Raw genomic sequence first — 71,212 nt, 5'->3', positions numbered from 1 at the left:
CATCCACAAACACTTTAAAAAAATAGGAGTTAAGAGGAAACACTTCCCAACTACAGTAATTAAGGTAGTGTAATATTAGTGTAAAGACAGACAAATAATATTAGTGTAAAGACAGACAAATATATTAGTGGAACTGAATAGACAGTGCAGAAATAAACTCATACATATATGGCTTGATTTTGACATAGGCACCAATGCACTTAAATGGGGGATAATGTCTTTTCAAAAATGTTGCTGGAGGAACTGATTATCAATATGAAAAAAAAAAAAAAGAACCTTAACCTGTACTTCAGATTACATACAAAATATTAATTTGAGGCCAAAACTAAAAAGCTTCTGGTGGGTGAAAATTTCTTCAACAGGATGCAAAAAACTGAAAACACAAAAAGAAAAAAAATGATATATTGGACTTTGTCCAATTAAAATATGCATGATATTAAAAAAACAACACACCATGACCAAGTGGGATTCATATCAGGCAGTCAAGGAAGGTTTAACATTAGAAAATCAATCAAGGTAATCCAATACATAAATAGAACAAAAGAAAAAAATCATGTGATCATCTTAATCGATGCAGAAGAGGCATTTGATAAAGTCCCACATCCATTCCTGATAAAAACCTTCAATAAAATAGGAGTAGAAGGGAAATTCCTCAACATACTAAAGGGCATCTATACAGAACCAACAGCGAACATCATTCCCAAAGGAGAGAGACTGCAGTTATTCCCCCTGAGAACTGGAAGAAGACAGGGATGCCCTGTATCTCCACTTCTATTTAACATTGTGCTGGAAGACCTAGCTAGATCAATAAGGCAAGAGAAAGAAATAAACAGCATCCAAATTGGTAAGGAAGAAGTCAAACCATTCCTATTTGCAGATGATATGATCCTATACATACAGAACCCCAAGACTCTACAAGAAAACTACTGGAACTAATAGATTCAGCAAAGTAGCAGGACACAAGACCAACATACAAAAATCTGTTGGATTCCTATACAGCAACAAAGAGAACTTCAAAAAGGAAATCAAGAAAACAAAATTATTTATAACAGTTCCTAAAAAGATAACGTGCTTAGGAATAAATCTAACCAGGGAAGTTGTTATGAATTGAATTGTGTCCCCCCAAAATGTGTATCAACTTGGCTAGGCCATGATTCCCCATATTGTGTGCTTGTCCACCATTTTGTGACCTGATGTGATTATCCTATCTGTTGTAAATCCTAACCTCTATTATGTTAATGAGGCAGGATTAGAGGCAGTTATGTTAATGAGGCAGGACTCAATCTACAAGATTAGGTTGTATCTTGAGTCAAACTGTTTTGAGATATAAAAAAGAGAAGCAGAGAGCAGAGGGACCTCCTACCACCAAGAAAGAAGAGCCAGGAGTGAAGAGCCTGGGGTCCCTGCACTGAGAAGCTCCTAGAACAGGGGAAGATTGGTGACAAGTACCTTCCCCCTGAGTGACAAAGAGAGAAAGCCTTTCCCTGGAGCTGGCACCCTGAATTCAGACTTCTAGCCTTCTACACTGTAGGAGAATAAATTTCTGTTTGTTAAAGTCATTCACCTGTGATATTTCTGTTATAGCAGCACTAGATAACTAAGACAGATGTAAAACACCTATACAAAGAAACCTACAAAACGCTACTGCAGAAGACCTACATAAATGGAAAAGCATGCCATACTCATGGATAGGAAGACTCAACATTATGAAAATGTAAATTCTACCCAAAGCAATCTACAGATATAATGCGATAAGATAGAAAAACTAATCATCAACTTTATGTAGAAAAGGTAGAGGCCCTGAAGAAGCAAAGCATCATTGAAGAAAAGGAATAAAGTAGAAGGCCTCACACTCCTGATCTCAGGACAAAACAGCCTGGTACTGGTATAATGACAGACACATAGACCAATGGAAGAGAATTGAGAACCCAGATGTAAATGCATACATCTATAGCTAGCTGATCTTTGACAAAGCAGCTAAGTCCATTAAATGGGTAAAAGAGTCTTTTTAACAAATGGTGCTGGCAAAATTGGATGTTCATCTGTAAAACAATGAAACAGGACCCATACCTCACACCATACACAAAAACTAACTCAAAATGGATTAAAGACCTAAATATAAAACTTAAAATGATAAAGACCATGGAAGACAAAATAAGGACAATGCTAGGAGCCGTAACACATGGCAAATAGTATACAAACTATAATCAACAATGCACAAACACCAGAAGAGAAACTAGATACTGGAAGGTCCTGAAGATTAAACTCCTATGTGCATCAAAAGACTTCCCTAAAAGAGTACAAAGAGAACCTACAGATAGGGTAAAAACTTGTGCTCCTGACATATCTAACAAGAGCCTCACTCAAAAGTCTACAAATTGCTTCAACATCTCAATAACAAAAACACAAATAATCCAGTTAAAAACTGGGCAAAGGATATGAGCAGACACTTCACCAAAGAAGACATTCAAGTGGCTAACAGGTATGGTAGGAAATGCTCACAATCATTAGCCATTGTTGTTGTTAGGTGCCGTCGAGTCAGTTCCGACTTATAGCGACCCTATGCACAACAGAACGAAATACTGCCCGGTCCTGTGCCATCCTTACAATCGTTGTTATGCTTGAGCACATTGTTGCAGCCACTGTGTCAATCCACCTCATTGAGGGTCTTCCTCTTTTCCTGTACTCTGCCAAGCATGATATCCTTCTCCAGGGACTGATCCCTCCTGACAACATGTCCAAAGTATGTAAGACGCCGTCTCACCATCCTTGCCTCTAAGGAGCATTCTGGCTGCACTTCTTCCAAGACAGATTTGTTCGTTCTTTTGCCAGTCCATGGTATATTCAATATTCTTCGCCAACACCACAATTCAAATCAAATCTGAGATACCATCTCACCTGACAATACTGGCACTGATCCAAAAAACACAAAATAACACGTTGGAGAGGTTCAGAGAGATTGGAACTGTTAGACACTGCTGTTGGGAATGTAAAATGGTACAAGCACTTTGGAAAACAACATGGCACTTCCTTGAAAATCTAGAAATAGAAATACCATACAATCAGCACATACCCTAGAGAAATGAAAGACACCACACGAATAGATATATACATACTCAAGTTCATTGCGGCACTATTCACAATAGCAAAAAGATGGGAAAAACCTAAATGTCCATCAACAGAGGAATGAATAAACAAATTATGGTATGTACACACAATGTAACAATGTAATACAATGCAACAATAAAGAACAATGATGAATTCTTGAAACAACTCACAACATGAATGAATCTGGAGGATATTATGGTTAGGGAAATAAGTCAATCACAAAAGGTCAAATACTGTATGAGACTACTATTATAAAAACTCAAGAAAAGGTTTACACAAAGAAAAAAAATCTTTGATGGTTATGAGGGAGGGGAGGGATGGGGAGGGGAAATCACTAGATAGTAAACAAGTGTTAACTTTGGCGAAGTGAAAGACAACACACAATATAGGGGAAGTCAACACAACATGCTCAAGTCAAGATCATAGAAGCTCCCTAGACATGTCCAAACACCTTGAGGGACCGAATTACTGGACTCTTGGCTGGGGACCATGGTCTTGTGGACATCTAGGTCAATTGTCATAACATAGTTTGTAAAGAAAATATTCTACATCTTACTTTGCTGAGTAGCATCTGGGCCTTAAAAGCTTGCGAGGGGCCCTCTAAGATATATCTATTGGTCCCAGCCCGTCCACAGCAAAGGAGAATGAAGAAAAAGACACAAAGAAAATATTAGTCCAAAGGACTAATGGACCACACGAACTGGAGCTTCCACCAGCCTGAGTCCTGGCTACCACCACTGACCATTTTGACAAGGATTACAATAGAGGGTCCTGGACAGGGCAGGAGGAAAATGTAGAACAAAATTCAAATTCACAAAAAAAGACCAGATTTACTCATCTGACAGAGACTGGAGGAACTCCCAAGGTTATGGCCACCCAACAGCCTGCTAACTCAGAACTGAAGCCACTTCCAAAGTCCACCTTTCAGCCAAGATTAGACAGACCTATAAAATAAACAATGTGCTTCTTAGTTAAATCAAGTATACAAGACTAAATGGGCAACACCTGCCCAAAAGCCATGACAAGAAGGCAGGAAGTAATCAGAAAACTGGACAAGTGGACTTGGGGAACCTGGGGTGGAAATGGGGAGAGGGCTAACACATTGTGTGGATTGCAACGGATGTCACAAAACAATTTGTGTATAAATTTTTGAATGAGAAACTAATTTGCACTGTAAATTTTCACATAAAGCATAATAAAACTGAAAGAATTTCTTTATGTACATGTGTAAGAATACACATGTGTATTTTTTATCTGAGTAAGCAGGAAAGGAAAAGCAAAAATAATTTGCTCAGTAGAAATATGCAATCTGAAGGGCAAAGTTAGAAGAAAATCACTTAATAATTCTGCTACAAAGAAAAAAAAATCATAGCCAAATAACCAATATTTGAGTAACGTAAGATTTTTTTAAAAGGGAAAATTAGCTGTGAGGAACATTTCTCAATTAAGTGCGAAGTAAAAGACAGGTTAAAGAAATTTAGTTTTCTTATTTTGGGGTAGATATGATTTACTTGCACGTTCAATCAATTGATCAATTGATCGAACACGCAATCAAGATGAATTGATAATGACTCGTGATTTTAATGCGAAAGTTGGAAACAAAGAAGAAGGATCAGTAGTTGGAAACTATGGCCTTGGTGATAGAAACAATGCTGGAGATCGAATGATAGAATTTTGCAAGACCAATGACTTCTTCATTGCAAATACCTTCTTTTACCAACATAAACAGCGACTATACACATGGACCTCGCCAGATGCAACACACAGAAATCAAATTGACTACATCTGTGGAAAGAGACAATGGAAAAGCTCAATATCACCAGTCAGAACACGGCCAGGGGCCGACTGTGGAACAGACCATCAATTGCTCCTATGCAAGTTCAAGCTGAAACTGAAGAAAATCAGAGCAAGTCCACGAGAGCCAAAATATGACCTTGAGTATATCCCACCTGAATTTAGAGACCATCTGAAGAATAGATTTGACGCATTGAACACTGGTGACCGAAGACCAGACGAGTTGTGGAATGACATCAGGGACATCATACATGAAGAAAGCAAGAGGTCATTGAAAAGAGAAGAAAGAAAGAAAAGACCAAGATGGATGCCACAGGAGACTCTGAAACCTGCTCTCGAACGTTGAGCAGGTAAAGCAAAAGGAAGAATTGATGAAGTAAAAGAACTGAAGATTTCAAAGACAGCTCGAGAAGACAAAGTAAAGCATTATAATGACATGTGCAAACAGCTAGAAATGGAAAACCAAAAGGTAAGAACACACTCAGCTTTTCTCAAGCTTAAATAACTGAAGAAAAAATTCAAGCCTCGAGTTGCAATAGTGAAGGATTCTATGGGGAAAATATTAAATGACACAGGAAGCATCAAAAGAAGATGGAAGGAATACACAGAGTCATTATAACAAAAAGAATTAGTTGATGTTCAACCATTTCAAGAGGTAGCATATGATCAGGAACTGATGGTACTGAAGGAAGAAGTCCAAGCTTCCCTGAAGGCATTGGCAAAAAACAAGGCTCCAGGAATTGATGGAACATCAATTGAGATGTTTCAACAAACAGATGCAGCGCTGGTGGTGCTCACTTGTCTATGCCAAGAAATATGGAAGAGAGCTTCCTGGCCAACTGACTGGAGGAGATCCATATTTATGCCTATTCCCAAGAAAGGTGATCCAACCAAATGTAGAAATTATAGAACAATTCCATTAACATCACACACAAGCAAAATTTTGCGGAAGATCATTCAAAAACGGCTGCAGCAGTATATCGACAGGGAACTGCCAGAAATTCAGGCTGGTGTCAGAAAAGGACGTGGAACCAGGGATATCGTTGCTGATGTCAGATGGATCCTGGCTGAAAGCAGAGAATACCAGGATGTTTACTTGTGTTTTATTGACTGTGCAAAGGCATTCAACTGTGTGGATCATAACAACTTACGGATAACATTGCGAAGAACGGGAATTCCAGAGCACTTAATTGTGCTCATGAGGAACCTTTACATAGATCAAGAGGCAGTTGTTCAGACAGACAGAACAAGGGGATACTGATTGGTTTAAAGTCAAGAAAGGTGTGTGCCAGAGTTGTATTCTTTCACCATACTTATTCAATCTGTATGCTGAGAAATAATACGAGAGGCTGGACTATATGAAGAAGAACAGGGCATCAGGATTGGAGGAAGACTCATTAACAACCTGCGTTATGCAGATGACACAACCTTGCTTGCTGAAAGTCAAGAGGACTTGAAGCACTTACTAATGAAGATCAAAGATCACAGCCTTCAGTATGGCTTGCACCTCAACATAAAGAAACAAAAATCCTCACAACTGGACCAATGAGCAACATGATGATAAACGGAGAAAAGATTGAAGTTGTTAAGGATTTCATTTTACTTGGATCCACAATCAACAGCCATGGAAGCAGCAATCAAGAAATCAAAAGATACATTGCATTAGTCAAATCTGCTGCAAAGGACCTCTTTAAAGTGTTGAAGAACAAAGATGTCACCTTGAAGACTAAGGTGCTCCTGACCCAAGCCATGGTATTTTCAATTGCATCATATGCATGTGAAAGCTGGGCAATGAATAAGGAAGATGGAAGAAGAATTGATGCCTTTGAATTGTGGTGTTGGCGAAGAATATTGAATATACCGCGGACTGCCAAAAGAATGAACAAATCTGTCTTGGAAGAAGTACAACCGGAATGCTCCATTGAAGCAAGGATAGCGAGACTGCATCTTACATACTTTGGGCATGTTGTCAGGAGGGATGAGTCCCTGGAGAAGGACATCATGCTTGGCAGAGTACAGGGTCAGTGGAAAAGAGGAAGACCCTCAACGAGGTGGATTGACACAGTGGCTGCAACAATAAGCTCAAGCATAACAACGATTGTAAGGATGGCGCAGGACCGGGCAGTGTTTCGTTCTGTTGTGCACAGGGTCACTGTGTGTTGGAACTGACTCGAAGGCACCTAACAACAACAACAACATGATTTCCTTACCAGGAGTCCTTATGAGACTTGATTCAATAAATATGAAAAGGTGATAGTATTTCTTGGTAATAATGGATACAATCATACAAGAAACACATGTACCCATAAACAGTTTGTTTCAAAGTAGTCACATCAGTAAGTTATGTGTTTATTTCATTGCTCAAAATATTGTTGGTTCACTAATTTGAAAATTTGTATATTTCTTCCAGAGCTAATTTATAAGTTTAAAAAGAGTATCAGTCTCATTTCCCTCCCTGCTCCCCCTTCTCCTCTTCCCTTCTGTCTCTCTATCTTCCATTCTCTAGTTTTTGTTGGGAATAGCATTACTCCTCCTCCCTGAAAAACACACACATTAAAGAGAGAAAGGAGCCCTGTCATCACAGCCCCAGGCATATGGTGGCAGGAACTGAGAACTTCCAGTGGCAGTCCCCTAAACAGCCTACCCATGATCCTCAGACGCCTGGGGGGTGCCCTGGTTCCCATCCTCCTGATGGCCTGGTGGCTCAATTCTTTATTCAACCTTTTTAAAAATACATATATATTTTTTACTTCTCTTTATTTTGCTTTGGTTGGACAAAGTTGGTTTCAGCAGCTACAGCCAGAGAACCATAAGTGAAACAACTGGTTTAATTGCCAAATTTGGCTTCACTTGATAGACGAGCAGATTTAAGACGAGAAAGGAAAAAACCATTTGCCTGAGGTCACATAGAAATGCCAAAGGAGAAATGGAGCTAGAACTCAGGACTAATTGCCCTGACGCAGAGATCTTTCTGTTGTATCACACTGCCTCGTACATTCTACACTCCCCCCAAGACGCACCCAACCACTGACACAGAGATCTTCACATGTCCAGGCTCTGTGTTATAACTCAGTCTTTTGGAAGTGGAGAAGAAGAAAACCACCAGAAGAGAATTGTTGCTGGTGGTGTTAGGTGCCGTAGAATCAGTTCTGACTCATAGCGACCCCACGTACAACAGAACAAAACACTGCCAGGTCCTGGACATCCTCACAATCGTTGTTATGCTGGAGCCCATGGTGGCAGCCACTGTGTCAGTCCATCTCGTTGACCCTCTACTTTACCAAGCAAGGAAAAGGATTAGAAAAGTATGAGCCAGGGGAGGTGGCAAGCTTGAAAAATGCGGCACATGCTACTTAGGACTCCTCATCCACCAGGCACAGTAGCTGAAGCATCTGGGCTTTGCTCTGAGACCCCTCTCCTGTTTCCCTAGGCTGTCCCCAATCTTGCTACAGGAATGTAATTTCTTTAAATTTATATTTTAATTGTAAATGTAATGCATGCACATGATGAAACGTTTGAACACCTTATAACTATGAAAAGTAAATTGCTCCAACTCTGAAGCTCTGGCCACACTCTAAAATGGCATACCCTACCCCAATCGTTCCAGCCTTGTGTTCTATCCCTGTTCTCAGTGGCCTGCGTGAGGCCCTGGGCCGCCACTCTGTACAACTTCTCATGGAGGCAGCATCCTTGGAAAGAATGCTTCTGAGCAGGAGTGTGGATGAAAGCCTCATGGGAATGGGCCTGAAACAAGGGGAGAGCGTGAAGTAAGGGAAAGGGGATGGCAACGATGGACAAATCTTTCCCGGAGGTAGCTGTAGAGGAGCAGAGAAAAGAGGGGAGCAGAGAAAGCAGGTATCACTTGTTTATTGAACAGTTTAAGTGATTTTTTTTTTGTTTTCTACCGTGGATATTTTTTACCGTGGATAAGAAATGGATTTGCTGGCCGCCTGTGCCTTGGAAGGGTATTTGGTATCTAAGCTACAGTGGAAGTGGGAATGGCATTCTGGTGATTTGACTGAAAAGTGCTCACCTTTTAAATTATGCTTGCATCTTCAAGGACATTCTACTGAATCCAGTAAACTATAAAGAATGGTCTCAAGCTTTCCACCTTTTGAGTGAGGTATTTCCAAAGGAAGATGCAAGTTGAACGTAGGTAGACTGAAGGCTTCGCTTTCCTCGCGTTCTCCTTTGCTGCCCTCTAGTGACAAAGGGTGGGCAGTTTGGATCCGCCAGGCGCTCCTTGGAAACTCTATGGAGCAGTTCTACTCTGTCCTATAGGGTCGCTATGAGTCGGAATCGACTCGACGGCACTGGGTTTTTTGGGTGTTTGAGTGACAGTTACGTGATGTGAACAAGAATTTCCTTTGCCTAAGCAGTGCTTTCATTGGGCTGGGGTATTTCAGCTCGAGCCTAGGGATTTAATGTGTTCATTTGCATCAGCAGTGACGATCTCTTGAAGAGCACGGACTACGCATGTCTCTGTTTTCTGTGCAAAGTAAGGTAAGCAGACCCCTGAACTTTGTAAATGTGGTCCAGCTACAGCTCAGGGAAACAGTCATGGAGACATCATGAAAAGTAAACTCATCACTGAACAAATACATGACACACTTCCATTGCAACCGGGTATCTTACAGTAACCAAAAGACCTTTTGTTATGAAAATCTGCTGAAATGAATAGGCTTATGTGTAAATTATTTCATATTTTTGGTAGTATATCTTTCGAACAAGTTTCTAGAAGCATTATTTCTGGACTAGAAAGTGAATACATACATAAATCAGCTATATATAGCCAAATTCCCCTCTTAAGGGTTATAACATTTTCCATCCACACCAACAGCACACAAGTTTGTCCGGGTCGTCACAGCCTAACCAAGAGAGTAGCTTTTAAACTGTTGAATTATATCAATCTTGTAGGTTAAAAACAATATGTCATTGTAGTTTTGGTTTTTTCCTCTTATTATGAGTGTTTCAGAAAGATCCAGTCAGGAAAAGAGAAACCAGACAAATTACTTTAATGTTGTTGTTGTTAGGTGTCATTGAGTCGGTTCCGACTCATAGCGACCCAATGCGTAACAGAACAAAACACTGCCCGGTCCTGCGCCATCCTTACAATCGTTGTTACGCTTGAGCCCATTGTTGCAGCCACTGTGTCAATCCACCTCATTGAGGGTTTTCCTCTTTTCCGCTGACCCTGTACTCTGCCAAGCTTGATACCCTTCTCCAGAGACTGATCCCTCCTGACAACATGTCCAAGGTGTGTAAGACGCAGTCTCGCCATCCTTTCTTCTGAGGAGCATTCTGGCCTCACTTTCTCCAAGACAGATTTGTTCATTCTTTTGGCAGTCCATAGTATCTTCAATTTTCTTCGCCAACACCACAATTCAAAGGCATCAATTCTTCTTCCGTCTTCCTTATTCATTGTCCAGCTTTCACGTGCATATCATGCGATCGAAAATACCGTGGCTTGGGTCAGGCCCACCTTAGTCTTCAAGGTGACATCTTTGCAGATTTACCCAATGCAATGTGTCTTTTGATTTCTTGACTGCTGCTTCCATGGCTGTTGATTGTGGATCCAAGTAAAATGAAATCCTTAACAACTTCAATCTTTTCTCCGTTTATCATGATGTTGCTCATTGGTCTAATTGTGAGGATTTTTGCTTTCTTTATGTTGAGGTGCAAGCCATACTGAAGGCTGTGATCTTTGATCTTCATTAGTAAGTGCTTCAAGCCATCTTCAGTTTCAGGAAGCAAGGTTGTGTCATCTGGTTAACGCAGGTTGTTAATAAGTCTTCCTCCAATCCTGATGCCCATTCTTCTTCATATAGTCCAGCCTCTCATAAAATTTGCTCAACATACAGATTGAATAGGTATGGTGAAAGAATACAACCCTGACTTACAGCTTTCCTGACTTTAAACCAATCAGCACCCCCTTGTCCTGTCCGAACAACTGCCTCTTGATCTATGTAAAGGTTCCTCATGAGCACAATTAAGTGTTCTGGAATTCCCATTCTTCGCAATGTTATCCATGATTTGTTATGATCCACACAGTTGAATGCCTTTGCACAGTCAATAAAACACAAGTAAACATCCTTCTGGTATTCTCTGCTTTCAGCCAGGATCCATCTGACATCAGCAATGATATCCCTGGTTCCATGTCCTCTTCTGAAACCAGCCTGAATTTCTGGCAGTTCCCTGTCGATATACTGCTGCAGCCGTTTTTGAATGATCTTCAGCAAAATTTTGCTTGCATGTGATGTTGGTGATATTGTTCTATAATTTCCACATTCAGTTAGATCACCTTCCTTGGGAATAGGCATAAATATGGATCTCCTCCAGTCAGTTGGCCAGGAAGCTTTCTTCCATATTTCTTGGCATAGACAAGTGAGCACCACCAGTGCTGCATCTGTTTGTTGAAACATCTCAGTTGATATTCCATCAATTCCTGGAGCCTTGTTTTTCGCCAATGCCTTCAGAGCAGCTTGGACTTCTTCCCTCAGTACCATCAGTTCCTGATCATATGCCGCCTCTTGAAATGGTTGATCATTGACTAATTCTTTTTGTTATAATGGCTCTGTGTATTCCTTCCATCTTCTTTTGATGCTTCCTGTGTCATTTAATATTTTCCCCATAGAATCCTTCACTATTGCAACTTGAGGCTTGAATTTTTTCTTCAGTTCTTTTAGCTTGAGAAACGCTGAGTGTATCCTTACCTCTTTGTTTTCCACTTCCAGCTGTTTGCACATGTCATTATTATACTTTACTTTGTCTTCTCGAGCTGTCTTTGAAATCTTCAGTTCTTTTACTTCATCAATTCTTCCTTTTGCTTTACCTGCTCAACGTTCGAGAGCAGGTTTCAGAGTCTCCTGTGGCATCCATCTTGGTCTTTTCTTTCTTTCTTCTCTTTTCAATGACCTCTTGCTTTCTTCATGTATGATGTCCCTGATGTCATTCCACAACTCGTCTGGTCTTCGGTCACCAGTGTTCAATGCGTCAAATCTATTCTTCAGATGGTCTCTAAATTCAGGTGGGATATACTCAAGGTCATATTTTGGCTCTCGTGGACTTGCTCTGATTTTCTTCAGTTTCAGCTTGAACTTGCATAGGAGCAATTGATGGTCTGTTCCACAGTTGGTCCCTGGCCGTGTTCTGACTGGTGATATTGAGCTTTTCCATTGTCTCTTTCCACAGATGTAGTCAATTTGATTTCTGTGTGTTCCATCTGGTGAGGTCCATGTGTATAGTCGCTGTTTATGTTGGCGAAAGAAGGTATTTGCAATGAAGAAGTCGCTGGTCTTGCAAAATTCTATCATTTGATCTCCAGCATTGTTTCTATCACCAAGGCCATAGTTTCCAACTACTGATCCTTCTTCCTTGTTTCCAACTTTCGCACTAAAATCACCAGTAAGTATTAATGCATCTTGATTGCATGTTTGATCAGTTTCAGACTGCAGCAGCTGATAAAAAATTCTATGTCTTCATCTTTGGCCCTAGTGGTTGGTGCGTGTATTTGAAAAATAGTCATATTAACTGGTCTTCCTTGTAGGCGTATGGCTATTATCCTATCACTGACAGCTTTGTACTTCAGGATAGATCTTGAAATGTTCTTTCTGACCGTGAATGCAACACCATTCCTCTTCAAGTTGTCATTCCCAGCACAGTAGACTATATGATTGTCCTATTCAAAATGGCCAATACCAGTCCATTTCAGCTCACTAATGCCTAAGATATCAATGTTTATGTGTTCCATTTCATTTTTGATGATTCCTAATTTTCCTAGATTCATACTCTGTACGTTCCAGTTTCTGATTATTAATGGATGTTTGCAGCTGTTTCTTCTCATTTTGAGTCGTGCCACATCAGCAAATGAAGGTCCCGAAAGCTTTACTCCATCCACATCATTAAGGTCGACTCTACTTTGAGGAGGCAGCTCTTCCCCAGTCATCTTTTGGGTGCCTTCCAACCTGGGGGGCTCATCTTCCAGCACTATATTGGACAATGTTCTGCTGCTATTCATAAGGTTTTCACTGGCTAATGGTTTTCAGAAGTAGACTGCCGGGTCCTTCTTCCTAGTCTGTCTTAGTCTGGAAGCTCAGCTGTAACCTGTCCTTCATGGGTGACCCTGCTGGTATCTGAAAACCGGTGGTATAGCTTCCATCATCACAGCAGCGTGCAAGCCCCCACAGTGTGACAAACTGACAGACACGTGGGGGAATTACTTCAATAGAGAACTTTAAATACAGGTAGATGCTGAACAGGTTTCAGTGGAGCTTCCAGATTAAGATGTACAAGGAAGAAAGGCTGGGCAATCTCTTTCTGAAAGTCAGTCAGTGAAAACCCTTTGAATTACAGTGGTCCAATCCCCACCTAATCATGGGGTTGGTACAGGACCAAGCAGTGTTTCAATCCATTGTGCATGGGGTTGACATGAGTCAGGGTCCAGTGGCATCACTAATGTTGCTGTCACCCAGTGGGGTAACTCATGGTGTCACCACCACATGGACCTCCTCCTGTACCAGACCATACAGAATCCTTAGTAATGTCTATTATCAATTTTAATCACAGAATAATGTGTTATAAATATAGTTATAAATTGCTTAAATGCAGTATTTTTTAGATTATAGGAACACTAATAATAAAAGTATGGAAGATCTTTCTACACTGAGTTACAAATTATTAGTAACTGAGTGGATGTCTTTTTTGTTTTCCTCCTTTTTCTTTAATTACTACTTTAATCTCAAAAAAGTTATTGATATAGGTTCACGAATACTAATTACCACAATATTGTAGCTGAAACACCAGAAAATTTGATGAAATCAGCAACTATAAGAACACTGGCAGCAATGAAGACAGTGCATGCTTGTAGCTCGTGCAGACAAAACCATGTGAGTCTGTGTCATTGTCATTGGGAAATAATGACAGCTCTGACCGGTGCTCATTAGAAGGTTAGAATGTAAATTTCCACAGAGTTGTAGCCTTGTAGGTACGGTAATACATGTAAGCTGGGCCTACAAAAAAATTATTTTTTGTTATAACTAACTACAGGGATATTTTTTAAAAAAAAAATAAATTTCTGCTGAAACACTGCACGAAAATTTTATAGATAGTCATTTTGGTGTCACCACCTCTGAAAGTGTCACCCAGTACAGTCCGTACCCCCTGTATCCCCTAGTGATGCCACTGTCAGGGCTGACTCGATGGCAGCTACTAACAACAGCAAATAGATTAAACAGATATTGATGGACTAAACAGGCTAAAAGGAAACATGTCTAATTAGCTTTACGGAAACTTTATATTTGGAATATACAGAATGGCTTTGGTTTTCTGACAGAACCCTGACTTCTCTCCATGACTGGTGGCTCCCAAATCATCATATTGCCCCTCTCTGACTAACCTGCTCAATTTCTGACCTTTAGCCTTTTAATCCAGCTGGACAGAAAAGTTTCTTACATCCCAGGGGGCCTATCTAGATTTTCCTGACATAAGGATATGATTGAGGAGCTCTCTGGGGTCCATTAAGGATCTCAGAAATTGTAAGTCAGTGTGCATGTATTGGTTATCTAGTGCTGCTGTAACAGAAATATCACAAGTGGGTGGCTTTAACAAAGAGAAATTTATTCTCTCACACTCTAGTAGGCTGCAAGTCCAAATTCAGGGCCTCAGCTCCAGGGGAAGGCTTTCTCTCTCTGTTGGCTCTGGAGGAAGGTCCTTGTCCTCAGTCTTCCCCTGGTCGAGGAGCTTCTGTGTGCAGGAACCCCAGGTCCAAAGGACGTTGCTCTGCTCCTGGTGCTGCTTTCTTTCTTTTTTTTTTAAATAATTTTTATTGTGCTTTAAGTGAAAGTTTACAAATCAAGTCAGTCTCTCACATATAAATTTATATACACCTTACTGCATACTCCCATTTCCTCTCCCCCTAATGAGTCAGCCCGCTCCCTCCTTCCAGCTTCTCCTTTCGTGACCATTTTGCCAGTTTCTAACCCCCTCTACCCTCCCATTTCCCCTCCAGACAGGAGATGCCAATATAGTCTCAAGTGTCCACATGGTGCAAGCAGCTCTCTCCTCATCAGCATCTCTCTCCAACCCATTGTTCCAGTCCAATCCATGTCTGATGAGTTGGCTTTGGGAATGGTTCCTGTCCTGGGCCAACAGAAGGTTTAGGGACCCTGACTGCCGGGGTCCTTCTAGTCTCAGTGAGACCGTTAAGTCTGGTCTTTTTATGAGAATTTGGGGTCTGCATCCCACTGTTCTCCGGCTCCCTCAGGGGTTCTCTGTTGTGTTCCCTGTCTGGGCAGTCATCGGTTGAGGCCGGGCACCATCTAGTTCTTCTGGTCTCAGGATGATGTAGTCTCTAGTTCATGTGGCCCTTTCTGTCTCTTGGGCTCATAATTACCTTGTGAGCTTGGTGTTCTTCATTCTCCTTTGATCCACGTGGATTGAGACTCATTGATGCATCTTAGATGGCCGCTTGCTAGTGTTTAAGACCCCAGACGCCACACTTCAAAGTGGGATGCAGAATGTTTTCTTAATAGATTTTATTATGCCAATTGACTTAGATGTCCCCTGAGGCCATAGTCCCCAAACCCCTGCCCCTGCTTTGCTGACCTTTGAAGCATTTCGTTTATTCAAAACTTCTTTGCTTTTGGTTTAGTCCAGTTGTATTGACCTCCCCTGTATTGAGTGTTGTCCTTCCCTTCACCTAAAGAAGGCCTTATCTACTATCTAATCAGTAAATTACCCTCTCCCACCCTCTCTCCCTTCCCCCTTCTCGTGACCACAAAAGAATGTGTTCTTCTCAGTTTAAACTATTTCTCAAGATCTTATAATAGTGGTCTTATACAATTATTTGTCCTTATGCAATTGACTAATTTCACTCAGCATAATGCCTTCCAGGTTCCTCCATGTTATGAAATGTTTCACAGATTCATCACTGTTCTTTATCAGTGCGTAGTATTCCATTGTGTGAATATACCATAATTTATTTATCCATTCATCCATTGATGGACTCCTTGGTTGCTTCCATCTTTTTGCTATTGTAAACAGTGCTGCAATAAACATGGGTGTGCATATAACTGTTCGTGTAAAGGCTCTTATTTCTCTAGGATATATTCTGAGGAGTGGGATTGCTGGGGCGTATGGTAGTTCTATTTCTAGTTTTTTAAGGAAGTGCCAAATCAATTTCCGAAGTGGTTGTACCATTTGACATTCCCACCAGCAGTGTATAAGTGTTCCAATCTCTCCACATCCTCTCCAACATTTATTATTTTGTGTTTTTTGGATTAATGCCAGCCTTGTTGGAGTGAGATGGAATCTCATTGTAATTTTAATTTGCATTTCTCTAATGGCTAATGATCGTGAGCATTTCCTCATGTATCTGTTGGCCGCCTGAATGTCTTCTTTAGTGAAGTCTGGCGCTGCTTTGTTGGTGTTATGAGGTCCTCCCTCTCTGCCTGTTTCCCTCTGCTTTTACCTCTTGTAAAATTAAAGGTGGTACAGGCCACACCCCAGGGAAACTCCCTTTACATTGGATCAGAGATGTGACCTGAGCAAGGATGTTACATCCCACCCTAATCCTCTTTAACCACAGGCAGAGATTATGATTTATAACACATAGGAAAATGACAAAAAGAAAGACAACCACACAATACTGGAAATCATGGCCTAACCAAGTTGACACACAGTTTGGGGGGACACAATTCAGTCCATGACAATGCCTGTCCCAAATTCCTAAATGTTTTAAAATCTCTGCCTGAGAGGTCTCTTGGTAAAGTTGGAGGCACAATGATACATTACCCCAGACACTTGGTACTATAACCTTGGCCTGGTTCCTGAAATGCTCCATGACACTACCCAGGCCACTTGGTACTGTAGCCTTGGCCTCGTGTCTGAAATGTTCCATGATGTATAGTAACCAATAGCAACATTTCTTATGACAAAGATAACATGTCAAAGAAAGTTTCAACCAAGTTAATTCATGTATAAAAGCTATAAAGAAAATATTGTCAGAAATTATAACATTAAAATAATGAGATGCCATGACTAGTAGGGGTACATCCCAGAATTTATCCTAGCACGTTACTAAGCACGTGGGTCAAGGGAGAAAAAGTAAATTACAATCTCCTAACATAACTATGAAAGCTTCTTTAATCTGGTTTATATTTAAATAACTGCAGTGATTCTCGGGACTGGCACTTCTTGTACCTGGTTGTATAAGGAATGCAACTTAGAATTGTGTTTCTGTAGTTTCTGTCTTTTCCTTCAGCAGCAAAATTTATCAGTTTCAAAAAGGAGTGGATTATTTTGTATTTATTATGGAAAAAGTTAATTGTTTTACTAATAAAGTCACTGTGCTTTATCTGAAAATGACAGAAAAGATCCTCTGGGTTATAAATTTTACAACAGAACCCTGGATTTAATAAACAGTCCATTTTTTTCCTAAATAAAATTGAAATAGATAGCCCTTAAATTACCAGGGTGGTGAAGAATCCAACCCCGGTTTGATCTTGGAGTTTCCTAGATATCTCTAGTGATACCTAACAATCGAGGGCCTTGTGCGGCACCTGGAGATTAGAGGAAGGTTCTCTAGACTTCAGCTCCTCACGATTGTCATAGGGATGTTCATGTCCAAGCTGCTGTGACTATTTTAAATCAATGTGGCAACAGGAGCCATTCCTTTGGCACTGAGGGTTCTTGCTCTTAGTGTTGAGTCTTCCTGGCACCCACTCACTGTCCTCTTACTGCTCCTATTACACTCTAGACTCTGCATAGTAGCGGAGATACTGCCCCTTCCTCCTGTGTCTGAAGAAAGCATGTTAGTCTAAGGACTAATTTTCCAATTACAACCCATTCTGGTCCCCCTTGATGAGTGGACGTTTACACAGAGCCAGAGATTCATAGGATCTGAGTAAAACACGAACCAACAAGCTTTAATGCTGCTTTTAAGACCCAGTAAGGAAGAAAGGGGAGTCCCTGGATGGTGCAAATGGTTCAAGCCTCAGCTGCTAGTTGAAAGGTTGGAGGTTTGAGTCCACACAGACCTCATGTGTGACAGGGTAGAACTGTACTCCATAGAGGTTTCAATGGCTGATTTTTTGAAGTAGATTAAATATTTTGCACATCAAAGAACTTTATCAACAAAGTGTAAAGATAACCTACAGATAGGCAGAAAAAAAAAATTAGAATCATATATTGAATAAGGGTCTGATATCCAAAAAATATGTAAAACTTCTACAACTTAACAATAAAAACACAAGCAACCCAATCAAAAAATGGGCAAAAGACTTGGACAGTTTACCAAATAGGATATTTAAACGGTCAACAAGAACATGAAAAAATGCTCAACATCATTACCCATTAGGGAGATGCAAATCAAAACCACAGTGAGAGATCACCTCACCCTCATTAGAATGACGATGATTAAAAAACAAAACAACAGGTGTTGGCAAGGTTGTGGAGAAACTGGAACACTCATCCATTGCTGATAGTAATGTACAATGATGTGGCCACTGTAGACAACAGTTTGCAATTCCTCAAAAAGTTGAACATAGAACTGCCATGTGACCCAGCAACCCCAACCCTAGATATATATAGTTTTTCAGAAGAAGTGAAGGTGGGACTGCAAACAGAATCCTGTACATCAATTGCTGTTCTTTGTGAAAACAGCCAAAGTGTCCATCAACAGATGAATGGAAAAACAAAATGTGGTGTATACATATATATCATGGGGCACTGGTGGTGCAGTGGTTAGGAACTCAGCTGCTAACCAAAAGTCATCAGTTCAAATCCACCAGCCACTCCTTGGAAACCCTATGGGGCAGTTCTACTCTTATAAGGTTGCTATGAGTTGGAATCGACTCTACGGCAATGGGTATACATATAGTAGAATATTACACAGCCTTAAAGAAAAAGGAAGCTCTGATGCATGCCACCACATGGATGAACCTTGAAAACATTGTTCTGAGTGAAATAAGTCAGTTGCAAAAGGACAAATACTGTTTGATCTCACTTATATGAAATAAACAAATATATAGAAACAAGTATAAACAAAAATCCTCAGAACTGGACCAATAATCAACATCATGATAAACACAGAAAAGATTGAAGTTGTCAAGAATTTCATTTTACTGGAATCCAAAATCAATGCCCATGGAACCAGCAGTCAAGAAATCAAATGACACATTGCATTGGACAAATCTGCTCCAAAAGACCTCTTTAAAGCATTGAAAAGCAAAGATATCACTTTAAAGACTAAAGTGAGCGTGACACAAGCGATGTGTGTTTTCAGTTGCCTCATGTGCATGTGAAAGCTGGACAATGAACAAGGAAGACCGAAGGATTGATGCCTTTGAATTATGGTACGGATGAGGAATATTGACTGCCGGAAGAATGAACAAATCTGTCTTGGAAGTACAGCCAGAATGCTCCTTAGAGGCGATGATGGGGAGACTTTGTCTCACGTACTTTGGACATGTACTCTGACATGTTATCAGAAGGGACCAGTCCCTGGAGAAGGACGTCATGCTTCGTAAAGTAGGTCAGCAAGAAAGAGGAAGACCCTCAATGAGTTGGAATGACACAGGTGGCTGCAACAATGGACTCAAGCATAATGATTGTGAGGATGGTGCAGGACTGGGCAGTGTTTCGTTCTGTTGTACATGGGGTCGCTATGATTTGACACTGACTCGATGGTCCCTAACAGAACAATAGAAACCAAAGATTAGTGATTACTAGGGTGGGAGAGAGGGAGAAAGGGGGAGCTTTTGTTTGGGGGCATTGAATTGATGTTAATGGTGGTGGAATATTTTGGAAAAAGGTAGAGATAATGGTGGCCCAACATGAAAAATGTAATCTATGTAATTGAACTGTACCTGTGGAAGTTGTATTGCCAGGTATATTTTCATCACAATAATAATAAAATGAATGTGGGTGCCAAGAGATTTTTAATACATCTTACTCGTTTAGGGTGGAAGAAATTTCAGCGACTCTTCTTAAAATATAACCTTGGGGCTTTTTATTTTCCCCAACCAAAAAGCCCAAAGGTTTTTAAGAATGGAGCCTGCAAGTAGAATAAAGGACTCAGAGTTTGGTAAACCTGAGCTTTGTTGGAAACTCAGTAGATTATTATTGGGGGCAGCATATTTCAGTATAATGAGAAGACTCACATTCCATTAATATTTAATGTTCATCTCTAGTAGTGGAACACTTCTTTTAGTTAATTTAAAGCAGCTGTGGTTTTTCTCTCTCAAAAACTTACCATAAGGCTACAGTGATCTATTTGCTCTCCATTTTAGGGCTCTAAGAAATGCAAGCTATAGTCAAACTGGAAATGCATCAAAATCTGAAGACAATTTGCCTTACTTTTATGGAGGGTTTGGAAGTCTATTCAGGATAAACATAAACTATGAAACTGACAACGCTGAATTTTACCTGAACTCTGTGATCCTGGAAAACACCAGTGGTCCAAGAAATCCTCCCGTGTTCCAGAAAATGGCTTACTGTAAATAACCTCTCTTCCCCCACATGATTTAGGTAAGACTGACGCCCCCTTTTTTGACCTATGACAAGGCCAGACACAGACCCTTCAAAATCCCATTGTTTGCCTCATAAAGAGTTAACTGAACTGCTCGTCCCCCACTGATCAACCAGAAACAAAATACTTGATCAAACTTTAAGCTTCTTTCCTTCCCCCAAGTCCATCCTCACCTTAAGCCAACACACAACCCCTCCATAAGGGTCCCTCCTGAAGACTAGGCTGGTCTCAGCATAAAACATTCTGATTTACTATCTTATCACATCATTTCATTCCTTTTCCCCACATCTGGCTTCTAGCCTTTACTCTCCTCTCTGATTCTTGAGATGCTTGCTGATCTTATGGTTGGGGAGGTCTCCCTATTGCAACAGTCCTTCCTCCCTCCTTGTAGTAATGCTTCCAGGATAAATCCTCTCCTTATCTAAGAACAGATTTGTTTTTATTATTTGACAAAATAAAAAAAGTTGCTGTCAACTGGAAAATTCATGAAATTTAAGAAAGCAGTGCTGGTAGTAGCCAGAAGCTGCTCAGGACAAAGCGGCTATAAATAACATTGATGGTAGATCCTAAAAAGGGCTCCAGAGTTACACTCCTGCCATAAAGTGACTCTGGTTGGGAGCAACGGAACACTAGGTAAGCGGTCAAAGATCAAGGCTTTCGTAAAAGATAACTGCAATCACCCTATGCTTACACTTTGTAGATACCCTGTGGGATAAAACTGTTGTCAACAAGGCCATCTTTTATGGTCCTGCATTCAATCAAAAGGCCAGGAGGGAGGCACAGCTCAAGTGTGAGGAAACAAAACCACAGGCAAAATAAGTGATTCTACCAAAAGCTGTGACTGTAAGCCTGAGCCTAAATCATTAAAACAATTTCCCGGAAGAGAAAGAGACAGAAGGCGGTGGTATGCAAAATATTCAATTTTTTAATCTTTATGGATAATTGTTATTAATACAGCAGAAACTGATGATTATAAAAGATACAAAAAATCAGAATTTTAGCATTCAATAGAAATTAAAACCTGAGCTGCAATGTTGATCAGAATGTCGACACCTGCCCTGTTCTGAGGGAAGTTAACAGGTTTGCTAGACTTCTTAGACAATTCGTGTAATGCAGAAAAGTTAACTTAGATTTCAAACCTGCTACAGGGCACTGGCACTTGAATTAAATGACTTTTGCTGCTGACAAACATTTGCTTAAGATATCCAAGTTACCTAAAAGTCTCATAGGGGAAGGCAGGGAGACATGTAAATTGTAGATTTTTAATTAGTAAGAAGCAAGCTGAGATTGTATTGGTAAAACACAGTCATTATTTATCCGTGTGAATCTAAAAGGTTGGCTCAGTTTGTCAGAGCACAAGACAATGCCAAAAGTTCAAGGGCACGGGGATGGATCAAGGTCAATCCATCGCAACTGTGGAAAACAAGTAACAGAGCAGTGATGCCATCACAAGGACAGTATTAGCAGGAATAGGAAGAAGAGATGTATGGCCTAATTCAGTCCTTGTTTTCAAGTCTATAGATCTTCTACTCAAAATTTGGTAAAAAACAGGGAATTCTACTCCTTTAGTAATTGTCCATAAGCAGAAGAAACAAAAGAAAGCTAACATAGTGAGGGGACTTGCTGATTAAAAATCTGTGCATGTGAATACATTTTAGTATGTTGAATCAATTCATATTATAAACCATCTATTACACTACAAAAGTTTATAAACATAGAAACTCCTCATGTGAACTCTAAAACTAATGGGAACCTCTCTTCCTTTTACTCAATTACTCCTTCCACAAAAGTCCTAAAACTGTGTAATCACTGCCACACCTCTGCACTTTTACACGTCATCAAAACATGATGGTTTTTGTCAAACTGATGGTAGGAAGCAATTTCAAATGAGGTGAAAGGATGTTGTATTCTCTCAAAACATGTTTTCAGCTTTCTGTGTTCCAAGTTACACTGAAAAAGGAAATGAGAACAGCTGGCCTCATGTAGTTTCTTTCAGCGCAATCATGTTATTAAACCCCCAATGTCTCAGTGCTAGCAGAGGATCCAGTATTTACGTGCTCCACGACAAAGCATCTCTGGTTCTAAAAGCAAAAGCCTTTCCTTAAGAGGGCTGAAGCAGTGCCCTTTATTTAGCGGAGACGAGCCACCGACTTCCTTCCAGTACCAGCTTTCCAAGCTGATACTAAGTGAGTTTTTGCCCTGGTATTTTTGCTCCGGGTTTTACGGGGTCTCTCTTCTTTGTGCACCTTCATGTGCTGCCTGAGATGAGAACTCTGGCTGAAGCATTTGCCGCATTCACTGCACTGGTAGGGTTTCTCTCCTGTGTGCGTTCTCTGGTGCTGAATAAGGTGAGAACTCTGGCTGAAACATCGGCCACACTCATCACACTGGTAGGGTTTTTCTCCAGTATGAATTCTCTGGTGCTGAATGAGATTTGAGCTCTGTTTAAACCTTTCTCCGCACTCATCACATTTATACGGCTTTTCCCCTGTATGGATGCGTCGATGCTGAATGAGATTAGAACTCTGAAAAAAACTTTTCCCACAATCCGCACATTTATGGGATTTCTTTCCAGTGTGGATTTTCTGATGTTGGAAAAGAGTTGAACTCTGACTGAAACTCTTTTCACATTCAATACACTTGTAGGGTTTCTCATCCAAGCTTCTTCTCAGCCTACTCAAGCTTGAGTCAAATCGAGCAGCCATTCCCCACTTCTGCCGCTGCCGTGCTGTTTTGCGCTGGTTCTCATAGGCTTTTCCTTGGCTTGAGCTCCGAGAAATACCCCCTTTAGATTTTCCCAACTTCATGGTGAGGACCTAAATGAAGTCTCCTGTCTTCCTCTGCACTGATGTTGTTTTGCTTCCTTGGGCTGCAGTTCTGAATTTTCTGTGTACAGAACAATTAAAAAAAAAAAAAAAAGATTATCTTCTCATTAGTCAACTTTAATACCTCTTTAGCCCATCAAAATCACATACATATTTAATTTAAAATGCATTCAGTTCAAGTGAAAACAAATAATTCTGACAAGTATTTTCAAAATATTTCTAATTAATTCCAGAGTTTAAACAATAAATGTCTCCAAATTTTGACTGAATTTACTTTTGGAGTTTTCAACTGTTGGAACAGGATACTGAAGACTGAGGAAAAGTGATTAGGTGTAATATAAGTTTCTATCAGGCATTATTAAATGAGTATATAATTTTGGAGGATTAAAAGGTAGAAACAATATCTTACAGGAAACAGAGTAACTCCAAAAGATGATCAAAATTGGGGTAATATCATTGTTTTACTATTTACTTAGCAAGTTAAACTTCTGCTCACTTACTGGTGACCATCTCATTAAGGTGTCCAGACTTGAAAGGAATGGACAAATCATACTACTTTATGAACATCCTGTTTGTCCTGATTTGTTTAGTCATTCTATTTTCATAGTTATAAAAGACAACTAACTTTGTAATAGAAATTGTTTTTGAAAGTAGGAACTATTCTATAATAGGCTTCCCGTGAGTTTATTCAATAAATACTCGATGAGAAAAATGTTAGTGAAGAGATGCTTCATTATTATTTTTTTCTATATTCTAATGATCCAAGATAGAGGAATAATTCTTTGAAAACCCGAAACAAGATGACTGTTTTCGCCTGGAGAAAGAAAAATTTAAAAGAATCTTCACGAGTTAGTGAAATGAAGACTAAGGAAAAAAAAGCAGTAGGTAGAACACCAGAAAAAGAGAAAGAAGAAAAAGCTCAGAAGTTTAAAAAGACCCAAATACTACAAAAATTCAAATAAATTAATTTTATTTATTTATAGGTTCAATGGTGGTTCAGGGGTAGAATTCTTGCCTTCCATGAGAATTTCAAGTTCGATTCCTGCCAACGCACCTCAAGCGCCGTCACCACTTGTCTGCCAGGTTTCAGCAGAGGTTCCATACTAAGACTTGGAAGAAAGGCCTAGTGATCTACTTCTGAAAATCAGCCAGTGAAACCCCTATGGATCACAATGGTCCAACCCACAAGCTACTACAAGGATGGCACAGAACTGGACATCATTTTGTTCCACTGCACATGGGGTCACCATAAGTCCTGGGCAACTTAAGGGAGCTAACAACATTTTACTTATAATGCTGACCAAAAGCTGTTCAAAATAATTGCCACAAACAAACAAAAGAATAAAAAAATCCAAACTCCAAATAGGTGGTAATGTGACAGAGGCTAGGACTACAAAGAAAAAAGACTACAAGAGTAATGTAATTATGGGAACTATTTTCCACATCTTTGGGCAAGATGGGAAACCCTGGTGGTGTAGTGGTTAAATGCTACGGCTGCTAACCAAGAGGTCGGCAGTTCAATCCACCAGGTGCTCCTTGGAAACTCTATGGGGCAGTTCTGCTCTGTCCTATAGGGTTGCTATGAGTCAGAATCCACTCGACAGCAGTGGGTTTGGTTTTATGGGGCAAGATGAGAATTACCCTGGATCCCTCTGCATACAAGCACATAAGCAAAGAAATGAAAACACAAATTACCTTCTTTTTCTTGCTTTTCTTTCATCTTACTGGGTAACTGAGACTCCATACATAATAGAGCTCAGGACTTTACCTGGATATTTCATAATTACACCTGCTATAATTATGGCCAAGGTTGTAAAGAGCACACTGCATACAACAAAAAATCAGAGAGTACTACCCATTCCTTAACATTAGCAAATATTTACAGAACATCCACTACACCAGACATTGTGTTAAGTACACAGTTTCGGTGTTCCAAAAGTAGCCACGACCATAATTACCCATTTAAAAAAATATATTTTTTAACGTGAAGTCAAATCTGGTATGAAACTCTGAGACTATCTAATCCACCTAGAACACTAGAAATGAGGAACTGCTGGCTGACGGGCGGCCTATGCGCCAGACAGTGGCTTATCTTAATCTGGTGCTAGTTCACCAACTCTCGGAGCAGCTTTTTGCAACTGTGTCCCGTAAGAGCCAAGGAGGCAAGGCAAACGGTGGTCAAGGCCTTGGCTGGGCCAGGTTCCGGCCCCTGACGTCTGACCCCAGACCTGCATCGTAGGAAGCCACGCTTTCCAAAGCCAGGTTGAGGGCTGCGACTGACAGCGCCTGCGAGTCGTGAGCTAAAGCTGAGGGAGCGGAGCAGAGGCGTGAGGCCGCGGCCAACTGCCTCTCCCACAGCTGGGACGGTCACAAAGCCCCTCAGGACGGTCGAGGTTTAAACGAGCCCTACGCCTAACGCGCTGTGGGCCGCCGTCGCGCACCAGCCTCTTCCGTCTGCGTGGCGCACCGAGTCGGCGCTGAGGGTCCCCGGCCCGGCTCCGTCCGCTCGGGGCCAGCTCGCGGGGCCGGGCCAGGGACTCTCCCCTCGGGGCTCCTCACAGGCCCGCCCGCTGCCTGAGGGAGGCCCGGCCCAGCGCGGGGAGCCGAGGCCCAGGCGCCAGCCCCGCCGCCCAGCCCGCCCCGCCCCGCCCCGCTCCGCCCCGCCCCACCCCGCCCCACGGCGGCCAGCTCGGGCCGCCCGGCTCCGGGACCGCTGGGCCGCCCCGCTGAGGCCCACTCACCACGCGGGCCGCGGCCGCCGCCCTCGCTGCCTCGGCGCCGCTCGGTTCGCCGGAAGTGCGCGCCCGGCCGTCAGTCGGCGCCGCCGCGGCCTCTCTAGGCACGTGGCGGAGCGGCCCTCTATGGTCCCCGGCCCCGGAATGAGCTGGTAGCGCTGCGGTGTTGCTCCCTTTTCTTGTCCCACCGTTGGGAAGGAGCACTGCTCCTGTGGCCGGGTCCCTTCGCAGGGGACCCGCTCCCTGTACGACCTGCAGACCTAGGGCTGTCAGAGCTTTTGAAATCAAACACAAGCCTGCCCGTCTCGAAACTTCATTTTTTTCCTACAAATATTGAGCACTTGTTATAAAGAAATACTTGTGGAGAGTCTAAGCTGTTTCTGATATTTTTCATGAGTCACCCTATTTAATTAACAGGAAAAAAAGTCCCAAAACCAAAAATCCTGCAAGATAAGAATTACATGCATTTTTACGGATAAGGCTTACGTAATAAATTCGTCCCTCTTGTTCGCATAATATGGAAACCCTGGTGGTGTAGTGGTTAAGTGCTACGGTTGCTAACAAAGGGTTGGCAGTTCGAATCTGCCAGGCGCTCCCTGGAAACCCTATGGGGCAGCTCTACTCTGTCCTGTAGGGTCCCTGTGAGTTGGAATCGACTAGAGGGCACTGGGTTTGGTCTTTCGGTTTTGGTTTGCGTAATGTAAGAGCAGCACACCCAGAATTGGATTTTCCACACACCACCCTCTTTCTCTGTAGTAATGATCTCTCCTGGTTCTTCTACCTGATAGGCTACCCCTCCTTTGCCAACTATGCTCAACCCTCTGACTGGTTCACTACGTGCCCTCACTCCCCTGGAGGAACTCCACCAGTTTAATGGCTTCTAATACTGTGTTTGCTGAAGACTCCCGAATTAGTAACTCCAGTCGACCCTTGGATGGAAATATTCTTAAACTCTAGACTTTATATCCAATTGTCTACTGAATCTCTCCATTTGCTTGTGTAATGGACATCCCAAACCTAACATGCCTCTAAACAAACTCCTGATACCTCCTAACCTGCTCCTTCAAGAGTCTTTATCTCATCAACTGATGGCCACGCCATCTTTCCTGTTGCTCTGGTCCAAAACCTTGATGTCATCGTTGTCTCTTCTTTTTTACCCAAGCTGCATCCAGTTCATCAGCAAATTCTGTTGGCCCGATCTTCAACATACACATAGAACCAAACCACTCTCAACACCTCCACTAGTGTCACCTCAACCAAGTCTCCTGTCATCTCCTGTCTGGATTGTGGCACTGCCTTCCTCAATGGTCTCTCTACAAGTCCTGGAATGATCCTTTTAAAACTCAAGTCAGATCACGTCATTCTTTTGTTCAAAACCCTCCAAAGGCTTTTCATGTCACTTAGAGCAAAAGCCTTACGATGAAACGATGACATGCAAAGCCCATTATGATCTGTCTCTAGCTCTTGGCTGCCCCTGCATTGCCCAAGAACAGTGCCCTGAGGTAACAGACAATCATGCAAATTCGTTGAATTAATGAATTTATAAGATGCTTTATTGTTTACAAAGTGCTTTGACATCTGTCCCCTGGTCATTCATCTTCAGTATAGTCTCACGAAGCACTGCCTGAGGTCTGAACAAGGACTGTGAAGTCTATAATATGGATGATATCTGGATTGTTGTAAAGATGAAATGAGATGAAGTACTTAGCACAATGCATAACACATATGAAATATGAGCCATTGTTATTACTTTTATTATTGCATTATTACAAGTTGTTGATGATGGTGGTTGGAGAAGCTTGAGGGGAGTCAGTTGCCAGAGCTGCCAGGGATGGTTTAGGACAAAATTTCAAGAGCGAAAATGCCCTGCTGGGACTATTTGCTCTATGATGGCTAAAATAGTAAGATGAAATTTACTCCAAAGTATTTGACTAGTAAGACAGTCATTAGTTCACCCCTTTGCATGCACCAAGTGAGGGTGGATTATCCCATTTTCCTGTGCCTGAAAACAAGTGGGCCAGCCACAGAGGGCTTGGACATGTGTAGATGGAAAAGGGTGAGAACTGGGTAAAGAAAGCTGGACGTCAAAAAGAGAGAGACAAAAGTTTGAGGAAATAGAGGGGTGTGGGTGGCCAAGACTGGACAGAATAGGAGGTAGGGGTGGAGAGGGACACAAGCCATGAATGGAGACCAAGAGGGAGAGAATACAGGTGAAAAAAGGAGGAAAGGGGGAGAGAAAATAGGCAGGATTTTATGCTCTCAGTTTCCTTTCTAGTGTAATAATAGTCAACACTTACTGAATGCCTCTTATGTGCCAGGCACCGTTTGGATACTTTAGTGTTCCTGTGGAAGAGCTGTTGCCCTGCATTTGCTACCCTTCTGTGATTCTACATCCCTCTCCACTGCCTTGTGATGTCAGTGCCTCCTGGAGAAGCAGGTCCCCATCCCACTGATGCTGACTTCGCCACGTGACTGCCTTGGCCAACTGTGCACATGAGGACATGAGGACACCACTCATGCTCTTTTTCCTACCTTGAGAATAATGTGTCCCTAGCAGGGGCAGCTCCTTCAGGTAAGGATCCAGAATGAGAAGATGTGTGGGTCAGAGGCACATAAGCCAACCCACAGCCACCACAGTAACTGACATGTAATATGAAAGAGAAATAAATGCTGTGGTAGCCACTGAGATTTTTGGTGGTATTACAGCTGACTAATATACCTCCCAACAACCTTAAGAGATGGGAACTGTTATTATCCCCATTTTACAGATGAAAAAACTGAGACAAGTACCTTGCCAAGGTCACATATTTATAAGCGGTAGAGCCAGGTTTTGCAACCAGTCTTGCTCCACTGTCTACACTCTTAACCTCTAAATAACAGCACATCCCTCAGATGGGATGCCAGGTTATTGTAAAGCAAATTAAATTATTGAAAATGGTTATAAACCTGTTGCTGTCAAGTTGATCCGACTCACAGCGACCCTACAGGACAGAGTAGAACTGCCCCATAGGATTTCCAAGGAGCGGCTGGTAGATTTGAACTGCTAACCTTGTGGTCAGCAGCCGAGCCCTTAACCACTGCACCACCAGGACTCTCAAATGGTCATACATACTTAAGAAAGACAGAAGGGTAGAAAGGTAGGAAAGACCCAGAGGGCAGAAAAGACGGGCTATGCCACCATCGAATCCTAACAGTACATCTTTCTAGGGATTCTGGGCCAAGAGCAGCCAGATCCTAGCGGCTGGGACATTCTGGGGATTTGCACTCAGCAGGGACTGGTGTGTCATGGGCCTGTGGTATTTGAAGGGCCCATTCTAGAAAGAAGAGGCCTGTGGGCTAAGAAAAATCGTAGCAAGACAGCTTCCTTTTACTATGGCTTTGTCCCCTGCTCCCACCCCCTTGCAGTCGGGCAGACCCAGACACACAAGCACGGTTTCAGCAAGGAGTGCTGCTGCCTGGGCCTGTGCTTGGCCACAATGATCCCCAGTCCAAGAGTAAGCAGCCTGGTCACATGACTGACCCAGGTGCTCCAGCACAGCACAGGGACCCTGAACAATGGGTTCTGTGCACCAAGCCTGAGACTTTGCTGTCCGTTTCCTCTGGGTTCTCTGGGAAAGGAAGCCCCGGGAATTTCCATTCCTGTTTCTGCAGAAAACAGCTCCATTAAAAGCCTAGCCAGGAGGGCGCAGGGGTCCCGCCCTGCACACTCTGAGTCTTGGGCACATGAACAGCTGGCTCTCTCCCAGAGGATCACAGTCCCTGGGGTCCACATAGTGTATGCATCGGCTGTTCTGACACTTGGAACTGCTTGGCTCTAATGCAGATCCCTGCCTGGCCACAGCTGAAGAACCAAGGGGCAGGGTGGGCTAATGTCCCCTGCTTACTACCCCTTGCAGCTGCTGGGCGTTCCTGCCCTATGCGCACAGTGGAACATTATGTTCCACCTCTGCAGACTACCTTGATCAGACTCAGATGCTTCTGGCCTCTGTCCCTGGTTATAAGGGGCCAGATGTGCCCTGGTAAACACACAGCTTTGTTTTGTCAGTGGAAAGGTCTTTAACCCATTTTCTGGTAAACATTCTAAGCAAGCAGCATGTGATTATCACTGTGGGAAAAACAAGCTGTTCTTGATCCCTTCTGGTATTTTGTTTTCCATCCAAGCCCAGTCTTTCTTTTGCTGTAAGGTTGATTTTATCCTGTGCTGTTTATGATTTTCTCTGGTTCCTGTTTTAGGGGAAGGCGTTCAGTGACAGGAGTCTTTACTTTTGTACTAGTTGCTGTCAAGTCGATTCTGACTCCTGGCGACTCTGTGTGTGTCAGAGTAGAATCGCTTTACAGGGTTTTCAATCGTTGATTTTTCAGAAGCAGATCGCAGGCCTTTCTTCCAGGGTGCCTCTGGGTGGGTTCAAAATGCTGACCATTCGGTTACTAGCCCAGCACTTAACCACTGGTGCCACCCAGGGACACTGTCTTTGCTTTATTACCTGAGATTCTAGTGAGATAGAATCTCAGGTAATAAAGCACATAAAATATCGTAAGTGCCGTTGAGAAGGGGAAATATAACTCCCTGCATACCCCAGCTGGAAAGTACAGAGCCCACCACAGAGGGTCTGAACTGAGCCGTGAGGTGAGCTGAACCACCCACCAGCTTTTCTGAAAACCAAGGATGCATTTACAGAAAGGTCTGTTAACTCCTCAGCTGACTGTAGAAGTGGATGTCTTCCCCTTTCCTGCAAAACTTCCTAGTGATTTTTCTTAGGGATAATATCCAGCAGCTAGTTTTAAGAGCAAAACTAACACTTACCTAAAAAATCCTTCAACTAAATAATATTGTAACAACTGCTCAAAAATAAAAAGTCCAGTGTGTGCAGAGGTTTCTGTGAGCTGGGCCGCCTCGTCCTGTCCCCAGTTGGTAGGCATCTCTCCTTGGCCTGGGATGCCACACGCCATTGTAGCCAGCTCCAGCTCAGCCTCAGGCCTCCTTTCTGGGTGCTCCCTTGGATCTCGCTCAGCTGGCCCCCCAACATTCCCCAGTGTCTGGCCTGGCCTCTTCTCACAAGGAGCTCCCTGAATGCTGGTTGGATGTGCCTTAGTCTGCACCTCCAGGGCTGAGCACAGGACCTGGCACAAGGACATTACTCCATTCATGCTGAACAACTGGGCGGGCACCTGCCTAGATCCAAGGTTTTAAATCAAGGGTGGGGAGTAAAACTACCTGGGAAGCTCCTGTCTTCATTCATTTCCTACCCTCACCTAGTCTCTGCCTCCCTCTTACTGAGAACCCCTTCCTAGAAGATTCCTACAGCCCATCCTGATGATAAGATTCTGTGTGACCTGTCGCTCACTGTCTAGCAGCCCAAGGCCCTCACCAGTGGTTCCTATTCTATGTCCTATGGCACCATCTCTTCTTGGGCTGGACCTCAGCTCCAGGATATACATGGAAACAGGAGCTGTACCAACTTCAAGAGCAGTGGGCTGCAGTTCAGCTGTGGCTCTTCTGCCAAATGCAGCTAAGCATACGTAAGGGTTTGAGAGGTTGCAGCAAGGGGTCCCAGTGGAGACACAAGCAAAAAGTATAAGAAAACCTTTTCCTAATTTCTTCAGTTAAATACGTTCTTGTTGTTAGCTGTTGTCAAGTTGGCCTCCAACACATGGTGACCCCATGCACAAGGAGATTGGAGCTGTGATCCACGGGGTTTTCGCTAGCTGATTTCACAGCTCATTTATTGAGCACCTAGAAAGCTCTGCTTGGTAAGGAGAGCAGACAACAGGAGAGTGGCCACACCTCCCCATGACGTCCTGTTGTGTGTCTCTGATGATGCAGCTGCCTTGACAGAGCAGGACAGAAGCTGGGGTAGGGTGGCCCTGGTGCAAAGGTCACCTTGACAGACGGGGTCCCCACCGCACAGTCCCAAGTCTCTGCTCATTACAGGCACTGGTGAGGCGCCTCCATGTGAGTGGGCAGAGAAGTTTTCCTATCTTTGGAGCCCTTTATAGTTCTTCCCTCTGCATCCATCATCCACAGAGGTGACTGGGATAAGCCTTTGAGCCTTCAGTTTGCCCTTGCTTTGGAAAAGCACTTCGAGTGACTGGTACATAGTTTTGCAAAGGGATCTCATTCCAGAAGTTTTCCAGCAGCTCACAAACACAGACTGTTCTGTATCTGGTCCAGGGAATGCAAAACCCTTTCTCCCTAAACAGACATTTCTCCTCATCGTGCCTCTTTGAAGGCAAGTGGCAAGACTGCCCACCACAGCAGGGCAAAGCAGGCCTGGGGAAGGTAAGGGCACCAGGTGTCTGCAGGGCAGTAGGGATGGGATGATGACCGCTACGCAAGGCCTCTGCCAGGCAGACCCTGGAGGGTGCTTGTCTACACAGGGGCAGTACCCTCCCAATGCCACGCTGACCACCTACTCAACAGGATCAAATGGGCAGGTTTCTTGCTCCTTATAAGAATTCCTCTGGGTCTCATTGGTAAAGCTGAGGCCAGTGCTATAGAGACGATGAATGTCTGTATCTTATTCCTGGTCCGGACTCTGCCAGGGGTACTGGGCTGGGTGAGGTTCCTGCGGTGACGTCTGAGGCTAAGAGGCCAGGGACGCCGTGGGTAAGTGGTAGCTGCAAGCAGAGCCATGTCCATGCCTGTTGGCCACCCTGTTTTTCCGAGTAGCAGAGTTCCTGCTGGCAGCATGACACGATGGACAGACAGAGATCCCGTGGATTGTGTTTGTGTGGGTGATGAGGTCAGGGGCTATGGCCCCTCACAGGCTCTGGGCCAGGCACTAGAGAGCTGAAGAAGCACACTCCAGGGGCTCATGCAGGCTCTGCTTTCCTGAGCAGGAGAGGTGTGGGGTGAACAGGATTGACCACGGCCATCCAGCCACATGATGTGGCCAGTGCCACAGCCTCAGGGCTCCACTCTGCCTGGTCTGCTCACATGCAGACACACCCAGCAAGTTCCTGGCTCCTCAGGCCTGGGCTGGTGCTAGGCATGCTCACCTGGGAGCTGAGGGCTAGGGCGGGGGACTCAGGGCTTTGGCTTTGCACAGGTGGGAGGCGTAGGCACCGAGTTCCTCAGGCAGGGCCATGCATCAGTGTGACTAGTCAGCAATACGTGGCAGCCCGGCGCTGGGACTCAGCGTACACTGGCGCTTGGGGGCTGTAGGAGAGGCAGGCGCTGGCCAGCTACTTGGCCTCCACCAGCTGCTCCAGGCGTTGCAACATTGTCAGACGTAAGGCTTGGAACCTGGCGGAGACACAACCAAAGGACCCACTGGGCTGGGGAGGCTGAGGGGGGTGGCAGATGCCAGGCTCCAGGAGACCCACTACTCCTGACCAACTGACTGTGGCCACCACCCACTGCAGGCAAAGAGAGGTTAAGCCGGCCCCCACCCTGAGACCACTGTGCGGAGCGATCAGACATGGCTGAGGAACGTTGTTTCAAAGTAGAATTTTGCTGAGATAGCCTGTGTGGCATCCTTTCTCATCTCGGACCTCAGCTTCCCCACTGTATACTCAGAAGATGGCCTGGGTGACTCCCGAGGCCCCCTCTGGCTCCAAACCTACAATGGCATGGCCGACTGTGTGGCAGATCTGTTCCCTCTGATTGGGGTTTCTTCTGGCTCTCTGGGTCAGGCCACACTCACTGATGGAGGCCTGGGGGAGGGGGATGTGGTTTTCTGAGAGTCATTCAGCCAGAAGCCAGAATCAGAAACAGGTCCCCACCTCAGGCTCTCAAGGTGAGTGCCTTCATCCTTTCTCTCCTCAGCTGGACTCTGACCGGAGCATTGGCTGAAAGCCCTCCATGCTCCCCCTTGTGACCAGAGGAAGAAACAGACCATCAGGAAGTACAACCTGCCTAACCTCACACAGGCGGCCAGATGCAGCTTCCCCAGGGGTTGCGAGGTGACACCTCCTCACCCTTCCATTCCACTGGTCTTTGCACCTGAAGATGTCATCTGGTGTACCAAAACCTGCCACTGCTTTGGGCTGGCTCAGACTTCCCGCAGGTACAGACGGCCCCACACCAGGCCAAGTCTTTATTGAGCAGGCCCTCTCTGAGGCCAGCTCTCCAACCTGTGGCCCCAGCAGACTCACATGTGGACGCAGCACCCACCCATGCTCCTGGCTCTCTGACTTCCCAGCCATGTTTTCTGCAGCACGTGTCCATGCTAGTGAGGATGCTGGCTCTGGGGGGTAGTCTGGGCTGTTCCCTGCCATCCTGGCCGCTGTCCCCCCAGCCTCGTATCAGTACTGAGCAGGAAGCTGGGCTTTACAAGGAAACCTCCCAGCCCTGGCCCTGTCCTTGCTGCCTCGCAGGCTGGCCCCTGGTATCCGGAAGCTACGACTGGCTTTTTATGTGCTGCTTACTTCATGGTCAGTTTGATTATTTCTCTTTCCTCCTCTTCTTTTAATTTCTCAACAAAACCGTCCAGCACCGGCATTTCAAACTTAATGTACTGAGCGACCTAGAAAATCCAAGAACATTTTAGTGTGCTTTCAATTAAAAGCCAAGAATGCATTTTCTTTTCCTTATGGCTTCCTCGAGGGCCAGTTGAGCACAAGCCTGTGTCCAGGGAAGCAGGTGCCCCTTCCCATCCCTATGGCTGCTCTATCATGTGCTAGGATGGGAGGCAGTAGCCCCTTCTCACCTGAAAGGCAACTCTCAGCTCTAGGAGGAGATATCCAATGAATACTAGGAAAAGCATTCAATTGTAAAATAGAGTCATACAAGTGGGTGGGCTTGCCATTGTTTCTAACAATGGAATGAAACTGCCCCAGTCCTGAGAGCAGCCTGAGAGATGCAGGGCCACCAGGGCCCTCAGCCTGCAGAAGGGACTCTCTCCCTGGCGTCCAAGCCATGTGGGCCTTTTCTGAGTAGAGTCGGGAAACTTGCTCATTGTCCGGCCAAGACTCAGGCTGTTGGTAAGACTCAGACACCTCTTACCCATCCCGAGTCGGGCCTGGTTAAGGAGACCTGGTGTGGGATGTGAGCGTAACAACAAGAAGACACACTCCAATGAAGGGTTTACTTGCCTGAGGAGAAAGGACTAGGCCATGGTTACCTGGTTCTAGGACCCAGGGTGTTTTTCTTCCCTAAGCTGGCTGATAAAGCTGGCGGTTGCTGGGTGGCAGGAAGTGAGAGAACCTATGTCATGACTGTGCTGGGCCTGGGGCAGTCAGGACAGTGGTGGGACCTCGGCGGTGGTCACCCTCAGAGCCCTCAGGGGTCCCCCACACCGCCTGCCCCTCAGGAACAGGACCCGGAGTCCTAGCCCTCACTCACGTCATAGGGGACTTCTTCACCCAGGTCCGTTTCCATCAGGAAGAGCTTGGCAATCTTCTCACATGGCCCGTGCAGGATTCTGGAAATCAGGGGGTACTCATGGTCTTTTAACTTTGTCCTTTCTGAAAAGAGAGATGGTTTTCAAAATTCATGGGACATAAGAATCGCCTCTCTTTGATGCAGGACAGGAACATGATGGACAATTGACATCCAAGGGAGCTTGGGAATCTTCTCCAGACCTCGCTGCTATTGCTGCCCTGAGACACCATCTCAGCAGCAAAGGCCCAGCTCTGAAAGAAATGGGGGCCGAGGGAGCAGAGATAGGGGACGCGGAGGGGCAGCCGAGGCCTGCTCACGCTGGGGGGTTCCTAGACTGTGCCGCGTGACTGCAGCACAGGGGGACGAGCAGGTCCCACCCCAGTGGTTCTCAGATCGTTTCCTGCACCCCACCACTCCTGACTGAGACCCACTGAGCTGAGAACCATTCACTTGGGTTGAAGAAGTTAGAGGTGACTTCCCATAACATTTTCGTGGGCTCTGAAAGACAGGACACAAGCTCCCAGGTTTGGGATGGGGAGAAACATTCCTGGTGGAGGAACAGCGTATCCCAGGACAAGGAGGACCAGCTGCCCCATGCTCCCACCCCGCCCAGCACAGGGCCTCCCAGAGAACCATGTGATGGGGGAGGGGCGGGCTGGCTGAGTGGACAGAGACATTCTATTTCTGGATCCATAAACACAGCCAGACACTTACCCCCTGACTCGTGCACCATGTAGAGTGCAAACTCTTCGGGGCCATTTTCCACCTGCACGAGCAGCAAGAGTCAGACCACACCGCAATGCCACACACAACCCCCAAGGAACCTCCCTTTTCTGTATGAATTCCCAGAAATGCTCCCTCAGCCAAGGAAACCTTCCTAGACCTTCTCCCCAGGAGCCACAGGCAGCTTTCCGAGCTTCACCATCACTCCCCCGCCCCTCCCTCCCCCACACCCCTCACCCCACCAGACAAAACGACAAAGCACCAGTACCAGCACAGGCCGCTGCACCGCCAGACTTACTCTGAACTTGCTCAGCAGCAGGGTGAGCACCTGCAGGGTTGTCATGGTGCTGTTGACCCTCACGTTGGTTATGGAGCCAAAGGCAGGAGTAAACACGGAGGTCTGTGCCGGGTAGGGATGGGGGCAAGTCAGGGCAGACCGCCTGGGCCGACATGATACAGGGGTCTGGACCCACTGTTTGGCCAGACCATTCTGAGCAGACCCGGACAGCAAGGGGCCCTCTCCCTGGGCTCTGGGAACAGTCATGCCTATCCATTCAGATAGATCCGCATGCAAGCTGTTCCCAGATCTGGGGGCCCTCGGGGAAGCAGTACTACTTCACGTCCTACAGCATCCCGTAAAGAAGGTGCCTACATTCGTATAAGGGTCAGCTTTCTGGATTCTAGGAACCAGTGCCAAGGAAGGAATTCACACGGGCGTGGTGGTAACCAGTCTCTCCCTCACCTGCCGATTAAATCACCAAGTGTCTGTGGATTCTAGGGCCGGGAGTCGCAAATCTGCCCTCTCTTCCGCATTCCCCCAGCGGACTGGCCCGAGTTGAGGCCCTCGATTATCGCCACACTAGCCTCCTGACCTGACCTGTTACTGTCCAGTCTTTTCTCTACACTGCTGCTAGAACACCCTTCTAGAAGCCTGGTACTCAGAGTGTGGTTTGGACTCGCTACGCGAGCAGACTCTGGTCCCGCCCCAGACCTCCTGAATCAGAATTCGCCTTTTGAGAAGGCCAGGTGGTGAGAAGCACTGCTTTAAAATGCCGTTCTTGTTAAAAACATCCGATGGTACACCCTGGTCTGTCTGACACCCTCCACGGCTCCCTTCATGGCTATGTGCACATGAGAACAAGCACCCTGTTTCCCAGCCCCTTGGCTTCTTGATAGGTTCTGGACACATGACACTCTTGCAGGTATCTTGCCTTTGTCCCTGAGACTCCATAGATGAAATCCACCAGCAATTGCCTGATGCATAAGTCCTCGATAAACATGGCCTGTGTAGTAAACCTGCCAAGCGTTTTTTATACCATCTTTGACTTAAACCTGACAAGAGCCTTTTGAAGGACCTATAATCATTCCCCTTCCTTAGGTGGGAAACCGAGGCAGAGGGATACTAAGTAGCCAGTCAAGGCCATGCATCTTGAGATGGTGGAGCTGTGACTCAAACGGCTCGGTGACACCTGAGATCCCGCACTTTAATGCCCGGGCTCATGCCTCCCAGGGTATGCCATTCCTCTGCCTCAAACAGCTCTCCCTTCTCTGTGGGTCAACTCTTCACAGTTTTCACAATTCAAATTCATGTGTCCCCCTCTATGACCCTAGCTCTGCTTCCTTGAGGAGGGAAATGGAGCTCCGGACACTTCAGGGACTTGCTCAGGATCTCTAGAGGGTCAGTGACCAGTTATCTGTGGCCGTCAAGCTGACTCCAACTCATGGCAACGTCATGGGTATCAGACTACAACTATGCTCCAGAAGATTCTCAATGGCTGAGTTTTTGGAAGTTCATTGCCAGACCTTTCTTCCAAGGTGCCTCTGGGTGGACTCAAACTCTAGCCTTTTGGTTAGCAGCTGAGCATGTTAACCGTTTGTACCAAGCAGGGACTCCTAAGTGGGTCAGCAGCAGAGTCACACTCAAAGAACTTAGCCTCTTCCATAGTTGAGACATAGAATGACTCTGAGTTGTACAGAAAACAGCTCAGAATTGGGGTTTGGGCCCCCAAGAAATATAGAATAAACAGAGGAACCAGGCTGTTCCAAGGAAAAGGGAGGTCTTACTAAACCAGACACCGTTAGTGTTTCTTCTGCACCAAGCTCTTTTCTCAAGATGATACCAACCAACTTCAAGTCTGAACCAAGGTCTCCTGGCTGAACACCCACCTCTAACAATGGTTTCTCTCCAGTAGAACACACTGAGGCCAAGAGGCCAGGGCAAAGCAGTGGGAGCAGGTGCAAAGTTTACCCGGGCCAGAAAGAAAACCCACAATACTCTGAATCAGAACAGTTTTGGAAGATGACTGAAGTGACAGTGCACAAAATCCAGAAAAAAAAATGACAACCACCCCATGGACCCAATTCTAGGAATTTTTGTTTTTTTTACTTTTCCCTATGACTTAAGTGACTTTTCACTTAATTTCTAAGGACACTAATTCTGTGTGAATGTAAAGCAAGGTAAGAAAGAGGGATTTTGTATATGGTTTCTCTTTGGGAGCACCTTGCTCACCTTGAAGGTATGAATTAACTTTCCCAAATGTTGAAGATACTCTTTCATGTCTTGGAAGGACCATGTTCTGCAGGTAACTCTGTTGTTACAGGGAGAAGCCACTCCACCTGGATTCCAGGTGGAAGGCCAGGGGTCAGGCTGGCTGAGTAGCACTTCTTTCTTAGGATGGTTCAAATGTAAGTAAGGGGCTATGATGGGGGGCCCAGCTGTTCATTTTAGGTCATTTCCAAGGTTATCATGTGCTCCAGACGCCTTTGTGTTCCGTGACATTTGCAACTACTGAAATCAAGTTTCTTGGGCAGACCTCTCAGGGGTGAATGAGCACTTTAGAGGAAGTGTGAATAGACCAAAGATACCCTTCCTCACTGTACCTGGAATCATGGAGCAAAGAATATAGAATGGAGAGAGCCTTAGCCTGTGAAAAAGTTCTTTGTAAAATTTTGGATAACTCATTAAAATAGCACATCGATGTTTACTCAAATGCTAACGGCTAGTTTTTTTTAGTGCTTACTTAACACTTTACAGACTAAATCCCCTTTTGAAACAAGATTTAAAGAATAACCAAGTCATATTCTACATCTGTGGGAGTCCCTGGGTGGGGCTAATATGAAGGTTGAAAATTCAAGTGTACCCTAAGGAGGCTTGGAAGAAAGGCCAGGCAATCTGCTTCCAAAAGATCACAGCCATGAAACCCTTGGGGCGCACACTCCTGTGCTGACACGCAGGGATCGCCAAGAGCCATGAATCCCTTGGGGCGCACACTCCTGTGCTGACACGCAGGGATCGCCAAGAGCCATGAAACCCTTGGGGCGCACACTCCTGTGCTGACACGCAGGGATCGCCAAGAGCCATGAATCCCTTGGGGCGCACACTCCTGTGCTGACACGCAGCGATTGCCACGAGCCATGAATCCCTTGGGGCGCACACTCCTGTGCTGACACGCAGGGATCGCCACGAGCCATGGAACCCTTGGGGCGCACACTCCTGTGCTGACACGCAGGGATCGCCACGAGCCATGGAACCCTTGGGGCGCACACTCCTGTGCTGACACGCAGGGATCGCCACGAGCCATGGAACCCTTGGGGCGCACACTCCTGTGCTGACACGCAGGGATCGCCACGAGCCATGGAACCCTTGGGGCGCACACTCCTGTGCTGACACGCAGGGATCGCCACGAGCCATGGAACCCTTGGGGCGCACACTCCTGTGCTGACACGCAGCGATTGCCACGAGCCATGAATCCCTTGGGGCGCACACTCCTGTGCTGACACGCAGGGATCGCCACGAGCCATGAATCCCTTGGGGCGCACACTCCTGTGCTGACACGCAGCGATTGCCACGAGTTGGAGTTGACCCCACGGCAACTGGTTGTATTCTGTCTTTAGGCTAATCGAGACCATTCTTAATCTCTGTTGAATTTAAGCCCTTGCTTCTCCTTCGCTCTGTCAGGAAACTCCACTTCCAAATAGTCCTGGATTTTTCTGGACTCTAGCCAAAACAACCAATCTTTCTTTTACCCTGGCAGGAAGTGGAAGGAGGTCCTGTGACTCTAGCAGGGCCCCTTCTCTATCCCAAAGTCCAGGGTGCCCAGGAGTGGCTTGAGTGGCCCCTGGCAGGCCTCACCTAGGCAACCTGCTCAGGCAGAGCAGGAGACCTGTCCTTTCTCATGACCTCCCCTCTGTGAGTCATTGGCCATCAGGCAGGGCAGCTGCTTAAACCAGGAACCTCTGCTTTTGTTTCCTGGAGTGGCAGGATATAGCCTGTTACGGGACACCCTATTTAGCCTCGCCTGCCCTCACGGCCCCCTCGTCCCATTTATGGTAACAATGCCAGTTGGGCTTGTTTACGAGATGATGTAATCTAGGGGAGGATGTCTGTTCCTGAGGTCAGTACAATGCCTCCCCCGACAAAGGCGCAGTGCTGGGAACGGGGGCTGCTCTAGGTTCTCTGAGCACCGATGCACGTACCCCTGGGTACACCTTAGCCAGGGAGAGGGCAACAGCGTGACGTTCCCAGCCAGCCCAATGAGGGGACAAACCTCATGGGGAAACTGGCCGAGTAAAGATACACTTGGTGTCGCTGCCCGCCTCAGGCACCCAGCGTTCATTTGCCAAGAATCTGTGTGACTTCTGGGAATGGATTGACAGTGATTATAGAGGGCAAAATGTAAGGTTTGAGGTCATGAGCTGGAGTCTTATTCTGGTGTGACTATGGTAAGACATCTGGGGTCCTGAGCCTGTTCCCTCATCAGGACACAGGGTCATCGTGAGGTTAAAAAGACCATCCGTTGCCATGAAGTCAATTCTGACTTGTAGCGACCCTACGGGACAGAGTAGAACTGCCCCATGGGCCTTCCGAGGAGCAGCTGGTGGATTCAGACTGCTGACTTTTGGTTAGCAGTCGTAACTCGTAACTACTGCACCACCAGGCCCCCCACCATGAGCTGAGGAGTTTGGAATTAATGTGGTCTGCAGCCGTTGAACTCGCTCCCAGCTCATGGCAACCCCAGGCACGATGGGATCGAAGTGCTGCGATCCATGGGCTCACGGCAACCCCATGCACGATGGGATCGAAGTGCTGCGATCCATGGGCTCACGGCAACCCCATGCACGATGGGATCGAAGTGCTGCGATCCATGGGCTCATGGCAACCCCATGCACAATGGGATTGAAGTGCTGCGATCCACGGGGTTCTGGGATCGAAGTGCTGCGATCCACGGGGTTTTGGGATCGAAGTGCTGCGATCCACGGGGTTTTCGGTGACTGGTTTTTGGAAGCAGATCACCAGGTCTTTCTTCCTAGTCCATCTTAGTCTGGAAATAGCACTGAAACCTGTTCAGTAACATACCAACGTGCAAGCCTCCACGACAGACACGTGGTGGCTGTGCGTGAGGCTCGGTGGCTGGGACTCAAACCCAGGTCTCCGGAATGGAAAGCAAGATATTCTATGACTGAAGTGCCACCACTCTCCCTTCACCATGAGGTTAAATCTAACGATCCCTGGGCCCACAGTAGAGCTGAACAGCTGTGCTTGTGCTGGGGGCTGGCACACCCCATACACAAGGTGGCAAAGGGCCAGGAGGAAAGGGCAGGCTGGGGCATCACCTTGTGGTTGTAAAAATGGCCGTTGATGGAGAAGCGGTGTTGCCGGACCCTCTGGGCCTCACCGGGCGTGCGGCCCTTAGGCCTCCTCTGAATCACACAACTGGCATCGCTCCTGGTCCGCAGTAGCTGTGGGACCTCTGTGTCCTCTGTCAGGGGCTCTGCAGTGAGAAGCAGAGGACAGGCCAAGGCACTGGTGAGAATGATGGCAAGGTGGCTGCCACCAATCGCAGTCCTGCCTCCTGTGGGGTCTGGGTCCATCCTCTCGTCAGCACACCGTGTCACTGATGGTAGCACGTCACGTGATTGCAGTCAGGGAGGCTGGGGCACAGCCTGCATTGCACCCGGTTTGCAGATAGGCAAGGTAACAGCCAGAGTGTGACCCTGTGACAGAGTTACTCATTGGTCACCGGGGGTAGGAGGTGGGCAGCTGGGCCAATGGGTGGGGTAGCCCTAGGCCTGTGCCCTGAGCACCCACGCTGGGGGACGCCCTGCACTAAGCGCTCAGGGAGGGGCACAACGAGAGAGACGAGTGTCTGCAAATCCAAGAGTGATGAAGGGTCCCAAAGGCCTGAGGAAGCCTGGGCAGCATCACCCGCCCGCTCCGATGTCTCCTTGTCCCAGAGCACAGCGTGGGTATAGAAATATAACCACTTACACACTAGGTCGCCTCTGCCAGGCTCAGACTCCTTGTCTGCAGAAGGAGGTCACAACTGTCACCTTGGGGTGCTGTTGTGAGGAATGCACGGGAATGCGTATAAAGCATCCCGTCTGAGCAGGTATTTCATGATGGCAGCTACTGAAGAGAGAAGAAGTCGCTCTTTGCTACTCCACAAACCAGTTCTTCAGAGAGTCCCTCCCACCCTGGCCGAGACAGGGCCCCGGGCAGCTTGCAGGCCCTCACCTGAGCTGTGTGTGGAGCTCTCGGCCCTCTGCAAAGGCTCAGCACCTGGCTCCTCAGCAGAGCCCCCACTGTTGTTCTGAGGAGTGGGTTCCTTTCTGAAAAGAGACAAGTGCATGCTCAGACTTCCTGCTGGCAGAGAGTACCTCAGGTGGAAGAAAGAGGCCAGCGACCTCTGGAGGGCAGACATGGGCTAGAAGCAGGGAGGACAGGTCATGCTGAAGCGGGAATTTCATGCTGAGGAGCCGATCCAAGCATTAAAGGGAAGCAAAGACTTCTCCATGTGTCTGCAGGAAAGAGGGTGAGTCTGACAAGGCAGAGCTGAGGGGCCTGTGCTGGGCTCCACCCCATGCAGTGTCCTGTGCGTTCCTGGAGGAGCGTTGGGCAGGGACTCTGTGCTGGGCTCCATCACATGGACACACAGACACATGGACACATGCAGTGCCCCGTCTGTTCCTAGAAGAGCGTTAGGCAGGGACTCTCTGCTGGGCTATCACATGCACACATGCACACATGGACATGTGGACACATGGACACATGGACACATGCAGTGCCCTGTGCGTTCCTGGAGGAGCGTTGGGCAGCGACTCTGTGCTGGGTTCTGTCACATGGACACATGGACACGTGGACACATGGACACATGGACACATGCAGTGCCCTGTGCGTTCCTGGAGGAGCATTGGGCAGGGACTCTGTGCTGGGCTCCATAACATGGACACATGGACACATGCAGGTCCTGTGCGTTCCTGGAGGAGCGTTGGGCAGTGACTCTGTGCTGGGCTCCGTCACATGGACACATGGACACGTGGACACATGGACACACGGACACATGGACACATGCAGTGCCCTGTGTGTTCCTGGAGGAGCGTTGGGCAGGGATTCTGTGCTGGGCTCCACCACATGGACACATGGACACATGCAGTGTCCTGTGTGTTCCTGGAGGAGCGTTGGGCAGGGATTCTGTGCTGGGCTCCGCCACATGGACACATGGACACATGCAGTGTCCTGTGCGTTCCTGGAGGAGCGTTGGGCAGGGACCCTATGCTGGGCTCCATAACATGGACACATGGACACATGCAGTGTCCTGTGCGTTCCTGGAGGAGCGTTGGGCAGGGACTCTGTGCTGGGCTCTGTCACATGGACACATGGACACACGGACACATGGACACATGCAGTGCCTGTGCGTTCCTGGAGGAGCGTTGGGCAGGGACTCTGCGTCGGGCTCTGTCATATGGACACATGGAAGCATGGACACATGCAGTGCCCCGTGTATTCCTGGAGGATCGTCAGGCATGGAGTCACTGGGAAGGGCCACTTGAGGGGGGCAACCTCCAGGCCTCTTGGCAGGATGGACCCCAAGCTAGGGCAGGCAGTGTGTGGTAGGAGACGGAAGTAGCATGGTGGGACACAGCTCAGGGAGGCCTGGGGAAGTGTGTGACCGAGTTGGGGTGGAGGAACTAGGAACTGAGCTATGTGGAGGCCTCTGGCGTTCCTGCAGAACACACTGTGACGGCAGGTGGGGAGGGTATCACCAGCTGCACTAGCAGCCATCCTAAGTGGTCTGGACTTTATGTTCTAAGTCCGAATTTTTAAAAAAATTCTCTGAGTGACCTGGAGCTCTGATGGCACAGTAGTTAGGAGCTGGGCTACTAACTAAAAGTTCAGCTGTTTGAATCCACCAGCCACTCCTTGGAAAGCCTAAGGGGCAGTTCTACTCTGTCCTATAGGGTCACTATGAGTGATGTGGGGAGGTGGCAGGGGCATGTGATGCTGAGGCACCTAAGCGCTGAATCCTCTCAGAGCACAAAGTTTACTTGAGTATTTGAAGGGCAAAAATATTTTGAATTTTTGCCTCTTAAAAGGATTTACTGCATGCAGAAGCAAGCAAGAACTCAGCAGCTAACTGTTTTTTTGGGCAGTGGGAGAGCAGGTAAAAATCTATTAAACAAAAAGGCAGGTGGAAGACAATTTCATCTTGATTGGAGCATTCTTCTGATATTAAAATAAAACATTACACGGTTGTAGGAAGCTAAATGTATGTGAATTTTGAAGATAAAACAGGAGAGGCCAAGAAATTTTTGGTTTGCACAGGGTGCTCGGACTGCCAGTAATACAGTCCTCTCTCCTTGCAGAAAAGGTACATTTTTGAGAGACACAACTGGAAGTGATGGGAACCTGGAATGTTCCGGGAACGGGGTGAGGAGATCTGGCTGTAATCTAGAAAGATCATCCAGGATGCATGCTGGTGTGGGTGTGACCTGGGAGATAAATGCTGAGGCCAAAGACAAACCCCAAACAGTAGACTCCGGTGGGACAAATGTCACTGGGGCTGTCTGGGCCAGCCTGTCCAAGCCCAACACTCACGGGTCACAGCTGGGCTGCCTGGATGTCCATGCGGTGGTGGGGAGGTGCAGTCGCTCTCGGTCATCCTGCATCTGGAGCCGGATGGGCCGCCTCAGCCCCCAGGAGATGTTGAGGAGCCCATCAATGATCAGAGCCCCTTCTTCCTGTGGGGTGCACACACGGTCAGCCTCTTCCCCTGAGCAGCAGTCCTCGGGGGTCACTGTCTACCCTCCCTGTGCCCCTCAGAGCTAATCCCCTCATCTACAAAATGCCCTGGACATTTAGGTCCGTAGCTGCAGCCCCCCAGGCTCAGGTTCACTGTGTGGGCCTCTACGCGCTCCCCAGCATGTGCCACAGGTCCGAAGAAGGAAACCTAAGGTATACACTTCTACAGCTTAGTCTGGCTCCTGGCCAGAGGCACAGCCTCGGGACAGCCTGGAAAGTCTGGTCCCCACAGGAACGCAGTGCTGTCAGGAGCCACGTCCACACCACGGAGAGGGGACATGCTCCAGGGATGTGCAGGGGAAGCTCTCTGACCACCGCACGGCCTGGCTTGGGGGTCCTGTGACCACCAAGGGTGCTGGACTCAGTGACCACCTGGGCAGAACTGGTCTCAGCCCCATCCTCTCCCCCAGCACTGTTCCTGATGGTGATTCTGACCCCTGCAGGGGCTTAACCATCCCCCAGATCTCTAGGCTGGCTTCTTTCCTGAGGGTCAGTCTTGTCGACGTCTTAGCCTTGTACCCCACCACTGACACAACCTCAGAACATCCACAGCTGTCCTCATCCACATCCCCAGCCAGCCTTGGTTTCCCAGGTCTGTAGATAGCACTGTCCCGGCATCTGCCACCAAACCCTGAGGTTCTAATTGGCCCCGTCCCCCTGACGTACCCTGGGCCAGCCTGTGCTCACACACGTCTCCTCACCCCTGGCTTCTGTTTCTTGGATGTCTTGCAGGCTCAAGTCTACAGTGCCCCCTCCAGAGTCTTTCCTGAGCTCCTTTCCCAGGGCCTGGCCAGGCTGCTTCCCTGCACTCTCCGGGCTTCATGACAGGCACCTCCCACCCTCGTCCTCTCCCCATAGCCTTGCTCCTCTTGGCTCTGACTATGGCTCCAAATTCCTAATCTCCTTTCAAACTAGCCTCTTTCATTGCACTGCTATCTAGAGCAACTTTTGGGATTCACAGATTCCAGCCTTTTCTCCTCACTAGCACTGTTGTGGGAAACTTCTTTCTGCTCCTGGCAGCACTCAAAGGGGTGTCCTGGGCAGTGTCGAGGTGATGTTTAATTAGTAATAGTCTGACATCCCATTAATCCACGGAGAAAATGGTTCTAATGTCTCTAAACCATTGCTGTCAAGGTGATTCCGACTCATAGTGATCCTATAGGACAGAGTGGAACTGCCCCATAGGGTTTCCAAGGAGTAGTTGGTGGATTTGAACTGCCGACCTTTTCATTAGCAGCCAAGCTCTTAACCACTGATATAAGGTTATCAAAAATACGCAAAGCTTTCTGATATGACCTTGTTCTATTTGCTTTAAAAAATAATAAGAGGTATTTTTGATAACCATTGATATTGACAGGCAGCAAATATGTAACCAACCATTAGGTATTTTAAGCTCCTCCCTCTAAAGGAAAGGCGAGTATTGTGCTCTTAGAGGTAACGGGGCCATGGGAATAACAAGAAAACCTAAAGTGGGGTTCAGTTGTTCACTTCCTGTCTTGGCCCTAGGTGCCTCTGTCACATGTCCGCATGCCCCTGGGGGGAGCCCCCACCCCTCAGAACACTTTGGCCTGTGGGGACAGCTGGTTCATGGAAATCACCACCGCCACCCCTCCCTGACCCCTGGGAGAGGGAGAGGAAGCAGACATCGCCCAGCCATAGGGGCTCACACTCCAGTCACACAAGGGGGCACGGGATGGGGTACGAAGTGGCTCCCTGGCTAGCAGGGGGCACCCCATCCCCTGGAAGGCATGTCCACTGCTAAGCAGTTCAGTTACGGTGCTCCCAGTCAGAAGTCAGGGAGAAGGTGCTTTCAGGACCAGGCCCTGGAAGATGATTCAAGAGGCACAGTGAGGGGACCTGCTTGAGCAAATGCAGGGGCAGGAAAGGGCTGTGTGCTCACGAGCAGGTTGGTCAGTCTGGAGACAGACAGTCACAGGAGAACTCAAAAGCCAGGGGGAGTCACCTCCTCGGGAGGCCCTAACTGCCAGCAGAGAATGGCATTTTGTTCCATAGACGGAAGAGACTCTGGAGGCTCCTGGGAGGGGAGGGCGTCTAACATGGCAGTTTGGTGAGGAACAGTCCGGAGGAGAAGGCACAGACAAAGAGATACCCCACGGGAAGCCATTTAACCCTAGGAGTAGGGGACGGAGCAGCTGGGGAGAGCCAGTGGGGATGGACATCTGAGATTGGTGGGGTCCCATATTTCACAGACTCACAGAAAACCTGTGGACCTTGACAATGCAGGCTGAGGCTGGGAGGGGTTGCTCTGGGACTGGGAGGGCAGAGGGAGGTGCCTGGCAGAGCTGCTGGTCTTGGAGGTCGTTGGCTGGCTTGGCTGGGAATCAGTTGGCCCAGTCACTCAGGTCTGGTGTGCCTGCACAGGCAGTGTGTAAGGCCCCACAGTGCCACCCAGCACTGTACCAGCCACCCCTCCACCTAGCTCACCTGAATGGAGGAGCAGCCCCTCACCCACAGGTGTGGTAGGAACTCAGGCAGAGGCAGAAACCACGCCAGGGGCAGAAGGCGTTGGGAAGAGAACCCGGGTCCCCTGGCTGCTGGTGGTGGGATAGGCAACCCATAAGGGGCCTCAAGCCCCTACAAATGTTCGGGGATTACTTCTGGAGCCTCTCAATTTTCTGTCAAACCAAACCCTTCTCTACTCAGTTCAGCCTGTTAATTGATTTGCTAGTTGCTAATACATTCAAAGAAATGCTGGTGGCCTACTGTTTAAGAGTTCGGCTGCTAACCAAAAGGTTGGTGGTTCTAATCCACCTGGCACTCCTTGGAAACCCTATGGGGCAGTTCTACTCTTACCTGTAGGGTTGCTATGATTCAAAATTGACTCGATGGCAATGGGTAACGGGTTAATACCTTCAAAGAAAGCCAGAGACACAGACAAAGGCTCCCAGAAGCATCCACTTATAAGAGACTTCAGGGTCTAGCTGAACTTCTGATCCCCTGTCTCAGCCACCCACCCTGGTCCAGGCCTTCGTTCAGAGTGGAACACCCCACCCAACATGCACAAACTTCTGATCTGGCACTCCCCCTTGCCTGGGGGTCCTAGGTTAGTCCAACAATCCCACAGGGAGGCCTGGGTTCTCACCTCACAGCTGTCCTCTTTCCTGTCTGCAGGATGCAGGCAGGAGGGTTCCAGGTAGGTCTGACCCAGGGCCCAGGATCCTCACTGTGTGAGAAGCAGTCAGCTCTGGCTCTTTTCAAAGGGCTTTCCCACATGCTGCCCACCTTGTCCTCAGGGCCGGTGTGTGGCCACTCCTGGATATTGGCAACAGCTTCCTGACGCTTCCCAAGGTGCCCCCTGGCTCCCTGTTAGCCACCCCCTCAACCCATGCACAGCAGCCAGAATGAATCATAGAAAAATAAGCCAGGCCTAATCCTCTTGTGCAAACCTTTCATGGCCTTCCATCTCGTCCAGAGGGAAGCCCAGAGCCCACGCTGAGGCCCACTGCTCCCCGGCCTCCTCCCACATGGTCTGGGCACACAGGTCCCCTGTCACATGCTGTCCCCTGCATCTGGACCACGTACCACCTAGATTTTCACTTGGTTCTCTGCCTACCTGTCACCACTCAGATCTCTGCTCTAAGTCCCCTTCCCAGAGGACTCGGCTGACCGTCTGCTCTCTGCCCACTCCCCGTTACTCTTCTCCGCGGCTGTTGTTGGTACCTGAGCAGTGACTGCATTCATGCTGCGGGCCCTGAACACACCAGTTGCACAAGAACACTCGTTAGCTACCTGCTGAACAAGTAGACAGGTAAATTCCCACTAGAGAGCACAGAGCTGGTAAGGGGCAATGGCAGCCCTGGTAGGCTGCCCTGGTCCCAGTCTTCAGGGCTGTGAGCCAGTCTTAGCTGCCACCAGTCACTGACGGTGTGCCCAGGCTACACAGATGCAGGCTGAGGGCTCTGTGGACCAGTGAGGCTGTGTCACTAGGGTGGGAAACACATCTAGATGGAGGTGGTGGTGGCAGAGCCCTGGGGCGGTGGCCGCTGGAGCCCCCGCCCCTCTGGCAACCCAGCAGCCAGGGAGAGGCTGCCCACCCCTCCCTTGGCAGCAGCCTGAACAACCTTGGGCTTCTCACAGCTGGAGACATAGGCTCTAAGCTGCAGCTGGGCCAGGCCCCGCCCCAGGCTGTTTTCCTCAGAGCCTTCCTGAGTGGCTATTTTTGGCCCTCCTGGCATATACAGAAGGCTGGTGGGAAGGTATAAAAGCAGCTGCCAGGCTGGTGAGGCTCGTCAGACAACCTGGTCCACCTGGACACACAGTCCTCCTTACCTTCCTCATCCCAAGACCAACACCAGACCCCAGCCTAGGCCCAGAGTGTCCTGGGACTTCTTGCCGCCCCAGGCCCCCTCAGCTACAGGTAAGAGTGCAACTGCCCTCTGGCTGGAGAAAGAAAAGGCTCTGCCTTGTATTGCGGGGGGGTAGGTGGGGGGGTGGGGGGGTGGGGTGGGAGGGCTGGGGGGTGGTTCTCAGCCTGAGGTCTGAGCAGCCTGACTGTGAGGTAGAGGCCAGTGATGCCAGGATGGCACAGAACAACGGCAGAGGCTGTGGAGGGCCTGTTGTTTACTTGTAGTTTGTGGAGTGGCTTCTCGGGGTGGTGCTTCCTGTGTTTTTCACAACAAGCCCGTGAGGCAGGTGTTATCGCCCTGTTTTATGGATGTCACCAGCCTTAGAGTTTAGGGTTTTGCCAAAGGTCACAAGGTCAACGGGTGGTAGATCCTGGATCTAAACCCAGGTGTCCTCAGACCCAAGTCCGTTAGGCTAGGCTCTCTTATTTGTACACATTTTAAACAATAGTAATAATAAAACCTGTGGGTTTTTCATGTCAGCAGGTAGAGCGCAGGAGTCCACACCCAGCTCAGGTGTGGGCACACACCTGTTCCCAATCCTGAGACTTTAGATGGCCCTCATACCACAGCCTGTCTGCCCCGCCCATCCCAGGCTGATGTAGGCTGAGGGTTTGTGTGGGCCGTCTCTGATGAGGGCCCAAGTGGGTAGGATGCCCGAGGGGCATCAGGACAGCCTCACAGCCCCTCACCATCCTTCCTCTTTGGCCCACAGGCTGCTCATCTGCCCCAGCCAGGAGCCATGCGGTCCCGGCTTCTGATCTCTGTGACCCTCCTGCCTACAATTCGGGAAACTTCGGAAGAGGTGCTGTCCAGGGGGCCTGAGCCCCCGCCCTCTCCCAGCCTGGACGATTACGTGAGGTCCATCTGTCAGCTAGCACAGCCCGCTTCTGTGCTGGATGAGGCCCCTGCTGGGGACAGACCCAGCAGATTGCACCGGCCAGCCCGGGCCTGTGAGAGGAGTCACCCTGCCATGTCACTACAGGACATCCCCACCTGCTTCAGCGGCCAGGGGCCCCTACTTCCCAGGGTTGGCACAGCCGACCCCCTGGACTGGCTCTTTGGGGAGTCCCAGGAGAAGCAGCCAACTAGAAAGGACTTGCTGAGGAGGACTGGCCTCTCTGCTAACCCCTGGGGTCTGCACAGACAGACAGACACTGGCAAGGCCAGAAGTGGGCCCAAAGCGAGGTTCTGTGATGCCAGGGCCCCTGGGCACTCTCTGGCGAGGCTGCCACAGGGCAGGCACCTGAGCTCCAGCTGGGATTCCAGGCAGCCCCGCCCCAGTGGCAGCGTTCTCAGAGCTCTCCACTCGGACCTCCCGGTGATTCACGAACTCTGACCCTCCCATAAGGCTTCCTCTGTAAGGGGCATGCCTGGTCCATGCGTCAGCCACCTTCCTGAGGGTCCCTCCCCCTCCTGTGTAACCTCCCCTTGGTGCACGCTGTCCCTGGCAGGCCTCTGCTTACAGGGGCTGCCTGCTTTGCCAGTTTAGAGCCAGACCTCTGTGCTGGATGGTCACCTTGAGCAGGTGGCTCAGTTAAGTTTTCTCACGGGTAAAACTGGGGTAACTCACACTGCCTATCTCCCCAGTGTTCTGACAAGTAAACGGGATCGTGCACACACACACGCACATGCACACACACACACACAGTGGGGTGCACATGAAGAGCCATGCATGGGATGGTGGTTGTGATCACTTCACAGGCAAAGGTGGGGTGGAAGACAAGTTGTCTGCATGCTAGGGGGCTCAGGGGGGGCCCCAGACACCACCAGGCCAGCCTGTGTACCCCACCCTCCACCAGTATTCCATGAGGCCCAAGAGAAGCACAGGGAGTCAGCATGGCTGCCGCTGAGTTCCAGAGTGAGCCTTTCTCCTGCTGTCCATCAAGAGTCCCCCAGTGCTGAACGAGTCTGGGACTGGCATGCAAGGACAGCATTCTGCACCCACTCAGGCCACAGGGAGCCAAAAGTCCGGACCAGGGGCTGTCCTCATCCCTTCCCCAAGGCCTCCACCCACAGGCCCCTCAGCAAGGCCAGGCTCTCCACTTCGGAGTCCAACAGTCCCTGCACATCAGGCAAGCCAGGGGCCTGGGGCTCACTCCATGTGCCCTAAGGCCTAGGCCAGGTGCAGTCTAAGCGAGTGGGCCTGAGCCAAGCTAGCCTGGACCAGTCCTGGACCCTATAGCTGGGTGGGCCCTGGTTCCTGGAGAAATCTGGAAGCGTGAGGGTGGGTGGTAACGGTGGAGAAGGAGGATTCTGTCCCCCAGAGAGCCAGGAGCAGCCTCAGAGATCTAGAAGGGTCAGGCCTCAGGATCCCTCACATACCTGTTCCCTTGAGTGGGCTGGAGCTGGCTGACCCTGGTGAGGAAGAAAAACCCAGAACACTGGGTGCTCGGAGAAGGGGGGCGGAGGACGGAGATGGGGGCCTGGAGCCGAGCTCTGCCACAGAGCCTCCTCCCTCCTTGCTCTGTGCACTGCCTATCCATTTTTTTTTTTTTTTGCTATTTTAAATTGCTTTAAAAAATACCAACCCTATTGCCGTCGAGTGGATTCCAACTCACAGCGACACTACAGGACAGAGTAGACCTGCCCCATAGGATTTCCAAGGAGCAGCTCGTGGATTCCAACTGCCGACCTTTAGGTTAACAGGCAAGCTCTTAACCTCGGGGCTGCCAGGGCTCCAACCAGTGCCCCTTAAATTGCTTTCGACATTTTAAATGCTTCTCTGTTCTCTTTTGTGTGCTTTGCGGAAAGGCAGAATGTAAATCACACATTAAAAAGAAAGTTTCAGACAAGTAATTTACTCAGTCCCCTACCTGTACAGTGGGGACACCCCCCACCTTCATATCCTGCAGGGGCGGGGGGTGGCGCAATGGACAAGTGACCTTGGAGGTGTGGTTCCAAGCTCCACATACAAATATTCAGTGTCTGGCACAATCTACTGAGTCTTTGAGTCTCAACCTGCAGGTCCCACTTCTGCAAATGCCCTGGGGCCGCTGTAGCCAGAGTGTCCTCAGGAGGTGAGGGGGAGGGCTGGCCTGCCGAGCCAGTGACTGGATGAACCCAGTTTGGTCTGATGCTGGACCTGGTCAGCCTCGCCACAGCCCTTCTGAGAACAAACAGCATGAAAGAAACCTGGCGTTGCAGGAGGCCGGTTGGCAACAGGGTAGCATTGGCCAGTGCCCCCCAGGCTCAAAAACCCTGCTGCCACATCTGGTAAGGTCAGATGGGTTGAGGGGGGCGACACCCTATGCTCTGGGCTCCTCTGCGCACATCCACAGAAGGCAAAAGAGGTTAATGACACCTTCAGAAGGCGCCAAAAAAGCAATCATGGGTTTTGGCAGGGCCTCAAGCTCCTGTTGTACAGAAGGGCCGAGCAGCAGAATTGTTTCCCTTCACTCTAGGTCTTCCTGGTGAAGGCCCCTGCGGACGTCACATTCGTCCTCTGCTCACTGCTGCGGAATGGCAAGGGGACAGGTGCCATTCCCAGGGGAGCAGGCTGGGGCCCCTGTGGCTTCCAGGGTACAGCTGTCCGGAGGGCCAAGCCCTGGGAAGGTCAACTGTCTCTCATTCCCTGTCTTTCAGGCTTTAGGAGAGGGGATGGAGAAATTCTCCCAGGGAAGAGGACCCTGACTTTCCGCACCCCTGGGAGAGACATAAAGTTGGGCCGAGGTGGAGGCTCCAGGAAGGGGTTTGGGGCTAGGCAGAGGGCTGGGTGCAGTGCGCACTACGGCCAGCAGGGGAGGCTCTGAGCACACGGAGGCTGAGATACAGATGTGGGAGGCTGGCTATCCTGAGGGCCAGCTCTTCTGGGAGTCCTCCACTTGCACACTCCCAACGAAGGCCCAGGGCTGTTGTGGAACCCTACTTCCTCTTGCTCATACTGTTAGTGGACTGTGGTGGATTTAATGGAAAAAAAAAATTATTTTTTATTTTTATTTCTGGGAGGGTGGTCAGTGTTTCCTTAGGGATACCAACCCCACTGGTTAAAACTCTTTGCTATCTTCAAAAGGTATATCTTGCTCCTAGTTGCTCATGCATCTCTTTGTAATGCAAGCAAAATTAGCCCCAAGGAAATGTTTACAATACAAGAAGCTAGAGTTTCAGTCTGCTTTAATGGGGAATCCCTCCCTTCAACCCTTGGGCACCAGGAGAAAGCTGCTAGAGAAACACTAGCCCCAGGGTGTGGCCCCACCTCCCACCCCCAACACACTTAGTCTCTCTAGGTTCTGTGGACACCAGATAGACAATGGAGGAGATGGTGCCCCCAACTGTATGGCTCAAGGATGCAGCTGAGCGCAGAGAGAGCTGGTCCCTCTAGGGCTCTGTTAGGGGACCCCCAGGTGCCGCCCATGGCAGCCTGAAAGCACCTTAACTTGGCGACTGCAATACTGCTCCTGTCTCTGGACCTCTTCACTGCTACTCAGCTGAGACCTGTAAAGCTTAGTGCTGGAAGTGCTACTGCTGTATTATAAATTATGGTGCTAGACCTGGGAGCCACGCCAGCATCTCTCACTTACTGTAGTGTGACCTGGGACTAGTTACTTTGAGAGCCCCAGTCTCGTTGTAAAATGGCATCAGTCATCCCTGCATTGCAAGGCTGCTATGAGTATTCAAATAACTAAGACTAGAGGCGAAGTGTCTGGTGCACTGCAGGTATTGGGGGTCATGGGCGAGGACTGTAAAGTTCCCCTGCCTGCCCGGCTGCTCCATCTGCAACAAGTGCCTGGTACTACAGAGCACCCCGCCCGCAGGCCCAGGAGGTCCCGGGCCTGCAATCTAGAGACTGCTGAGGCTCCTACTCTGGGAGGTGGGTAGGTCCTGGGGCTCCAGTGAGACCCTGAGGGACACGATGGCCCCGAGAACCCATCATGCAAACTGTCAGAATTGTACCTCCCAGGCATAGCTGTCTTTAAAGTCATGTTACCTCACAAAGATAGCACACTTCCCCAGGGGGGCATCCCCTTGGCCATTAATACTGCAGAAGTTTCCTGAAACACATTTTCCATCTCTAAGGAAAGATTTTCACATCCTCTTTAGAGTTAAGAACCATGAAAATCCCCGGCTTGTGAGGTTGTAACCTTCTACCACAGGAGCTGTCAGGAGCACTTCTTCCCCACCGTGGGATCCCCACTTCTCCACTTGGAACATCCTGTCACGTGCAAATAGGGCACAGCCCAGGGGCTTCCCAATCCCACGCCCTACACGACCTAAGTTTTTTGGGGAATCCCAAGTGTCAAGACCATGCTCTCAGACTAGTGATTCTCACACTTGACCATCCATCAGCATCCCCCAGAGAGCTTGTTAAAATTCAGATGGCCGGTTCCACTTGCAGGGGTTCTGATGCAGTAGGTCTGCCATGGAGCCCAAGAATCTGCATTTCTAACAATTCCAGGTGATGCTGCTGGTATAGGGACCACACTCTGAGAACCCCATCTTGGGTCAATCCCTAAGTGGCCCAGTGCTGAAGACCCCCCCCCCAACCCATGCTCATCACTGAGATCCGAAGTGGGCATCAGTTCCTCCCTGAGCAGGCAGGTCAAGCCCCTGTGACCCTGTCTGCACACTGGAGCACGGGGCTCATCCTCACTTGCCCCAGGCCAGCACCTGCTGGCTAGCCATTCAACTGCTGTGCACAGGCACTAGGCACTGTCCCTGGCATGGGGACACAGACCCAGGCGGGGCAAATCAAAGACAGCAGGCTGCAGGGTCAGAGCTCTGCCAGGGCAGTGAAGAGCTGGCTGGGGGTGGTGGGCTGGGGCGGTGGGCCAGGGTGGTGGGGTCTCCCCAGCCTGTGGCATGGGACAGGTGTAAGCAACAGCATGAGTCAAGAGCACGAGGCAGGCGGCAGCACCGAGGGGGCGGGGTTGTAGCCAAGGAGGTATATGCGGTGGGGTGGGCTAAGGGGGAAGAAGAGTGGGAGATTTGCCCACTGTCAACTTGACACCCAGAAGCATGACAGAAGAAAGGCCTGGTGATCTGCTTTCATTAAGTTTACAGCTAAGAAAATCACACGGAATAGTTTTACTCTGACACACATGGGTCGCCAAGAGTCTCAATCGACATGACGGCAATGTGTTTTGAATATGCAATTAACCACATTCCTTTCCCACCACTGTGGTGTGTTTGCCTGGGTCCCTGAGTAACAAGGATGAGCCGGTCTGCCAGCCTACACTGGATGTGCAGCCTGAGTGAGAAGTAAGCTTTTGTTGTGTTACACAACTGGGATTTGGGACTTATTTGTTACTGTAAGAAGACTGAGTCCCTCCTGACTGATACAGTGCTGGGAAGATGCAATGAGATGGGGTGGGCGTGAAGGAGCTGCAGAAAGTAGAAAGTGTGGCACTGGGCACCACGGGGCCCTCCAGGTGCCTGGCCCTTCTCCCAGGGCCTGATTTTGCTGGACTAAGTCATCCGGTCTATGGACGTGGCCTCTTGAGAGTCCTGCCATGTAGAGGGAAGAGGCCCGTGGAGGGAAGCCCTACATGGCTGCTAGATTCCTGTGAGACAGCACGTGGCTCGGGAAGGTGGGAGGGACGGCAAGGAGCTACTGACTGTGGGCCCTGCCAAGTTATATGACAGCAACTGTGAGGGACTTTTACAGACTGACCACCCACAGACATCCACAGGGTCTCTTTTGGGCACCTCTCCTCCCTTTGAAGGCTTTCCTCTGATGTTTATTCAGATTGGCCAGCAAAGAAGCCCTGTCTTCACTCCTCAGCCACCCTGTGATCTTGCGTAAGCCACAGCCCTTCGCTGCGTTCCTTATTTCTGGGCTTCAAATTCCAATGTCCCAGCAATTCACCTGGAGAAAAGTCCTGGACAGAGGTGGAAGTCATGAGGTGACTTCCACCTGCTCCGAACTCTGGCAGGGAGGCTCTGGATCTCAGCACCACTTACTAGGTCCCCAAGGGAGGTATCCTGGCCACTGGCAACCTGGTCCCTGTCCCTGGAAATGAATGACTAGGATGACCACATAAGTTAGTCTCCAAACCAGAACAATTCCGAGAGTGTAGGGGGCAGTATAAATAATTACCTGGAAACAACAGGTATGAACCAGGGCTGTCTTCAACAAAGCAGGATAAATGGTGACTTGATGGATGAAGAACAGAAATGGACCTACCTCTCTGTGCCTCAGCTGGAAGCTTTTGCCTTCATGGTAGCAGTTGTAGGTTTTTAGTAGGCTTAAGAGCTCTGACCTAAAAAGACAGACACCAGACACTCTCCGGGGGTGGCCAAGGCCCTCGGCAAGCTGTTCACTGGCCTCAGTTTCCTCACTTTAAAATGGGCATAGCAGTACCCATCTTGCCAGCTGTGCATAATCAGAGGATGCCACCATGACCTGTGCCTTTTAGCCCTGCAGAGGGTCTCGCATACGGGCTCTCCTAGAAGACACGGGACTGAAGGAACTGAAACTCACGTGACGGGCCCATCCCTGCATATCTGGGTGTTTCCACACTTTCGCTATTACAGATCACCGTCCAGTGACAAATATCTCTGTCCTTGATCTCTGAGTCACCTCCTCAGAATAACCCCCAGGTCTGGCTTAGTGTGTCAAAGGGTGCCAGCATCTTGAAGACTTTTGCTTTTGTCCCCATATCACTTCCTACAAGGGCAGCTATTGCTGCTGTGGTGGTGGCACCATGAGGGGGGCTCCCCTATTTCCCATCATGACTTTCCAGAGGGTACAATCCAGGGACTAAGGGACAGCAGCGAGTTCATAGGACCCCAAAAGTCCTCAGCAGGCCACCCCACCAAATGATGTCTCGCAGGATAAAGGGAGAGCCACAGCCTGTGTCTAGGTGAGTGTTATAGACTGAGTTGTGCCCCTACAAAAAAGATACGTTGAAGTCCTAACCCCTGTGCCTGTGAATATGACCTTGTTTGGGAATAGGATCTCTGAAATATTATCAGTTCGGATGGGTCCTAATCTGAGTGGTGTCCTCATAAAAGAGGAGAAGAGACACAGAATTAGACAGAAGGAGAACAGCCATGTGATGATGAAGGCAGCTGTAGGCCAAAGGATGCCAAGGTTTGCTGGGAGCCACCAGAGGCACCCTGACAGTGAGTGGCTGTGCCGAGGAGACAGCAGGGACACAAAGGCTTACTTGAGAATGGACTTGCTGTTGCTGATGGGCACGTGAGAACTAGGTGGAAAATCTTCCTTCATCTTCTCCTCCTGTCTGCAGACTTGGAAGTCACCTGCCAGGAAGGTACAGAGACAGGTAAGCCAAGAGGCCAGCACCAGCTCCCTAGTGCTCACAGCCCTGATGCGGAGGCCACGAGGCAGGTGTGGCCAAGAGGCTCTGACCACACTCTGCCATGTGGCAGCCATGTGCCACTTGAGAAGCCAGGTGTGAACTGCCAAGCCAAGGGTACCACCCGCCGTACCAACCCCCACCCCAAACTCCCCATAATCTCCAGGAATTTCAATCAGTCCCCTAAGCAGATCAGACCCCATGCCTGCTTTCCTCCTGCTGGGACAACCTCAGCAATGGTTTTTACCTCAGCATTGTTCTACCAGTCCTGCCAAGCCCCCTGGCCTCCCTCCTTCTATATGCTGGGCGGTGAGCTAAAGCATCACCCACACATGTACACACACACACGTGTACACATGCAAATGCACACACACACATACACAACACACACATGCAAACACATGCACACACCCACACAGGCATGTACACGTACATGCATTCACATGCACACATACACACATATGCACAACTGTGTGCACACAATTCACACACACATATACAGACACAAACATGTACACACATTCTCCAGTCCTGAACCTACACATGCACACATACACACATATGCACAAATGTGTGCACACAATTCACACACACGTATAGACACACACGTACACACATTCTCCAGTCCTGAACCTACACATGCACACATACACACATATGCACAAATGTGTGCACACAATTCACACACACGTATACAGACACACACATGTACACACATTCTCCAGTCCTGAACCTACATCTAACTTCCATCTTCCAAGCTACAGCTAAGGATCCGAGAAGTTAAGTAATACTGGGTGGTAACACAACCTGGGCACACACGGCCAGGGTATATACAGCTAGGGCACACACAGCCAGGACACAAACATCCAGGGTATACACAGCCAGGGTACGCACAGCTAGGGTATATACAGCCAGGGTACACATATCCAGGGTACACACATCCAGGGCACACACATCCAGGGGACACACGTACAGAATACACACACCCAGGGGACACATATCCAGGACACACATCCAGGGCACACACATACAGGATACACACAGCCAGAGCACACACATACAAGATACACACAGCCAGGGCACACACAGCTAGGGTATGACCAGCCAGGGCATATGTAGCCAGGGTACACACAGCCAGGGTACACAGTGTGGCCCAAAGGTGAGTCACACTGAGCTGCTCCTTCACAAAACCCCCAACATCTATTCCCACAAAGTTCTGCTCAGTTGCATCTTCCCAACCTATGTGTGGAAAGGTTACTGTGGGGCTCAAGATCCGTCCTGGCTGCTATCTTTGCTAATGTCCTCGGGGTGGATTGTGTCCATCTCTCCCAAGCACCATGTCCCCTGGGCCTGACTTAGCCCAGCCTACGCTGTTCTCTGCCTCCCTGCTCCATCCATCCACAGACACCATGGGCCTCCTCTGTGTTGCAGTCGGTCCTGAATGAGCGCTTGATTCTGGAAGCAGGGAACTATGGTTGGCCTGGAGAAGGGGCATGGTTTGAGGGAGGGGTTTCCCAGCACCCTCAGAGCCATCCTATAAACATCTCCCCTCTGCCACGCTTCAGAGCAAGGCATCCTGCGTCTTGGAGAGGGGCCGTGTCCCCCTGAAGAGCATCCCCTATGAGCCTGCAGCAAGGCTCCACCTCCTGGGGCTCAGGGAGGGGAAGAGGGGCATCGGGGCCTGGGAGCTGGGGCTCTGCATTCTTCTCTGCAGGCAGCAGGGATTTTAAAATAGTTTCAGTTCCTCAGTACTTGGGCTTTTGGAAAAAGTGACCTGCTGGGCTCTCTCTCTGGGTAGTTCCTCTAACGCCCTCCGTGCAGAAGCTGACTTCAGTCCAGGGTAGGCCATGTGACTGGGTTCATGGCACAATTGTATCTGGTTTTAAGCAAGTGCGTTAGAGCAAGAGCTGGAATGATCCAGAGACCAATAGGAGGTGGTCTGCTCTCTTGCCTATCTCTGTAGCCAGCCTCTCTCCCATCCCTCCCCACTTTCTATTCTGAGCCCCAGCCTTCCTGAGCTGCTGCTTAGCTGCTGTCGGGTCAGCCCCCAGCTTATGGTGACCCCAAGCACAAAAGGATGAAATGTGGCCTGGTCCTGCACCATCCCATGATCAGTTATAGATCAGACCAGTGCAACCCACAGCGTTTTCATTGGCTGGTTTTTAGAAGCAGACTGCCAGGCCTTTCCGCCTCATCTGTCTTAATCTGGAAGCTCCGCTGAAACCTGTCCAACATCAGAGCAGCACACAGCCTTCACTGACAGATGGGTGGCGGCGGTCTACGAGGTGCGTTAGTGAGCCTTGGCCTCCTGCACAGAAAGTGAGAATTCTACCACTAAATTCTCCCGCTGAACCACTGAATTAGTGGGTTGTAAGCATCCTGAGCTGCTTACAGCCTCCTGAGTGGGCTCTATGCCTTTTCCTCCCTTTGGGCTTTTTGGGGTCCTGCTCTCTGCTGGGAACACCACTTCTTCCTCTTCCTTGCTCTGATGTTACCTCTCGCAGAAACCCCTGGCCAGAGCAGCCCCGCTGGGCCCCAGCACCTCCTCCCAGCTCCCCACTCACCCTGCAGGGGCATCGTGAGGCAGGGATGTGGCTTTTCTGCTTTCTCACCTATTCCCAGCACCTAGTACAAGCCTGCCACATCACAGGAGAGCCATAAACATGTTAAAACTACTGAATCAATACAAGAAGCCTCACAGGGGCAGGGGTGGGGGGCAGAGTCGGCTTTCCCAGGTTGTGCAGAAATAGCTGGAATAAAAAAATATCAGTCTCCAGGAAACACAGAGGCCCCAGCTGAGGGACACTGGTCAGCAGAGCTCACAGGAAGCTGCGGGCACATTCCTGCTCTAAGGGGTGGCTCTTCTGGTTTTTTACAAGACGCCAAGAATGTGGATTTTTATGGGCTACATTCCACTTTTAAAGTTCAGTGACTGTGGCAGAGACACTGCTCCTGGAAGGACCATGTGGTCTCGCACATTCCCCAGCCCTGGCAGTTAGTGGGCCATGTGACCACCTCTGACAAACGGGCCGCATGCAGAGTGTGTCTGTCACTGCCAGCCCATTTAACGTGCAGTGCCCCAGCTCTCTCATCCCCTGTCACAGTGACCCAGAAAGTCATGTTTCAGCTGGTGCAACTCCTTACTCATCAGCTTGGGGTCCCAAGTGACCACAGCCCTCTGTCAACCCACACTGGACATGAACTGGGAAAGAGAAATAAACCTCTGTTGTGATAAGCCGCTGGCATTTCAGGGATTTGTGACTACAGCATAACGTAGACTACCCTGATCAATGCAGTAATTCAGCTATAAAGGACACACACACACACATATATGTATAAAATACAGCCAGATTTAAAAAAAAAAAAAATTGCAAGATGGATGTACTCTGTGGGGCTGCACTGTGTGACCTCTGATTCATGGCATGATTCAGTTTACAATACCTTCATCCCCCACGACGTCAGGGGAATACGCCCATTTGCTTCATGTAGTAGGAACACTTACATGTGGAATTTCCTGTGTCAATCAGGGGACACTTAATTGAACATTCCTCCCAAAGAGCTCTGGACTGGGAGCTGTGTGGCTTCAGCTGCACCCCTTTGCCTTAATTATCCCATCTGAACAGTAAGAATATTGACCTCGGATGGGTTTGAAATCTTCTCAACTGCAGAACCCTCTGTTGAGATGGAATATTTATGCTGCTCAGATTAAAGGGGGCTGCCTTGGGTGACAGTGAGGCTGGTGGCTGGGGGGCTCCATGCAGGGCTTGCCTAGGGCTCTGGGTAACACCACTAGAAAACCACTGTGCTGAATCACAGAGTCCTCCCTGCCCTGGCCTTTGGGAGGCTCTAACCCCAGAGGCTCTGCTCTTGTAAGGACATGACAACGTGCTGAGTGCCTCCAGCTGGAGTTGGATGGAACCAGCTGGGCTGGGGGTAGCCGCTCAGTGGGGAGGAGGATCAAAGAGGAAGTAAAGGAGGGGTCAGAGACAGCAGATGGCAGGGTGAAGAGAGAAGGGGGAAGGAGGGCTGGCAGGGTAAGTAGCTCAGCTTGGCAGGAACAGAGAAGGAAGCACAATATAAGAAATGATGGCAGGGAGGTCAAAGCAGGGTTGATGGAAGGCAATGAAGGGCCAGCTCAGTCAAGCAGGCTCATCCAGCTTGCCAGCGGGATCTGGAGCCTCACAGGGTGGGTACCTCTGCACCATAGAAAACAGTTTCTCCTGGGAGAGAGCCACATATTTCTCCATTCTCTGACACCCATCAACTATGTGGACCCAGGCAAGTCACTTGATCTTGCTGGTTCTCAGGTGTCTCATCCCTGGTTCCAGGTGGGCAAAACCTCTGTCTCCCTTGAGTTCCAAGACTGAGCTCTGGGATCAGTCACAAAATTCTGCTTTAAACTTGAACACTGCATACGACTGATGTCCTTTACCAGACTGAGGGTGAGGAGATTCTCACTCATTTTGACACTACCAGTGTCTTGTTCTAAAGTGAATAAACATGAACTAAAAAAAGGGGCATCCTCTAAACAACTAGCTGGTGAACGAGGGAGTTGGGGGGATGGAGGAGAGAGGGGAAGAGAGGTAGAGAGCACGCACCCCAACAAGACAGCACACTGCGACTTCTCCATTTGAAGCCTTTTCTTGAAACTGCCTCTTCAACAGAGAATCACTGAATTGTGCCCCAGTGGGGCCTTCCAGATTCTCTGAGTGTTTTTCAAACCTTTAGAGACAGCACAATCTTATCTTTAAACAAATGGATAGAATGGAGGCTGCTTTGGTTGAAGGAGGAGCAGGGAGGTGGGTTGAGGCGGGGCCTATGTGCCACCCCAGGCACAATCCTGCCACTCTGGGGAGCCTGTCAGCTTAGTCTTGGCTTGCTTCCCTCCCCCAACCCCCAGGCTGGATGGGGCTCTGCCCTGTTTTCCTTCAGCCCCAAACAGAGAGCTAAGCTGCAGTCTGGGCTCTCACCCCCCAGAGGAGGGGCCCCAAGGGGCTGCAGGCAGAGTGCCAGCCCCAGTTACCTGTCCCTAGTGAAGGGCAGTAAACTGTTTTCTTTCCACTTCCCTGGTTACTCTGCCAGCATGGGGGGGGGCTGCTGACACCAACCAGCCCTTGCTATTGTCCCTCACTTAGGTTTGGGACAAATGACACCGAAGCCCTGATGACTGCTAGGCTTGGGCCTCTTTCCTCTTTTGTGGTCACGGGGCGGGTATAAGAGGAGAAGGCAACCCTGTGACTCTTCAGTAGCCATGGAGCCCAATGCCTATGGGTCAGTGGCCACATGAGGAGAGAGGGCCAAGGAAGTGGAGTTTTCAGGAAGCTAAATTGAGAATGTTTTAAAGTCTTCTTTTTTAAGACTATGTCCTTCCTACTTTGTAATCTTAGGGTATCGTCTCTTTCATAAAATAATGGTGAGAATAGATGGTAGTGGTTGTCCTTACTTAGCAAAACTGAAAACCTATTGATATCCAAATTAAATGTTTTAAGCATGTCTGAAATCCTAGAGCTTGGTAACCTCTGTTCTAACACTTCATGAGACTGTGATTCTTATTTTCTACTTTAGGCATGATTTGAATTAAGCAGGTGAAGAAAGATGTGTGAAGCCAAAGAAATGAGGAGCGAGAGCCGGTGGGCACACCTGGGACCTTCTCAGCCCAGTCTCTCTCCCATAGCGGGGGGGGAGGGGCGGTTGGGGGGATCCCAGGGCGAAGGCAGGTGCTGGAGAAGGGCTGCATTCCTGGGAGGCCCAAATACCTGGCTCCAAAACACAGGGCTAGGGCTTTCAAGCACCAGCCACAGGCAGCAGGAAGGCACCAAAGATCTTTAAACAGAACACAAAGGCAGGAGCTTGGCTAGGGAGGGTGCTGCAGGGTGAGGGGGTGTCTGGCTGAACACGGTCTCCCCTGGCTCAGCATTTTGCCTAGAAAGCCAGCTGTTCTGAGTGAGATGGCAGGAGCAGCTCAGGAGTCCCTGCCCTCGGCCCCTCCAGCCTGGCTAGCCTCACACCAGCCCCCCACTCCACCTCCCACCTCTCTCTCTCCACCTCCACCATCGCCCACCCATCTGGACTCTCATCCCTCCTGGCCTCCACCCAGGACTGACTAGCTAGGGAGCTGTAGGAAGACAGTCAAGAGGGAGGTGACAATGGTAGAGGGAGAGCAGGAAGACAGGAAGCCTCAATGCCCCCAGCCAGCTGGGGCTCCCAGCTCACTTCACACAGCCTTGAAGTTACCCCTCCCCAGGCCTGTGCTTCCCCACCCACTGCCCTGCACTGTCTTCCTTCTCGGAAGAGTCTGGCCCTCAGCACCCACACAGCTGGCCTCCTCCACGAAGTTTCCTCCTGGGCCCAGCCCAGGGGCAGGAATTTCTGGCAGGATTTCTGGTTTCTGATCTTGCTGTCAAGGCTCGGCAACCTTGGGCAAGAAAGCTGTCTCCAGTCCTGTTCCCCTTAGATGCACACTCCTTGGTCCTGTGGGGACACCCCTCTTCCACCAGGCTCACCTGCATGCAGAAGAGGTATCCACAGAAACAGGGACCCTCTCAGCCACGCTCTTTGGGCCAAACAGGGGCTCGGAATGACCACTGGCCAATCATCCCAGGGGTGGCTGAACAGAGGGCCCAGTACTAAGTGGCAGCTGCCGCAGGGCAGCCCTGGGTGCTCTCTCCAGCTGCCCCCCACCTGTGACAGTCACTGAGCTAGGCCCTGGGTGCCATGTGCAGCTGCTGTGGGTGGTTCCTGTGACAGCTGAGGCATGCTGCATGACTTCTGGGTCATGGAGACCTTTAGAGTCTCATGAAAGCTAAAGACCTTCTCCCCAGTAAAATGCACGCATATGTGTACACATGTGTACACACAAACACATGTTCCAAATCTGTATACCGTCGCAGGGGGCTCAGGGGACCCTGGCCAGTGTGCTCTTAGACTCCCCGATTCCAGGTGAAGACCCTCTGCTGAATGTGTCCTAGGAAGAAGGAGGAGGCAGGGACGCACGGACAGAAGTTTAGGTGTGGGTTTTGCTGCGGTGTCAGCTTGGTGGGTGACCTCGGCACGCTGTGCCGTGCCAGGGCCTTATTTAGCCAGGGTTTTACTGGCAGATGGTGGATGACCTCGGCACACTGTGCCATCCCAGAGCCTCAGTTTAGCCAGGGTTTTACTGGCAGATGGCCTAGGGTGTCTTCAGGGCTCCACCCAGCTCTGTGACTATGGGGCTTGATGACAACCCCGCCCTAGAAACCCAAGGTGAGGTGGGGCAGGGAGTGGCAGTCCCAAATCACCTGGGGACAGAGGTCAGCACAGCTAGAAAAGGGGACCAAGTGAACTGCAAGCTCTTCTTTGGCAAACATGAAAAACTGCAGAAACATTGGGAAGTGTAGCCACTTCCTACCTAATTTTAATTGTAAAATAAGTTCAAAGTGTTTTCATCAATGTACTCTTTGATAGGGTAACCCCCCGGCCTTTGCAAGAATCTGGGTTCAAAAACACTACTCTGTGTGACCTTGGGCAAGTCACTTTCCCTATCTAAACCTCGGGTTCCTCATTAGTTAAAATAACTACAATCCTCATTTCTGTGAAGGCTAACAAGCAGATATGTATAATGGGCCTGGTATGGTGCTCACCCATGATCAACAAAAGCTTCCGTAATTGTCACTGTTGACAATGGGAGTCAGGGACTCCACAGAGACAGTAGGACATGTGGGACCCTAAGAAGGCAAGAGGCCCCTGAAGAGTGCTTGTGCTCAAGGAAATATAGCTGACTGTACCAGAGAGGTGGTGACCTGTGCCTGAGCTAGGCCGAGGCAGAACCAGAACCAAAGGCCCACTCCAGAGTGCTTTCTGGCCAACCCAACAGTCAGGGCCCCCTTTGAGGCTTTGCATCTATACGATCTGAACTGGGATGCAACCCAGGGTTCCTGTTTTTCACTACCTATCATTGTCTAGCAGTCCAAGTTTTAAACCACCTACTCATAGAATTAGGACTAAACCAGTGAAAACAGGCTTAGTATACACCCAAAAGGTGCTGGAACACATCCCTTACAACTTCTGGCCAGCAATGTCTTGACCTGACTAAATTTAGTCTCTTTCATCTGGCCCAGGTGAGCCTCCTCTTCCCCGCTTTCCTCCTTCTCTCTCCCCCTCTCCTACCCCTTTCCTTTTCCCTCTTCTCTCTCCTTTACCCCTTTCTCTCCTCTTTCCCCTTTTCTTTCTGGTCTTCTCTCTATCCCCTTCCCTGTCCTCCTGTCCCCCCCCCGCCCCGCCCTTCCTCTTCCTAGCACCTCTCACTCTGGGGGCAGCAGCTCAGGAGCTCAGCAGAGGAGCAGGAGGCAGACAGACCTGCATTTCACTGGAAGTTATACATAAGCTCACCATGAGATGGAGTGACTCATGGCAACTAACAACAACTACTGATTCACTTACAACCTTTTTTTTTTTTTTAAGCATAGCTTCTGGCAACAAGTCTAAATTGACACCTGGCACTGGCCAGGGTCGGTTACGCTACAGTGAAACAAATGAATGCGCATGGCTGTGGAGTCTATTCTAGAATATCGGCAGGTATTACTGTGCGACCTTATTGAATTCCTCTGCGCAGTGGGGTTATTAACCTTCTTTACTGTGTTTTAAGAAAGAACTGGCATTGGCCTGGCACTGGTCCTGACACTAGAGGAGGTCCTCCCTCCCACTGGGCTGCTGTGCCAGGTTAATAAGTGCACTGAGGCAGAAAGTGGAAGGTGCAGGCCTGGGAGCTGGGGGGGATGAGCTCTGCACCCAGCGGGTAAGAGTAGGTAACCTGGGTTCAAATCCTGCCGCTGCCACTGACTAATCTGGGCAAAGTTGGTCAAGTACACAACTCTTTAAGCTTCTGCTTTCTCATCTGAAAATGGGGATCGTGAAAGTTCCAATCTCACAGAAGTACGTGTCATATTGTGCTAAATAAAGCCCTTAGCACTGTGCCTAGCACTAGGCTGACCTGGAGCTATTGTGATAAAAACGATTGTGGGGCAAGCCACTCCTTTCGCTCTACCTGGGCGTTGGTTTGCTATCTCTAAATTCAGAGAGCTGTGCCCCCGGCGTCTTCCAGTCCCTTCCGCCAGCTCTGAGATAAATGCTTCCAGGAGACGGGCTGAGCCGAGGCAAGAGGCGGGCTGAAGAGCAACCTGCCGCCACGCTCGCCCTTCGCGTTCAGGATTTATCCTCCAAAGTGCCTTCCCCTTGCACGAGGTGCCAGGCACAGCGCCCACTGAGAGCCTGGGCTGGAGGCTCCTGATGTGCGCCCGGAACTACCTGGGGCGTCCGACCCAGCTGGCAGGGCGAGGGGACCCGGCGTGCGGCGGCCCGAGGGACACCAGTGCCCGGCCGCCGGCCGCGCCAGGGCTCCGGTGGGCTCCTGGACTCCCCCGGCCTCTCCTGTGTGTGCATCACTCACCGTCCGCCCATCGCGCCGCCCAGGAGCCGCAGCACGTGCTGTGCCCACGCCTGCACCGGTGCTGCCGGGCAGCGCCGAAACCCGAGCCTCTCCGCAGGGTGCGTCAGCTGCAGCCCTCGCTCCGGGCCGGCCGGTGGCCCGGCTCCGCCCCGCCCCTCGCCCGGCCCCGCCCGCCCCTCCTCCGGCACCGCCCAATGACTCCGCCGGGGCCGTCCCGCCCCGCCCCTCCGCCCAGCCCCGCCCAGCCCCGCCCAATGACCCCGCCAGGGCCGTCCCGCCCCGCCCCTCCTCCGGCACCGCCCAATGACACCTCTCGCGCCCCGCCCCGCCCTCCTCCGGCACCACCCAATGACTCCGCCAGGGCCGTCCCGCCCCGCCCCTCCGCCCAGCCCCGCCCAGCCCCGCCCAATGACCCCGCCAGGGCCGTCCCGCCCCGCCCCTCCTCCGGCACCGCCCAGCGACACCGCCAGGGCCATCCCGCCCGGGTCCGAACCGGGTCCGCGCGCTGGGCTGTGCAGTGGGGCGGCGGGGAGGGCTCGATGCGCCCGCCTGCTCGGGCCCCGCATCCGCAGCTCAGCGGGCTCAGCGCCTTCTGAGGCTCCGGCCGAGTGTAGGGTCAGGTATGCGGACAGAGGCCAGAGACCCTGGGGTAATGGGGGACCCTTGGGCGTTCACAAAGGCTGCTGGCGGGTCCCCAGATACTTGTGTGCGTGTGGAGGGGGTGATGGCAGGGGAGAGGCCAATCCATAAAAGCCAGAGAGTGTTGCTTAAGGGGCACCTGTGTGCGCGGCTTTCCGCCTGGCGTGACCTCAGAGCGCCCCATCATTTAAGAAAACCGATCCCGTGGTAAAGAGAAGGTAACTTCTCCCAGTCAACGCTCGCTGACGAAGATCCACCAGGCACAACTTGGAAACCCTATGGGGCAGTTCTTCTCTGTCCTATAGGGTCGCTGTGAGTCGGAATCGACTGGACGGCAAGGGCTTTGGTTTTGGTTTTAGGGCAGAGGGGAAACCACAGGCCGTTTGGGGAACTCGGAGCAGTTCAGTGTATCAGGTTCCGGAGAAGGGCCGATGGGAACTTGTGCAATTTCTGTTTTAGCCGACAGTCCCCGTTCCTGATCTCTCCACTATCCCCAACATAACTCACTTTCATTTCATTCAGTGTGAGGCTTATCTTTTAGAGTCACACGGCCATTTTGGAATCTGATAAAAGCTATGGACCTTCTAGAAAGGCCCCTATACACAAAACACAGCCTGGAATTTGGGTGTGTGGATTCCTCCTCCCTGGACCCCGGACTGTGGCATGGCTGCTGGATTTGGGAGAGATTGGGTTCTGCCACGCACTGGCCGTGGGACCTTGTGTATGCTGCAACCCTTTTGGGCCTCAGTTTCTCTACCTGCAGATAGGCGGGGGCTGCAGATGACCAGTCAAGGGCCCCTCCTAGCTCTGCCATTGTGTGACTTCATGGAAAATGGCCCATTCTCTGTCCCCTCGAGGTCCCTGTGGTCAGGGACACCCCGTCCTGGTGTGTTTGTTCCTGCACAGCACAAAGGTCTGGTCATCACGGTGGAGGCATCCAAAAACAGAGGGTAAAATTCAACATGGCTCTCAACCCTAAAAGTTCATCCATGCCCAATGTCATCGGTAAACATAGAACCAGGGTGACGCAGAGCCCTGCAGTGTCAATCATTCTCCAGCCTACTTGAAGCTCTCCTCAGGTCCACGATTAGCGTGGAGTGCTGACTGAGATTGGGGCAGCAACCTATGGTTCCTGTGCTGCCACTGGGTGCCAGGGACTGTGCTGGGTGCTTTACATGAAGGGTGCCATGTAATCCCCTCAACACTGCTGGAAGTGTGTGTCACTACCTGCATTTTACATGAAACACAGTGTCCACTGCCAGGGTCCTCAGTCCCTTCAGACAGAAACCAAAAACTCCAAAGCCACTGCTACCGATTCCAATTCATGGTGACCCCACGTCTTACAGAGTAGAACAGTGCTCCATAAAATTTTTTTGGCTGTAAATTTTACTGAAGCAGAGCACTAGGCCTGTCTTCCATGGCACATCTGGGTGGGTTCCAACCACCAGCCTTTTGGTTAGTAGTCGAGTGCTTAACTATTTGCACCACCCGGGGACCTCTTCAGACAGAGGGGGTCAAATTTTCCTAAAAAGTCAATGGAACTGTGTTTGGCCTCCAGCTGGTTCATGGTGGCTGTTGTGGGTACTGTTGGTTGCTCACACAATACCCATTCCTTTCTACTTTGGGAGTGGGGGTGGGGAGGGGAGAGAGTAAGAAGCAAGGAAAGAAGAAAAATAAAAACCAGCTAGTTTGAAGTGGCAGTGTGTCAGCCCCAAGTCATGGATCACAATTTGTGTTTTCAACACTGCACATTACAACCCAATAACCCCAGTGCCGTCGCGTCGATTCCGACTAACAGAAACCCTATAGGACAGAGTAGAGCTGCCCCATAGAGTTTCCAAGGAGCACCTGGCGGATTTGAACTGCCGACCCTTTGGTTAGCAGCCGTAGCACTTAACCGCTACGCCACCAGTGTTTCCTACAACCCAATAGTGGGTCACATATTAATTTAGTGGATGATGTGACAATGTACAGCACGTGAAGTGAAAGTAGAGTGTTTTGTGGGACTCATTTGCCTTACTCATGTTTCAGTTATGTATATGGGGCCATGATAAAAAATGTGCATCTCACTGTGTGTCACAGTCAAAAATGTTTGAAAGCCACTTGTCTAAGTCAATCCTGACAATCCTTTACACTGCTTCCCTGGCCTCCTTGGAAGCTAAAGGTGGCCATTTAACCCATTTTTGGGTAAAGAGATACGGGGAAGGTGTGGTATGGGGAGGGATTTGAGAGGGGGTGGTGGAGACAGTTTTTGCTTTTCTGATAGAAGGAACAGATACCCGTTTCCTCTGTCCTCCTACCTTGCGTGTGGACATAATGTGGCGCATTGGCAACCCTTCTGAGACCACATACTGAGGACCACATACTAAGGATGGTGGACCATAAAGATGAAAGGACTCGGGGTGTTGACTAACAAGAAGCTGCTGCACCAGCATGCATTACCTACTCTGGATTTCTTGCCATGTGAGAAATATAAACCCCTGTTTGTGTGAGCCAGGAATTGGCAAACCTTTTCTGCAAGGGTCAGTTAGTATTTTCGGCTTTGTGGGCTGTATGGTCTCTGTTGCAACTACACAACTCTGCTGTTATGATTTGAAAGTAACCATAGACAATATGTAAATGAAAGGACAGGGCTCTGGTTTCAATAAAAGGTTGTTTACAAAAACAGTCTAAGGGCCGCTTAACCTAGGCCCATAGTTTGCAAACCCCTGCTCTAGAAGATCCTGTCCCAATTATTGTCTCACCTTCTCTTACTCCCCCTCCTCTCTGCTCTGGTGACACTGTTCTTCCCACATACCAGGCCCTCTCCTGCCTCAGCACCTTTATACTTGCTTTTATCCCTTCACCCCAGAAGGTACTTTCCCCGAATGCAGGCAGAACTCACTCGCTGCCCCCTTCAGGCTTTTACTCACGAATCATCCCCTCCTTGAGATCTTCCCTGGTACCCTATCTAAAGTGTCTGTTGTACCCCACATGACTGTCATGCTCTATGTTTCACAGCTCTATCTTGTCCTTGAGGCAGGGACACTGAGTCTGTTTACTTAGATACCAACTGTCTAGAATATCATGGTGCTCAATAAACATTTGGTGTAAGAATGATTTTTTCCCCCTTTCTGCCAGATTCAGGGAGGCTAAATAATCCATCCAAGTTGACACATTTAGTAAAATACTAGAATTGGGATTTGCACCCTGGTGACCCCATGCAGTCATCCTTGTGTTCCCAGAGAGTGAGTATAGAACAAGGCATTTACTTCTAATGCAAGATGGGGCCTCAGGGGAACTGAGGCCACACAGAAGTTTCTGCAAGACTTCTTGCCTTAGGGCATCACCCCAATAAAAAGTGGCTCTTGGGAGTTCATTAAGGGAATGGGCCATTATCCTGTTCATCTTGGGCAGTCTCGCTCTTTACAGC

At 48.9% G+C, this 71,212-nt stretch overlaps 2 protein-coding genes across 4 annotated transcripts; one reads left to right on the top strand and one right to left on the bottom strand.

The window, feature by feature from the left end:
* Positions 1-27,514: 27,514 nt before the first annotated feature.
* On the bottom strand, positions 27,515-67,288 carry RASSF4 (Ras association domain family member 4). Of its 3 annotated transcripts, XM_023547146.2 has the most exons (11): positions 67,162-67,288; positions 57,588-57,681; positions 56,603-56,678; positions 44,912-45,054; positions 42,551-42,645; positions 41,650-41,807; positions 36,335-36,436; positions 36,028-36,079; positions 35,275-35,396; positions 34,359-34,456; positions 27,515-27,657 (listed from the first exon to the last, which is right to left on the bottom strand). In XM_023547146.2, exons 2-11 carry the CDS (start codon positions 57,647-57,649, stop codon positions 27,588-27,590), a joined length of 978 nt encoding a protein of 325 aa, XP_023402914.2. In that variant the 5' UTR covers positions 57,650-57,681; positions 67,162-67,288; the 3' UTR covers positions 27,515-27,587. The 3 variants fall into 3 exon arrangements, with proteins under 3 accessions (XP_023402914.2, XP_064125884.1, XP_064125885.1); XM_064269814.1 differs by lacking the exon at positions 67,162-67,288 and having other exon boundaries at positions 27,515-33,234; XM_064269815.1 differs by lacking the exons at positions 34,359-34,456; positions 67,162-67,288 and having other exon boundaries at positions 27,515-33,234.
* On the top strand, positions 49,021-52,946 carry DEPP1 (DEPP autophagy regulator 1). The gene is made up of 2 exons (XM_010589293.3): positions 49,021-49,493; positions 50,195-52,946. The coding sequence occupies exon 2, from the start codon at positions 50,222-50,224 to the stop codon at positions 50,816-50,818; it is 597 nt and encodes a 198-aa protein (XP_010587595.2). The 5' UTR covers positions 49,021-49,493; positions 50,195-50,221; the 3' UTR covers positions 50,819-52,946.
* Positions 67,289-71,212: the final 3,924 nt, after the last annotated feature.

Source organism: Loxodonta africana, chromosome 16 (assembly GCF_030014295.1).
Source record: "Loxodonta africana isolate mLoxAfr1 chromosome 16, mLoxAfr1.hap2, whole genome shotgun sequence".
Taxonomy (NCBI): domain Eukaryota; kingdom Metazoa; phylum Chordata; class Mammalia; order Proboscidea; family Elephantidae; genus Loxodonta; species Loxodonta africana.
This window is presented reverse-complemented; position numbering and strand designations above follow the sequence as displayed.

What these genes read in the sequence shown, in the direction of transcription:
- RASSF4 (XM_023547146.2), bottom strand. Translation starts at nt 57,649, where the DNA reads ATGAAGGAAGATTTTCCACCTAGTTCTCACGTGCCCATCAGCAACAGC. An exon ending in GAGCTCCACACACAGCTCAG is followed by an intron (nt 41,808 to 42,550) that starts GTGAGGGCCTGC and finishes TTCTCACTGCAG; the next exon opens with AGCCCCTGACAGAGGACACA. An exon ending in CATGGTGCACGAGTCAGGGG is followed by an intron (nt 35,397 to 36,027) that starts GTAAGTGTCTGG and finishes CTCTCTTTTCAG; the next exon opens with AAAGGACAAAGTTAAAAGAC.
- DEPP1 (XM_010589293.3), top strand. Translation starts at nt 50,222, where the DNA reads ATGCGGTCCCGGCTTCTGATCTCTGTGACCCTCCTGCCTACAATTCGG.